The sequence below is a fragment of the Haliaeetus leucocephalus genome, unplaced genomic scaffold (genome assembly GCF_000737465.1).
Source record: "Haliaeetus leucocephalus isolate CR32 unplaced genomic scaffold, Haliaeetus_leucocephalus-4.0 Scaffold795, whole genome shotgun sequence".
Classification (NCBI taxonomy): Eukaryota; Metazoa; Chordata; class Aves; order Accipitriformes; family Accipitridae; genus Haliaeetus; species Haliaeetus leucocephalus.
The window spans coordinates 5389353-5461441 of NW_010973231.1; the positions used below are offsets into that span (position 1 = coordinate 5389353).

At 37.5% G+C, this 72089-nt stretch overlaps 1 protein-coding gene across 1 annotated transcript; it reads left to right on the top strand.

Moving 5' to 3' along the window:
* Window positions 1–27914: 27914 nt before the first annotated feature.
* Window positions 27915–50175, top strand: PNPLA4 (patatin-like phospholipase domain containing 4). The gene is made up of 8 exons (XM_010581591.1): window positions 27915–28182; window positions 28896–29022; window positions 34742–34926; window positions 38564–38658; window positions 38833–38968; window positions 42377–42442; window positions 47628–47780; window positions 49750–50175. The coding sequence occupies exons 1-8, from the start codon at window positions 27952–27954 to the stop codon at window positions 49879–49881; spliced, it is 1125 nt and encodes a 374-aa protein (XP_010579893.1). The 5' UTR covers window positions 27915–27951; the 3' UTR covers window positions 49882–50175.
* The last annotated feature ends 21914 nt before the right edge of the window (window positions 50176–72089 follow it).

Genomic DNA, 72089 nt, shown 5'->3' on the forward strand with positions numbered 1-72089 from the left:
ACAAAGCCTGTAAAGGCCTAAATGTCGATAAGAACCTAAGCTCTCTGGAATTTCATGGTATCTTTTATTTTGTAAAAATAATCTCAGAAAAGAAATACTCCTACAGTTCAGCTTCTAAACTTCTAACCTTCTAATCAGCCATATCCTAACTAGAAGTTTCTTTCTCAGCTCTCATGTATGTATGATACGTGTTCAACATTAATGAAGAATATTAATCAGGTCATTAGACCGAGAAGCCTGTTAGAAAGTTGGACAATACAATGAAAATAACACTTTTCTAAATTAATTTCTCTGCGTGAAAGATTTTTATAACATGAATCGCTGTAAGATTCAAAAATAAGGATTTTTTTCTTCATTTCAACCTCAAGTAATACAACTAATTCTGTTAATTTCATAATTTTAGGCTCAAGAAATGCCATTTATGAGTTGGGACTGCCAAAATGTCTGCCTCTAGTCATCAGTAGGCTTTAACTCCTTTCTGAAGAGAAAGTCTTCCTGAAAATTAGATTTGAAAGATGACACTGTTCATGTAAATGTGTGACTGTTGATCATCCTGAATACCCTATTCCTAATCCATAACCACAAACAGACTGCATTCTTCTGTGGCTGTCCCTCACCATCTGAGGGAATAGTTGCAGTTTTAATATATAACATTGTCATAGACAGGCAAAATTATTCACAATATGCCTGTCATAAGCCAGCTCTTACCTTATGAAAATTGTCACTTGTTGATAGTACAGAAGATCTTTGCATACAAAACAAATATTACAAATTTTTTACAGTTTATTATGTTTTAAAAATATGTTTTGGAAATGTGATTGTAATTTAGTTCTGCTCCTGGAATAGGCTCTTAAGGCCAATAAGGGACTATATATTCCAGGAAAGAGAGAAATCTCATTTTTCTCCTATGAGGTAGGTAGTAATATTTTTAAGAGGGAGGACTACATGTCTTATATTAAATTATGAAATCACCTTGCAATATACACTTTAACTTTCTGGTCACAAGTTATTTTTTCTTTTGCTGCTCCATGAGATGGAATGGAGGAATCACTACTACCCTGAAAAGTGATTCACCAAACAGCCTCTCAGATTTCCTAGAAGTACTTTGTAGGTGCTTGGACCTGCACCTGACCAGTGCTCTTCTGAAGCATTTCTACTGCTCTGTACCATGGTAGTAGGCTCTTTCAGCAGGGAATACTTCATCTGGGAAGAAAGGATCTTGCTTTATGTACACCAAGGAATGGGTTAAATGAAAACTGAAAACAAGAGCAGAGAAATGAATGAAGAGGCTTTTTAAAAAATAAATAAATAAATAAGGAATAATCTATTTATTGTCCCCTTGAAAGAGAGAGAATTTGATGGACTGCAGGGCTTGGTTGCCTAGAGATGAGTAGTCAAAACTGTGCAATCTGGGGTTACCTTCTGGTGTGGTCTAAGATACCAGAGGTTGGCATGAACGTCTATACTTCCCTCTCTCATCAGCACTCAACTACAAAATAGTGCCTTTCTCCAAGAGGTTTCTAACCGTTATATAACTGACAGTCTCTTGCATGATTCACTTCCTTGATTCCACACCTGGCTTAGAGACTAGGATGAAGAATGAATTACTCTATTTCTCATGAGCTGACATATCCTATCCCTCTCAAGCCTTTGGTAGTTCTCACCTTTCCTTGTCAGATCCTCTGACTTCATCACATCCTGAAGACCTCTTCTATTGCCAGTCTACAAAAGCAACATGAAGTCTTTCAGTAGAAAGTTTGTGGGTGTCTTAAATGCTCCTTTTATTTTTATGGGTTTTTTTCCCTTCAGCCAAGTTACTAGGCTATTTTCTAATACAAAATGGAGACAGAGAATATTCTTTTGGCTTCCACCACCACCTAGTGCAATCCAGTGTAACAAGGAGGTAAAAGACTCAGTGTGCTGACTGGCTAAAGGCAAACAGGGTCCCTTTGCCAGCATCAAGTCTGTCCTGAATTCTCAGAAAAGCTGGAGAAAAGAAACAGGAGTTGCTATGTCCCTACCTCAGGAAGGAAAGCTACTTTCTACAGCAGTAGAAGAGTGGCAGATCTAAGGGTCTGACCAGATTGTGGGATTACCACCAAGGCAGAGTAGTTATTTCAAAGTGCTGTCAGTAATAAACACTACGGAAAATCAGTTTTTCTCACTGCGGTTAATTCCTGGGTCCCTGGCAATAGCAACGGTATGGAAATTACAAAATAAGGTGTTCGAAACAATGACAATGAGATTCATACCTCAAACCCACCCAGCACAGAATAAAAGACAATTTTTGAATGCAAGAGATCTTTCTGTGTGCTGGTCCTAAAGAATCCTGTCCCAAAGCACTGGCAGTATTAAGGCTTTTTTATTATTGATTCATTAACTCCAGGTTTAAAAATTTAACCGATTTTTCCCAAAGTTGCCTTCTGACATCACTATTCTATGTCTAGATAATACTAAAGCAATATCTAGGAGTAACAAACTACTTCTCACTAGAAAATTAAATCCACAGCTGCCTTTTTGTGTTTACCACTTGAGACTAGGGTGAGGAAGGCACATATCTGGCTCTACATCAAGTGATCAAATATTTTATAGCTAACCAAGGGCATTACAATTTTACAACATGAGCTTTCAGATTTCTTATGCATTCAGTAACGAAGGAATTACTTTATAACTGTCCTGAGCCAATCATCTTTCCTGACCTGTATATCTTTTAAACAGATGTCATTCTAGCTAAAGGAATTTGAATATTGAAGAATCTGTTGTGTAACTTACAAGTACAGGTAAACACTGTTGATAACAAGATGCATGTTTTCTATCTTCATTTTATTGTGCTGGGGTTTTTTATATGCCTTTTTCAGCTTTCTACTATGGAAGGAGAAAAAATGAGCTAAAACCCTTCAAAATGATGCAAAAATGGAAATAAACACATATATGTTTGTAATCTTCTATTCCGTCACTGTTGTCCATAAAAGTCTATGTTTCGGATCTTGTAAACTCCCCATGAAAAAGAAATAATTATCTTGTTCACGTAAGACTTGTAAAGGGCTTCAAATTGTGGTAAATGAAGAAAATGTATTTTAAGCCAAAACTTCAAGTATGAATTCTTGGGATTCAACCTGAATGCCAGAGCCCTGACCTTTAACACTTCCTAGACCAAAAGGGAAACTATAACAAATATGTGTCAAGAGGTGATGACTCTTGTCTCTGTCATCTTAAGAAACTTAGCAGTATCTGTGCCTTTCCAAGCATAAGCATTATTACATCAATAACAAGTGATGTCCAGATGAAGCAAACAAATCTTTAACTAATTAAGAATTAAGCTGGTTTATATTGCTCACTATTTGGTTAGCTTTCACTTGACAAATGCTATCAAGATCTTTCTCCTTCCTCAATTTTCTCATTTTGGAAATGGTACCTCAAAAATAATCATAGAAACCTACTTTTGATCATCATAACACTTACAATTATGAGACTTACCAGTTGATCTGTTAAGAATATAAAAATACATCTACTTTCAGTCTAGAGGGCTATTAATGGAATATGGATGACCAAGTAAAGAGGTACTGACACACAGAATACAGCCTTACCTGAAAAAACTGGTGAGGAAATCTTTAAGAAAACTCCACATATCATTTAAAAAAATGTGGAAGTTAAATCAGTTAAGAAATTTGTATAAATGAAAGGCACATCTGAAATAGATAACATCACTATATTAGTGTGCATAATGTATTTTCCTTTTTGTGGGGATTATATGAAGCTACAGCAGTTTGCCGTGCCTAACAGTAATGCAACTCCAATGCTGGTTTTTCTATTTCCTAGAACATCGTCAAAGAGAGAAGAAAATGGTAAAAACCAAATCATTGGTTTCTTCTTCACAATGTGGCAGAAAGTGCAACGAAAATTACTATAATGCTAATGCAGGAAAACAATATAGTAAGTGAATTCTAATGGCCTTTAATTCAATTTTGACTAAGATAGAAATAAGGATCTGCTGCAAGAACACAATGGTTATTGCAATGCAGAGAATTTATCAGAAAATGCAGAATATCAGGAACATGGTGTCAAATCTTTGCTTTAAGACTACAAAGAAGCAGCCAACAAATCAATAGCATTTATAAGCAGTTTACTGATAAATCCTGGAAATCAAATGATCTCTAGTCAGCTAAGCCTCTAATCTATGATTACTGTACCATCAAAATAGGTCTTCCATTTTCCCTGGGTATAACTGGATACAAACAAATTTGCAGAGATGACTGACTCCATTTTGAAAGAATAGCAGTCTGTTATCATAAATCACACTGCGACTAAACCTTATAAGTCATTATAATTTGACTACTAGTGGGAGAAGGGAAGAGACACAAAAAATGTCATTTTAGAAGTGAAAGGGAGTAAAATAAGCTGCGGCTACCACTACAGCCATTCTACTGTACTTGCAGAGCTTGGATAGTCTTTTCCTTTTGAGTGGTTAGTAATCCATCTCATCATCTTTTTCCTCCCTGTGACAGCTCTCAGGTCTGGTCACCTGCCCTTTTTGCTGACAGTTACAGCTTTTTTGTCTGCTTCTAAGGAGAAAGATTTTCCGTAAGTGAGAAGCAGAGAATGGTTGATGCAGTGTTGACAAATCAATGAAATCTGTAACAGGCCATTTGATCATCATATTCTGCTTGTATACAGAATCATATGTACATATTTTGGTACCTTAGGAGTGTAATTCCATAATTCCCAATGTTTATGTCTATAAGAGTCCATTTATTAACTGTGAGGTAGAAGTTACATATCAACTGGTTTGCACTCATTATAGGCTATAAATCTGTAAAATTCTACTACAGACAATACCTAAAGAAAAATATATTTAATGAATTCTATGAAGAGTGACAAGTTATCCAACAGCACTCTCATGTATGTGCATAACATATTAGCTAACATTTTATATTAGAACTGCTGGCCAGCTGAGATGCCATTTCTTGTTTCCTCTATATAAATATAATTATAGCTATAAAAAACTATAGTGAGAGATTCATAATGTTTACAGACTAATTAGAATCACCAAATTAGTGAGGATATTTGAAATGTTATTAATGGATCATTTGCAAACTCTTTTTGTATACTACAGTAACTATCATTTGCATTTTATGTCCCATTTTAATACTATCATCCCAATGCTCCTCATCAATGTCAGTAGTGCAAGAATACTGAAGTGTGCTTCAGCATGTAATTTAAATCTTCCTAATGTGACTTCTAAAACACTAGAGAAAAGTTCTTTAATGCCTTCAAAACAACTTGCCAATTTCTGAAAAAGAAGTCCAAAAAAAAAAAAATAGTCCAAACTTGACAGTCAGATGTCATAAAATGTTATCAGACAAATTGTTTGGAAAAAGTCCCAACAGCTTTCATTGCTCCTTTTCTTTGTATTGCAATGCCCCCTGCAGGTATCAAACAACCTCTGTTTCTCCATAGCATTTTCTTTAGCTCTTTGAGTGGAGCATCTCCTCTGAGAAACGCATGACTTACAAAACCCTTGCTAATTGCAAAATATTGTTTGAATCACAGAACAAACTTATAAAGTAGAAAACGGAAAGTTGAGGGAAAAGAAACTTGATATATACTGTATCTTATATGGAGAAGACTGTATGTGTAAGACAGAGAAAAAAAAATCACGTTGCAGAGTTTAGTGAAAATTTGCGTCCTGACCTGTACTCTCTAAGCCTCAAGAGGTTTAAACTGGAGAGGAATATGATGGTCCTCTAATGCAATTTGAATGCAAAACCTCTGGTCTCAGTCTTAAATGAGCTGCATGTTGGTATTATTTTTCTTAAATGAACACAACAGAAAAAGTAAATTAAGCCTCTCAGGATGATGACATAAGGTCTCCGGGAGACTGTAAAGTAGCCTTCCAGTACGTAAAGGGGGCCTGCAAGAAAGCTGGAGAGGGACTTTTTACAAGGGCATGTAGTGATAGGACAAGGGGTAGTGGCTTTAAAGTGAAAGAGGGTAGATTTAGATTAGATACTGGGAAGAAATTCTTTACAGTGAGGGTGGTGAGGCACTGGAACAGGTTGCCCAGAGAGGTTGTGGACGCCCCATCCCTGGCAGTGTTCAAGGCCAGGTTGGATGGGGCTTTGAGCAACCTGGTCTAGTGGGAGGTGTCCCTGCCCATGGCAGGGGTTGGAACTAGATGATCCTTAAGGTCCCTTCCAACCCAAACCATTCTATGATTCTATGATAGATTTTGTGAACTACCCACCCACACCAATTTATGTTAAGCATGAACCCAGACAACTGACTTTATGTGATTACCTTTATATTGTAGAACATATTTGACAAATAATGGATGCTCATACCTCTTTGACAGGTTTCAGATAGGGAGCTATGGAGCAGACAGTTGAAAAGACTGAGGAGGCAATGTGAACCTCTGAAACCCAGGTGGGGGCCTGATGCCACTCAACAGCAGTTACGTTGGTAAGATTAGAGTGATTACAGGTCTATTCCAACTGCATTGTTAAACCTAGGTAATCTGAGGGATTTGTGGAAATTTTTCACAGACTAGTAGCTTGATTAAGGAAGCATGTCAAAAAAAAAGAAAGCAAGGAGATTTCACAGTGGTTGGCAGGTAATATTTGATTGTATTAGTTAAGTGTCATGTTTCCTACTGTGTTAAACTCTGGAAGGATGTTAAGCAGAAACTCCACGAAGTAATTACGGCATACTCACACCAGATAGGGCATAGCTGAGGCAAGGAGTGGATACAGTGGTTTCTCCATTTTTGTGGAACATACACAGTCTCAATGTACGGACACATGAAGCTTCAACAACACCTGCAGTACATAAGGGTAACATAGACGAGTGTATAGGCATGGTCCCTTGCCTGTCCCCCCATCCACAAATTTGAAATGTGTAACTAAAAATTAATAAATTTATGCCTTTACTCTGTAAATTGTTTTCCCAAAGAAGCTGCTTCTATATGACTAGTACTAGAGTAAATTAAGAGAATAGTTATTGTGGTGGGTTGGCCCTGGCTGGACACCAGGTGCCCACTAAAGCTGCTCTATCACTCCCCTCCTCAACCGGACAGGGGAGAGAAAATATAACAAAGGACTCGTGGGTAGAGATAAGGACAAAGAGAGATCACTCACCCATTACCGTCACGGGCAAAACAGACTCGACTTGGGGGAAATTAGTTAAATTTATTACCAATCAAATCAGAGTAGGATAATGAGAAAATAAAAATTGAATCTTAGAACGCCTTCCCGCCATCCCTCCCTCCTGCCCGGCTCAACCCCACTCCCGGTTCTCTCTCCCTCCTCCCCCCAGCAATGGGGGCTGGGGTCGGTTCCTCACCCCTTGTCTCTGCCGCTCCTTCCTCCTCAGGGGGAGGAGGACTCCGCACTCGGGCCCTGCTCCACCGTGGGGTGTCTCCCACGGGAGACAGTCCTCCACCAACTTCTCCAAGGTGGGTCCTTCCCGTGGGCTGCAGTTCCTCACAAACTCCCCTGCCGTGGGTCCTTCCCGCGGGCTGCAGTCCTTCAGTCACAGCCAGCTCCAGCGTGGGCTTCCCCACAGAGCGGCGGCCATCTTGGGGGGCACCCACCTGCTCCGGCGTGGGCTCCTCTCTCCCCGGGCTCACCATGGGCTGCAGGGGCATCCCCTCCTCTGGCAACCCTCCTCCCCCTCCTTCTTCACTGACCTTGGTGTCTGCAGTTGTTTCTCTCACATATTCTCTCTCCTCTCTCTGGCTGCAGTTGCCCTAGCACAGTTTTTTTTTTTCCCCTTCTTAAATCCATTCTCCCAGAAGCACCACCACCATCACTGATGGGCTCGGCCTTGGCCAGCAGTGGGTCCATCTTGGAGCCGGCTGGCACTGGCTCTGTCAGACATGGGGGAAGCTTCTAGCAGCTTCTCACAGAAGCCACCCCTGTAGCCCCCCTGTTGCTAAGACTTTGCCACGCAAACTCAATAAAGTAATTCAGTTCTAACTGAAGCTATGTAAATATATTATAGATTATAAAAATGAATAAATAATATTCCAAAATACTTTTATATTTACAAGTAGTTTCTGCTAATTTTAAATTGACTTGGTCTTCAGCAGCACTGCATTATAATCTTGGAAGAGTAGAAGAGCACATTCTAGCTCTAAGGCTTTGATTGTAAACTTTTTTCCTTCTATTTTATAAATAGCTATTGCAGCTGATTAATTAGTTGTGACTGATCAAGTTGGTCAAATGTTATTTTTTTACCCGTTAGATATATGTTGCAGACTTTGGAATTGAAAATACAAGGCATTCATAAAACTAGGTGATGGAAGTCTCATTAAGGAAATGTCTGTAAACAGATATAGCTCAACCTCCCATTTAGTGATGTCAGCTTATGGCACGAGGGGTTACAGTCGTAAAAAAAATATATATCTACTGAAATATAGATGCACATAAATGCACATGCATACATATATATAAGCATGTCCTTCAGTTCAGAACTATTTAATACCTCCACTAGGCTGTACCTCTACCTTGAAAATCAAAACCAAAACATCCATGTGGAATTTTATTCTCCTTAACCCTTCTGACAGTGACAGGTTCACTCAGGATCTGTATTTCAGAAACAGAAGAGTATAATATTTAGGAAAGGGGGCAGGGAGGGCAGTTGTCACATGTAAGTACTTTCCCTAACTTCTGGCTTCTTCTAGAGTCACCTGCTTCATGTGCTTTTCTACTCACCTTTCTTTTATTTCTGTATTTCTTCCTTCCTTTTCAGATGTCTTGCTGATCACTACTTCAGACACTTTTTCTTCTTGTCATTAATAGAGAAGTGTTTATAAACACTGAAAGACAGTAGGTCTTAAGATAGTAGATGAGGACATTATTACAACAGCATTTTTCTTTAGGCTCTATAAAGAAGTTGCCATTTCCTACACCTAACTGGTACCCAAGGTTTTGCTGTGTCTTGCGATCAAATTACATACTTTGGTCATTAGTGAGTTTTTTGGTATGACTTAGTCCTTGCAAACTGGATGCCCGCAAATGACCTGTTTGGTCACAGTTCAGTTTTCAGTACTGGTCAATCCATCTAATTAGTTAATTTAATGTATATCACATATAAGGTGTTTTATTAAATGGAAATCCTAATCAGCATAATTAAAAAAAATAACATACTTGAAGCAGTGCATTATTTGCTAAGCAAATACAGAAGGTTAAATCAAAAGAAATTTTTTGTTGGCCTGCAGAGAACTGGAAATTCTGGAAAGAATTTGCTGCAGACTTGGTTTAACAACCATGTCTCATCTTATGGTTTATCTAAGTACTCTTACACAAGAATATAAAACCACATTAAAAAAACCCACAAGTACAAAAATTTCAGAATTAAATATAAAGGCTGCCCAGCTATCATTTCTGTTCAGTGCTGCAGAGACATAGGAGATTAGCAAGCAAAACTTATTTTAATGCTTTTCGTGATTCATGTCTCTAAATTTGATTCTTCTTATTGAACTTTGGCTACCTACTCAGACAAACACCATCCTAAGTATCTGAAAAGAAGGTGTTTAGTTGAAACTTGTTCAAGGATCCCTCTGCAGTCTGCGGGACAAGGCAACCCATCCCGTGGCAGATGTCTAAAGGGCAATGGCATTGACTGTTGCCTGGAGATGTCGATCCCCTTCTCCCCGCAAAGCAATCCAAGAGGGTACACAGTAAATAACAAGCAAATAGTGTTGGTTTTCAGTGAAAATTTTGAGAAGTAACAGTGGATAAGTGGAATCTTCTCTCACAGTGAGAAGAATGTGTGAATACAATTAGATATACAGAGCCTTAAGTGTTACAGAAAATCACCGAATAGTCAGAATTAATGGATATACAATGGATACAGGGAAGGAGTTGCACTGGGTTTGTAAGAGTTCCATGAGACTAAGAACTAAGAGGACAATGACAATTAGTACATAAAACACAGTTAAAATTGTTGCCTAAGAAATGACAGCATACATACACTTTTGCTTAGGGAATTACTCAGAAAAATCAAAAGGAAGGTATTATATTAAAAATTCTTAATCCATAGAAATAAACTACAACTATATTTATTTAAATATTGTAAAATGAATCATAGAAGAACTACATGTGATCAGGAATACACAGTCATTTTAACCTGTGCCTCTGGAATAGGAAACAGCTTTTTCTGAAAAAAAAAAACCTTTTCTTTTCTTTTTTTCGTTGGCAGGACTGGGTCGTGAGTGATGGAGGAGTTAGGAAGAAGAGAAAGAGGGACTCCCTTTTCAACAGCAGCACATAAGTATGCAACTTTTACAGAAACCTCTAACTATGGGCTTCAGCTTGCAGGGAGCTAGATCCAGAGAGCAAGAAGCCTCTCCCACTTCTGTATATTATTGAAAGTACTCAGAAACTGAGGACAAATAACTAACAACTTATGGGGGGAAAAAAAAGGTTGAAAGCAAAAGCATGATGAATCTACCCTAGATTAATATCCTTCTATAATCAGTGAATAAAAATGGACCAGACGCTATGTCTGAGTTCAGCAACTACACATAATTAACCACAGCACTAATATTTTGCTGTAATCCTGGAAGTCTTTGAAACTAAATCCTTTAAAGTTCATGTGGGTGAAAGTGAAACAGCTTCCCTGTGCAGCACTGACAATATACATGCAAATTGTTGCCTAAGATTATGACCACTTTTGGATCATAAACACTTGCTTAAGATTCTTAACACTATAAATTAAACTCCAGACTAATTTGGTTGTGTTTGATTTTCCTAACAGTTGAAAGGTTGTGGCTGTGGTACTGAAAGAAGAGCTGAAGTGAACAAAATTAGTGACTTTTACTTTCATATGCTTGACTCATGGAGATCTGCTTCGTTACCGGTGCAGAAAAATATATAGCCCATCTTTTTTCTTTCCAGAGAAATCCAAAAGCTAGGCCTATTTTCATCTCTTAGGCTAACCTCTGCTTTTACTCTGTTAAACACTTATGACATCAGTGATGACATTTGATGTTCAAAGATGAGAGCATGAGGTGAACGTGCAACAACAAGGGCATTAACATGCTATCACAACCAGGTTCTATAAAGTTCTAATGCTTTTCTTAAAAATGCTAGATGAAGTTTCATCCAGATAAGTCATATGTACTGATTTGTTGCTTACAAACAGCTCAAAGACTGTGTCATTCCTGACATTCCTAGCTGAAAGATACTTACCTACATTTCTTAAAAAAACCTAGCAAAAAATGCAGCACATTCGTCTGAATTCAGTCTGAAGGCATCTATCCACACTTCCTGACTGAAAGTGCTAAAAATTAATCAAACACTTAAGAAGATGTTTCACTCTAGCTTTATAAATACTTAATATCGAGATTGGGCAGCTCAAAGATAATAACTGGCATAAGTAGAACTCTTGCTCTAGAATGATCAAACAGCACTGGCATTTTGGAGTTTGTTACTTTCATAAAAATTAGGAATCTAGTTCCATAATATCCTTTCTTTGATTTAATTTAAAATTTTATCATTTTTTTTAATTCAAAATAGGAAAGCAGAGAAAACTGGAACTTCAGTAAAGGTTATGCATAGGTATACCCTTTCAGAACATCCGGTGATGTAGCCCTAAGGTCATAGTTCTGAAATAAAACAGCTTTCTTTCCTACTGCAGCATAAGGTCCAAGATACTACAGTCTTACAAGTGTGTCACATCCAGATCAATTTCTGACATCAAAAAATGAAATAACTGCTGTTATTTCTGCTGTTAGTTGGCCTTCTTATTAAGGGGGTATTTGTTTAGATAGGTATATATTGAATGTTACAACTGAATCCCAGTTCTGTTTTCCTTCAAAATGTGGTTTTCTTTTGTCTTACAAATTTACAGTGTCATGAAAGTTTTTCAATTCCAGACCACAGAAATTAGGCAGGCAGAGATCAATTGTACAGAAAAGGGAAATATAATGGGAGATATGCAAACCTGCAATCAAATTTATCCCAAGAACATTACCACACAGATTGAACTATTCCAGGAGCAGGCTAAAATGATAGAGGTTTTTCCCATTTGAGGATATTTGCCCCTCACTGATTGAGCCAAGCGTATGCAAATTTCTTCATTTTGTACAACTCATGATTACAAGGTAAGAATCATTTCCTCCTGAATTCACCTGATTTGAAAGCATAAATATCCAGAAACTGTCAAAATATGTGTCAATCTTAATTTAAAATTTAATAAATCAGACTCTAAAAGATGATAAGCAAAATCCTTTTGCAGTAAAAAACCTGAAGCAAAAAGTACCAAAATTACTTTAAGTAAAAAAAAGGTAATATACAAGAAGAAGATTTTTGCCCCAGATAGTTGCAATAATGTCACAGATTTTTGCTGAATAAACTTAATATTTTGTAGCACAAAGTCTATATGGCCACATGGTGGATTGTCCTGGTTTTGTCTGAGATAGAGTTAATTTTCCTTCTAGTAGCTGGTATAGTGCTGTGTTTTGGATTCAGTATGAGAATGTTGACAACACACTGAAGTTTTCAGTTGTTGCTAAGCAAAGTTTAGGCTAAGTCAAGGATTCTTCAGCTTCTCCTGCCCAGCCAGCAAGAAGGCTGGAGGGGCACAAGGAGTTGGGAGGGGACACAGCCAGGACAGCTGACCCAAACTGGCCAAAGGGGTATTCCAGACCATGTGATGTCATGTCCAGTATAGAAACTGGAGGGAGCTGGCCTGGGGGGATCACTGCTTGGGAACTAACTGGGCATTGGTTGGTGAGTGGTGAGCAATTGCATTGTGCATCACTTGTTTTGTATATTCCAATCCTTTTATTATTGTTGTCATTTTATTATTGATACTATCATCATTACTAGTTTCTTCCTTTCTGTTCTATTAAACTGTTCTTATCTCAACTCATGAGTTTTACCTTTTTTTTCTGATTCTCTCCCCCATCCCACTGGGTGCAGGGGGAGTGAGTGAGCGGCTGTGTGGTGCTTAGTTGCCGACTGGGGTTAAACCACGACATGGATTTACAGCATTTTATCATCTGACAGCTTGCACTTCAAAAACTTCCAGTTGCATGCATATTATCTGAACATGGACTGTCATAATTAAAGCTAATCAAACCAGTAAATGGGTCACATGTACAGATCAAGACAACTATGAAATTGTAAACAAACAGCAACTGAAAAATTTAATTCCTTTCAGAGGTTCATCTAACTCTTATCAAAACATCAGTCAGCATATGCACTGATTTAAAGAGAGAGGCATCACAGCCTCTGTCCATGAAGGTCCCATCCAGATTACAACAGTACAGGCATTGCCTTCATTTCTCCAGTGACAACAGGTTTACCTTGTGGTTTAGTCTGGTTGCAAGGGCAGAGAGCTATTTATGCCCTCAGAATCTTTAAGGTCAGTTATCACTTCTGAAAGCCTTAAGGCCAATTAAGTGTAATTGAGGTTTTTCTTGAAGTTCACACATTCGTGCAAAAGTGCAAAGAATGATTACTGTATATAGTATAATTCTAAAGCTACAGTTTTATTATTTATCAGATAAGCTAAACTTTATATTGCTTACAGAAACAGAATGCTTTAATGAGCCTTTGATATGCATTTGAAGGCTGTGTACCTACTAAAACATTTTAAGATGTACTTTTCCCTGTCAGTTGCACTGACTGATCAAGAGGAAATCAAAATGCAACTCCCTTCTCCCTCAGGTTCTGCAGATTCCCATGCAGTCAGAGAGAAGCAGAGACAGCCCATCTTCCAAATTCAGGAGCTATGTATTCACCTATTCTATACATGATGGAGGCATGTAACCAAAGCTGCTTTTACGTCTCTTAAAAATATGTAGAAATACATTCTTTTATTCCCAATCTGTATAAGATGTTCATCAGGGGTTCTAACACTGAATTGTCTTTAATTCTCCTGTGTATTCTGTAAGCATCTTTATCTGGAACTGGCATTTCTCATGAGGATCACGATCATGAAGATAGTCATGTATTTTAAAAATACCAGGAGTTATTTATTCACCACACAATGGTGGCAGAAGAGAATTTGGTGGGAGGTGGGTATCACTAACACTTCCAGCAAAGAGAAATGCTTTGTCCAGTAAGGACAAAGAAAAAGCTTGAAATGAAATATTTCTGCTTAAAGAGTTAGTTTCATGCTTATTTAACTATCTGAACTTATGCAATGCTTTCAATAGTTCTTGTTCAAATTATTCAGAAATTGTCACCCATCTCTAATGATGATTCCAGAAAAGTATTTGCTCATTCCACTTAGTATGATTGCTCCAGTTCAACAAATGCTTGGGGAAATCTATTCATTGACTTGTAAATTATGAAAGAATTAAATTTAAATGCAATTTTTACCAATTAATAAATTTGCTGAATATTTAGGGAGATTTTTTTTGTCATGATCAAAACCAATAGGAAATTCCCTAAAATACAGTTTTTGAAATTATGTTCAGTTCTGTAAGGTTATTATTATAGTGTATTTCACCTGTGGTTTCCAAAGTTGGACTTTTTTTGCAACAAAAATTTAATAGATATAATTGCTTGGAAATTAGACTACTATCAATATGAAAAAAATATAAGAAAGGGTGACTGACAGTAACTCAGAGCAAAATATCCCAATATTAAGCCATATTCAGATACCATACACTTAGGACACATTGATGCCAAAAGTCACCATGATCTATCTATAGCATTTAAAAGCTGTCACAAAATAACAAATTACGCTGAAAGTACCGTGATATTTTTTAAGTGTGCTTGTAAGGAAAGAAATATATTTAGTTTGAATTTCACCTGTAAGAATTCCTGCACTCTGAAATTATTTTGTTGTTCCCACAGTGCTCCGGTCTCCCCCAGGCTTCCCAGAGGTGACAACCCTTGCTGTGGTACGAGAAAGGTCTGGGCTGAGAACTGAGAAGTCCTTGCTCATGCTCTTTGCTCCCACTTAGGATTCCCAAGAAGCAGAGTCAGAGACTCATCATTCGACGGCAGCTCCTGCTGCTTGTTGCCACATGAAACCTGGATTCAGAGAGACTTGACCCTTTCCCTGCTCTGCAGTGGAAAACACTACGAGGTTGCCTGTGCAGTACCTACAAAGCTCGTGCGAAGGCTCCTGAGGATACACAGCAAGAGAATATAGTCAGACAGGATTGCCATGCAAAGACACTGGAATTTTTCAACCATTTGTTTTTACCTATAGAAGCAAAACCATTCAAATGAAGACTGACTTAGAAAAAATTCTCAGGATGGCATTTCTGGTAGAAGAGTGTGCCTTCCCCCTGTGTAACTTCACGTTTAGACAATGGTCTTCATTCTAAACCCAGCTCTGCCCCATCTGGAACAGATTTCAACTCAGATGAGCTTTTCATCACTTAGCTATTTCAGGATAGGTATATTTCCACAGTTTCTGTTGGAGCTAAGCTATTTAAATGCCTACTGAATTAAATTCACGTACCAAGAAAAAAAAAAATGTTAGGGAGATGGGAAATGATATGACCAAACAGGAATTTTTATGTCTAGAATTCACATCTTAGAAATATTTATAAAACACTAGCACTGACAACATAAGTTAATTGATGGAAGCAGAGAGTTCTTTTATCCTTTTCATACAAGTCTTATTTAGACTGTAATAACTTCATCTTCCCTATATTCCCCAGCAGCAAGCTTTCCACTTGTTTCAGGATATCTTCAGTCAGGCAGAAAACAGTATTACTGTATAACATTTCATCAAAACCCCTGCTTTGTCAGGGTAAAATCTTGATCTTCTGGTAGACAATGTTATCAAAATAATCACACTTTGTTCACCTTTATCTCTCAGGAAGATTCAGCAAATCTGTCAGAAAATGTTACTACAGCAGTCATGGTTAGTAAAGATGTTCCAGAGAGTGGCAGATTCAACTTTCCACTTTTTTGAGACATGGGATAGTTTAAAGTAAACATTACTAAACCATTGATATTTCACAAATTCTTCTTTCTGGCTTCAGTTCCTCACTAAATTCCTTTGAGTCCAGTAATGGTTATTATTTTGTAGTCATGGTTGGAAAGTGGAGGACATACACAAAACTTTCAGCACATGAACTTCAGGCAGGTTGCTTTGAAGGACTGAAATGTTACATCTACTTTTGCCTCCTTTTTAAACTATTTCTTGCATGAATATATTGTATTGACACACCTGTGTCTATTACAAGATCTCCAAGTCATTTAAGCAGATACTTACTATAAAAGTGAGTCATTATACCAGACCAGTGGTAGAATCCTAAGGAAAGGTCCTGCAAACTCTTCCAATTTATAGGTTCACTCTATGTCTATCATAGAGTACAAATTAAATCTGACCTGTACTACAATAATGTAGAAGGAGCTTTAATTAGCAAGTATTTGTCTTATGCAAATGTTGTTCAATAGCTTTTAATGATACTGCCAAGTAGCATTCCAATAATGTCTCTTGCTCATTTTACAGTGATGGAGATAATTTTAGCTAGTAAAGTTAACTGGCATAAAATATAAAGCGAAATAAGAGCTGAAAGAGTTGTGGAGCTAAAGCAGAACTCAGAACAGACAGATCTGATATTTAAAAAAATTACCCAATACCTTATGTGCCAAAACAGATCAAAATACAAATTGGAATATAGACAATTTTGTCTTCTATTGCCTCCTGTCTACAGAATCTCTTATTCAGCCTCAGCAAGCCCTTTCCTATTACCCTGCTCAGCAAATTTTCTCTTGCTTTGCACTGAAATTGCCACAATTTCTTGTGAACAGGTTATTTTTAGATAAAGAAGAATGGTTTGTCATAGTAAATCAACAAATAACTTTCTTCTCTATTCTAGTACTGTCCCAGCCAGAAAAGGAGACATTTAAATGTTAGTGATGGTGTAGTTAATAGTATCTGTAGATAGTACAAAGAGATCATCTGCTCTTGAGGTGTGTTACCTGGTGAAAGATAGGACAAGTCACTTCGGTCACTAAATGCAATTTGTGAGCACTTTCAGGCTGTGTCGACTCATCACATACTGCCTGCATGGAAAGACGAAGCTGTGTTTTCAGAGGGAGGGGAGACAACAGGTCATATGGAGATCAGAAGTCGTCCAAAAAATCTGAAGTGATCATTTATGTCCTTACTCAAGGAGTCTGGCTTTTTTATCAATTACTTTTTTTAAATATTTTTACAAAGCTATGCATAGAAACAGAAAACAAAGATGAAAACAAAGATGAAAACACTTTAGTATGTTTTGAGAGCTCTATTTTAACTTCCGAACATTTTTTATGTCTACAAACTCAGTTATGACCTTTTTAATTCTGAATCAGTAGCTACAAAGAATTAATGGAGCCTAACTAATCCACTTCATATTCACACCATTAGTTTATTTAGATAAATTTTCTTTACTGTTCCTATGTGGACAAAAGCTTAACAGAGACTAATAAATTGATAGAAAGCATATTACAAAAAATAAACCCAGTAGTAATTTGCTTAATTAGTCACCGAAAGACAAATGTTATTACAGCAGCACTATATTTAGAAATGTTGCATACTAAATGTAGTGGATACATGGGAAACACTTATAAAGAGATATGATGTAAGCATACGCATTAAGTTTGCCACTGTACATACTTTCAATTGGTTTAGCATGTGAATTAGAAAGAAGACAAGATAAAACAATGGGAAGGTGAGATGAAGGGTCAAAAGAGGACAGATGGCAAGAAGATAAAAAAACCAGATGAAAAATAATGACTCCTGGTAACTGCACATACAAGACATTATGCAGTACAGGGAAGTTATCGACAGTATAAAAACTTCTAAATCTTTTCCAATCCACATAAAAATTATTTTTGCAAAGGTACTACAGGACTGGGATAAAAAAAGATAATTTCATAGAGAATCAGGCAAAAATGTAATATGTTATCAGTCTGCTAAAGTTGAAGTGTTAGGGACTGTGAAAGATGCAAAAAACCTAACTACTTGCATATGGAACAGGAACTCAGAAAGGAATGGTAGCCTACACATCAACAGTGATGATTATGCGCTCTCACTGTTTACAAACACATCTCTTCTCATTCCTGCACCGAACCTCAGTTACTCATATTTAACAGAAGAAACAACAAACCGACATCTACAAACGTTTTCAGAGGAAGTGGTAGGGAAAAGCACACAAAATCACAGAATTATAGAATGGTTTGGGTTAGAAGGGACCTTAAAGAACATCTAGTTCCAACCCCCCTGCCATGGGCAGGGACACCTTCCACTAGACCAGGTTGCTCAAAGCCCCATCCAACCTGGCCTTGAACACTGCCAGGGATGGGGCATCCACAGCTTCTCTGGGCAACCTGTTCATGGGCATGGCAGCTGTGAACCTGAACACAGGCATCCACGCAGGCTGTGACAAGAGGAAAAAGATGGAGTGGAAAAGTAGGCACTTTAAATAATGTGTTAGGAAATGAAATGAGACAAATTGCGAGCAGATGGAGTGATTTAACAGCAATGTGCCATTCCCCTTCTATAGTGTCCATTTTTCTGACTGGATTTTCTACTTAATGGACTTCAGGTTTTGCTCTGGCTTCCAGACAGTAATTCCTCTCACTTCAGAATTTCAAGTGATGGTGGATTCAGCATTTGGCAGCCAAGTGAGTCTACACCATTGCCAGGACAGAGGCTCCTTCTGCCAAACTTCAATCATTTACCTCTGAGGTGGTTTTCTTAGACCTTCCTCAATGTCAATAAAGAAGAATAAGCAGTTTTAGAAAATGATTCATCTAACATATTTTAAAAGTCTACTCTGGGTTGAAATTAATTCCTTTCCAAAATGTTTATTTTTCTTCACTGACCAGTGAGGCAGCTTAGAATGACTAGCTCAAAAATCCAAGTCTAGACTGTAGCCCATGCTTGCATTCCTTTGACGAATCCCACCCAAGATGTCAAAAACTGAGAGGGAAAACATGAAACTGTCTGTTTATATGAAAACAAACAAGGAAAAAATCGCTGGGCCTGTTATGAACTATATGGACATTTATGAAGGAGAATTCTTAATATCAAACAACATGCATATCTTTGGGATGAAAAAAACCCCACCTTTATCTGGAGGAGATTAAAGAACCAAGAACAAGTCTAGATTGCCCTACAAAAATCTTCATTGTCAGGTAGGTCTTTGGCTTCACCTATAAAAAAATCAAGCAAAAACAGAATAGAAAAAGAACAAAAAAGCAAAACCACTACCCATGTTGTGACTGCTCCTAATTTCATTAAATATTCCTATGTTTTGTTCAATAGGTCATAAGATTACCAGGAAATTTTTAAAGACAGTTTGCAACATATGACAAACATCTGCTTTATATTTGCAGATTTATGATAATTTATTGGGGTTTTTAATTGATGTTTTTTCACTAAATTAATACCTTGGCAATATTCACTGTACCTTTTTATTATTTTTGTTTAGAAAAGATTTGCAATTCAGGTTTCTCCTTGACTCCTTGGCGAGATCAAAGGTACTATGGAAGTAGCAACTGGAAAAGTCAAATGCCACTTAAATTGACAATATTGATCTATAAAGACTAGACAAACAGCAGTGCCACCTACCGTTTAGACTTTAACTACAGAAACTCCTAAGAGCTGGGTCCAGGTACCTTATATGGTTTACACTGGAAAGTTCACTTTGAGGAGTTACTTTCTGTAACTGACACAGTGTAGCTTAAAAAAAAAAAAAGTTTAAAAGCAAAATTAAAAAGAAATAGCTCTGCATGGGTGAGATCACTGTCTTCCATTTCTGTCTTATATTTTTCATGCAAATTATTCCAGTTGGGGAAATGAGAAATTTAAAAATGTTTTTAAATTAAGGGATAAAGTGGGAAGGCAACTGATTTCACAGTCACATGGTCCTTTGATTAGTTACATGATTTTGGAAGTATCAAGTGCACTTGAGCTTCCTACGCAAACTCCCAATCACTCACAACACACACACATGAAATGGACTTGCAGACTGAGGTGTTCCTGAAATTAATGATTTTTTCTCATAGAGACAACTTACAGAAAATAATGTTATTTTCAGATTAGTTGATAAAGGGCACATAAAATATTAGCAGATCTTATTTGGAGGAAATGTTTGTACTGACATGTTTAATAAGATATCCAGGAGCAGCTCTTACTGTAGGGGTAGTGGGGTCCATCCCCACGAGAGCTTTATAACCCCTCAGTAAATCTTTGATTCTGATTTCATTCTTGCATCAGACCGAGGCATGGCACATGCTAGGACAGAGCCAGGCATCACAGATGCCAGGGTAGGAAGCGCACCAAGCCTGCACATCAGCCCCCAGTGATTTCCCTCCTATCACCCCAAATCCCTACCCCTGCCAACAGGCATGGCGCAAGTGGGGCTGAGCAGGGAAAGTAGCACGAAGAAAAAAGTTATGAGGTCCTTTGGGAAGTAATGGCCATTTGTGGGGGTGGGGATGTTTTTCCAACTTGTATCAACTAAATATCCTCCTCTTGTATTACCCAGAAAATGAATAACCTACAGTGCTCCTTTCGGTGTGTGTTCTCTTAAACCTCAGTTGCGCTACACACTGTATTGGGTTTGCGTGGCAAGGTTTCGGTAGTGGGAGGGCTACGGGGGTGGTTTCTGTAAGAAGCTGCTAGAAGCTTCCTCGATGTCTGACAGAGCCAATGCCAGCCGGCTCCATGTCAGACCCACCGCTGGCCAAGGCTGAGACCATCAGCAACAGTGGTAGTGCTTCTGGGAGAACAGATTTAAGAAGGGGGCAAAGTTGCTGCACAACAGAAACTGCAGCCGGAGAGAGGAGTGAGAACATGTGAGAGAAACAACCCTGCAGACCCCCAGGTCAGTGCAGAAGGAGGGGAGGAGATGCTCCAGGCGCTGGAGCAGAAATTCCCCAGCAGCCCGTGGGGAAGACCATGGTGAGGCAGGCTGTCTCCCTGCAGCCCAGGGAGGTCCCTGGGGAAGCAGATCTCCACCTGCAGCCTGGGGAGATTAACAGGGGAGCAGATATCCACCTGAAGCCCATGGAGGTTAATGAGGGAGTAGATATCTTCCTGCAACCTGTGGAGGATCCCATGCTAGAGCAGGTAGATGTCTGAAGGAGGCTGTGACACCATGGGAAACCCATGCTGGAGCAGGCTCCTGTGCAGGACCTGTGGCCCTGTGGAGAGAGGAGACCACACTGGAGCAGGTTTTCTGGCAGGACTTGTGTCCCTGTGGGGGACCCACGCTGGAGCAGTCTATGCCTGAAGGACTGCAGCCTGTGGAAGGGACCACGCTGGAGTTTGTGAGGAACTGCAGCCTGTGGGAAGGACTCACCTTGGAGAAGTTGGTGGAGGACTGTCTCCCGCGGGAGACCCCCTATGGCGGAGCAGGGACCGAGTGCGGAGTCCTCCTCCCCCTGAGGAGGGGAGTGACAGAGTGGCTTTGGTGGGCACATGGCATCCACCAAAACGGCTGGCCCAGTAGAGTATCTAGGTGGCAAAATCAGATCAAATGCACCATTTAAATAATGTTACTCTGCTCATTCTAGATAGATGAGGCCTTTGGAAACTGAGAAAGAACTATCTTCTCTTTGATACTTATAAGTAACTTGAACATGTCATCTCTGGACTATGTAGCAACTGCGAGTCAATCCAGGGGAAATCTCACCCTCAGTCTTTCTGTTAGCTGCTGTTACTCAGTTTTAATTAAAAGAATGCTCCAGATAAAGCACAGACAGTTTCAAGGGAATAAAAATGAAGAGTACCTTGCCTACTTAGCTTGATCAAGGTAAATGTAAGTGGCACCCAAGTGATAAACTGGGGGCAGAAAGGAACAGACAGAAATCAAGATCAAGACAAACTTTAATCAATACAACCATGAAAATTAGTGTTATGTGTTCCTCGTAAATTATATTGTACCATTTTATTTAAGGAGCCTTAAATTACACAATGTCAGTAAGTCTTTACAATAATTTTTGTTTAGTTAACTATGTCAATCGTAGCCTCGCTTGCTGCTGAAATCAACTACAGGCTGGTCAGCCTGCAAGTTATATGATATAAAGCTAGTATGCACTGTTGGATGCAACTAAACTCAAACAAATTCCTTCAGGCTTGGACTGAATGTCTGGCAAGGTTCAGATCTATCCAACTACTGCATACTACCTATATACTATATTGTATAGTACCTTTTTGTTCAGAAAGGCTGAGACTGTTAGCCTTCTGCCTTGAATGATTTTCTTGCCTTAAATCAACTAAATAGCAGAACTGTCTCATACTTTATGTTTTTTTTCTTGTTGTGATTCCATCTGAGAGGCCGTATTACAGGACTGCATCTGGAAAGTCCATTGTTCAATAGACTTCTGGTAACCTATGTTCCAGCTTTCTAAATTGCAGCTTAAGATAGGTTCGTATTTTGTAGCATATGACAAATAAAAGACTTCTTGAGCATTTCTAAGGACAATTTAAATTGGGCAATTTAGGGGGTTTCCCCCTTTAGTCAACTCTGTGATAAAAGCTTATTCACCAGTTAAAGTTTTTGATTTAACAGATAAGAGATTTTTAGATTTCTAAAGTACATTCAAGCTAACGATGCAATGTCTATCTAGCTGATCATGATGGTTTTCGTCTGCTTGCATACTGTTGAGAGACTTGGCTTCAAATACTGGTAGACTCTGCAATTATTCAGCATATAATCAAAAGAATAGTCAGAAAATAGTAAGTAGTGTTTAATAATACAATGCCACAGTAATTACTATTGTAACTGAAAGTTACTTGTTTTCTTGAGCAGCAGTTAAATCCACTTTCTTCTTCATCACCTTTGAGTGTTTTTCTGACATTGATATTATGATGAACACCATTTTCCGTTCCTCATCACACTTTTGGATCAAATGTGGTATAGCTTTCTGGAACTTCAAACTTCAAGTACGTGCATCTAGCTCCTTCTCCCACTAATCAAAAATCTTTCTCTATTTTGCTTTCACTGGAATTTCACTCTGTTATTTGCAATGCTAAACCCAACAATTAATGCAAGCTGTACCTATTTGATGAAATTCAAGCCCACTCTTAACTGTGGACTGCTCCTTCACTGTTGCCTTGGCTTTAGTAATGTTACTATTTCTTAACAAAGTTCACTAGCAAAGATGTAGTTCCACTGTTTTATGTTTGTTTCCCACAGACTTGAAAAGAAGCAGGAGAGGAGCTGGAAAAAGTAATTAATGAAAAAAACAACTGCACTCCCTGCTCTGAGAAATTATATTCCCATCTGATGCCCCAAACTGCATTTCAGCTTCAGATTTATTTACAGTCAAACTAAATTGTCTTTTTTTTTTCTTTCTTGTAGGTATTATTCACAGAATACATACTTTTTAAAAAGTACTTTTTCCCAAAAATTCCCTGTGGAAGTACACCTTAGATTCCAGTCATGACTCAATGATGCACTGGATCTATTTTCACTTTGCTTTCAACAAGGTGAATTTAATTTTGTTTTTATTTTCCCCTTTTTATTAAATATTTCAATATTATGTCTATATCATTTGGAGAGAAGATCTTTGCTAGAGGTTGCTAACTTTAATTTCATAAAATTGGCCATTAGTATCACAGCTGCTTTCCAAGCCAGCTGCTGACTTTGGCCTTCTGAAAGCCTCCTGCTACTGTTCTTCTCTTGTGAGCCTCAACACATCTTCAGCTTTGTTAACACTTCATTTCTCCCACAGTTCCTTTGTAACTAGACATTTTCATCCTAATTCCCCACCTGCTTCCACCCTATGAAGTCACCAGTCTCCCTCCCAAACCAGTTGTTTTTCATCTGGAAGCACCTCTGTTCTTTTGAGCTCATTTTTGGGGGGGACAATTCCTACACTTGCTTTATCTGTGAACTTCTATCTCCTGTAATCATTCCTGTTTGGGTCTCTGTTTGGACACCTTAGCCAAGCACAAAGTGATTCTGCAAGCGGCATATACCCAGCTTAGAAGTAAAAAATGTATTTATTGGTTATCATACGCAAATGATCACTACTAGGTTAGGCATTAATATGCTCACCACCTTTTATAAGACACATGCAGAGTCTTTGCTAGCCAGGCAGGCAAGAGTCAGGAGGAGAAGGGGCAGTTCCTGCAGCTCCCTGGAGCACAGCCACAGTTGTGCCACCTTCTGACACCCTGGTTTTTCTTTATGATTTTATACCTGCCCATGTCAGTGCTTTTCTTTGTCTTACCTTGTCAGCAATTTCACCTTTCTCACCTCACATGAATCTCCTGTTAAGACTTTCTGACAGCTTTTTTTTTTTTCTTTCTTTCTTAAACAACTTGGCAATTTCCTCAGAAGTCAGCCATGGTTATGTAGCTGTGTAGTATCAGCAATGGGCCTGGTATCCTTAGAGCACAGATGCCCAAACAGACTTTAAGACAGGGAGTCACACTCCTCTTTTTTAGTACCGAGATGACTGTGACAAAGAGGTAAGGAAATGAAGTAGTTCTAAGTGGCTACCAGTCAAACCTGTAGGTTTGAGTACCTGTTGGTCAGCGGTAACCTATATGCTTATGCTTTAACCCATAAGAAAAGCTTATCCTTTCCTTTTGATACACCATTAGACATTTCTTCAGATCTTAATATACTGCAATAAATCATTACATTTTCTTGAACTTTTCAATCCATGTATCAGCATTTGGATGTAAGCCAATTTGAATTAATGTTGCAAAAAAATGCATTAAATTCTTTAACGACACCTATCCATAACAAGTCTTCCATCTTCCCCATGAAAATTTATTGTGCAGAGCTCATAGAAAAGAGACAGTCAGTAGAAGACATAATTTGTAAAGATATACACTTCTGAATTATATGCATAACAGCTTTGTCAGTAATAAAAGAAGACTTTCAAGGTAAGTTTCATTCTCAATGATTTTCTTTATATGTCTCCTCATTTTCCATGTTGGACTCAATCTGTGAAGTAAGAATTCAGTCTCACTGGCAGACACACCTTATAGTAGTCACAACACTAACCAATTTAATTGTGCTGACCAAAAATATAACAAAGTTAAAGTTGTATTACCAAAAGCTCCTTTTGCTGCTGTAGCTTAGGGAACTGATTTTACATACACTGCCAAATAACTTGTAATTTAACTATCTATCTGTGCTTCAAAATACCTATTCTGGCACACACCATGCTGTAAAACCATTGCAATGTTTATATAACTCATGTAAGCCTTTTTTTTTTTTTGGTACATTTTATTCTTAAGAAAATGGCGGAGTATTACAAAGAAAAACTATTAAAGGAGCAAAGAATAAAAGATATGTGTCATGTTATAAAAATGTTGAATATGGATAAATTTATCTAAACATGAACTCGCAGCAGATAAAATAAGCTTTGACACTTGAAGGATAAGGGTCTGATGCTTCAAGGGAAAGGGAAAATATTGAGTTGAGACAGGGAGCCAAAGAAGACTTTTTTATAACTTTCTTCTAAAAGGGCAAAAGAGACATGAGTGCCAGCTGCTACATTTGAGAGACACTATCTCTGTTTGCTGTCCTTGGCAATGACTTGCTTTGCCTATACTTGGAACTATCCCTGATTAAAGGTTTAGTTCTCACCAACTCAGCTTAATCTACATCACTCATTCTCCAATTCATTAATAGATCAGACACAGTACAGAAGGAACAAGAAGCTAATGTACTTGAGTCCACATTTGGAAGTCCTGCCTTGTTTGTGACCTCTGTACTTGCCATAGCTGTCAACCAAGTATCACTTTAGATGTATGTGTGGTCCTAATGATATTACTGCCCACTACAAATTAGAATCCTGTAATTAAAGCAAGATTATTATTTTTTTTCCACCACTAAGGCTCGTTTGGCTTTCTCATCTAACAGCCCACCCTGTAAATAGGGGGAAGGAGTGCAGGGTGATGAAAAGAGAAGGCAGTAACTCCACCATGAGATGGTTTGGCTGCTGTAATACAATCGCAGAGCTCTGTTTTGCAGCTATAGCTTTTTTAGCCCTTGAAAATATGACTAAACTGTGCACAACCACTTTACACAACAGAACCTGTCGAGGTTCCCCCTAAAAAAGGCTGCACCTCCTTCTATCCCAAATCCACACCAGCCCCTCCCATACACCAGTAAAAAGTAAGAATAACGGATGCCAGAGGTGAAGGAGGCTCTGAATCTGTGTGAAATCTGACTTTTTTTTTTCCCCCCAGCTAGCTTAGTTTAAAGCCCAGTCAGACCCCTGGAAGAGTTCACCCATCTGCACTTTTCTCTCAGGCGTCTTTGCTCTCCCCAGTTTTCTTCACCCGCTGTTGGCTACAGGATCCCTCTCCATCTTGAATCTGCGTGCTGACTGTGGTAATCCTCTGCCAGAAGGCTGAGCGGACTCACCCTATGAAAACACACACACAAAATAAAGAATCAACTTTATTGCCGCCCTGAGGTCACCCCTTCAGCAACAAGAAGCCCCCACACGGTGGCCGGGGGCGGCACAAAGGCGGCGCTGGGTGTGTGTGCGTGGGCGGACATTTTCCCGCCCCCCGTCTCCCGCTGACGGCGTGAGGAAACGCCGCCCGCGGCCCTTCTCCCTCGGGAGGCCGCCACAGGAGGAGCGCGGCCCGTCCCCGGCCGGGCAGGCACGCCGCCACACTCGGCCCCTCTCGCGATCTTCGGCGCGAAGACGCGGCGCCCCGCGGACGGGGGCGACCGGCGCCTCAGGGGTGAGGCCGGGCTGGGGCCGCCCGGGACCCGCCGCGCCCCCCCGAGCGGGGGGGGACAGACACAGACACGGAGCCGTCCGGCGGCCTCCGCTGCTCCCTGCCGGAGTTGTCTCCGCGGCCGTTAAGGAGGGAGGTGGGGCCGGGGGCCGAGGGGGGCAGGGGGGCGCCGCCGCTTCGCGTAGGCCGCGTTAGACCCCCCGGGAGGGTCTGAGGCAGGAGACTGCGGGGAGGGACTGGGGGGGGCGAGCTTCAAATCTGCAGGGACGCGGCCCGCTTAAAAATCGCCCTTCTGTGGGGAGTTTACAAGTTTAGAAGGACGCAACGACTTTTCTTAATGTTGTGTTCGCTTCAGTTGTCGCTTGGCCTTTTGTATTTGTTACACGTAAACGTTCTGTCTCGTCCTTTCGGCTCCTCTGCTTGTTTATATCAGTTATTTACCGAGCGAAAGCGGAGGGAAGAAAAAACTTGCATTGTAGGCCTCATCTCATGGTACACAAGGTGAAGCAGAAAACCTGAAACCGACTTGATGGGGATTAAATCTGAAGTTGGTAGTATACCTCTGAGACCTCGTCTGCACAGAATCACACTGGGTTTGTTCGCACTGGTAGTCAGGGCGCTGACCTGCTCTTCATCTGAACAAGTGCATTTCCATGTGTTGTTCTTTATGGTCAAAGTCTTGCTAGGTGTAAACCAGACTTACGTTTGATTTGTGAGTCACTCCTACAATATCCATGTAGCATAAAAGATTACAAGGCAAGCTTTGTACCAGACAGCATGCTTGAGCTTTTTGTACTAGGAACTTGACCATCAGCGCTTTGTTTTTGTGAACAATTGGTTTGAAGTTGCTGTAACACTCCTTGCACGTTTTTCAGCTGAGTTAGAAGGAACAGCGTATTCATGTTGTTAATTATAAGGGACAGTTTGTTCACTTGTTCTTTGCGTTATTAACAATTTTAGTCCTTCCTGTTTCTGAAATGAACAGTTTACTTTAGTGGTGAACAACACAGTGCTAGATGGAGGCTGGCAAGAGAGAGAGTAGCTGCTGAACAAAAGTTCTGCCTAGAACTGCTTCATTGGCAAGTGAATCAACTGTTAATGCATCTGTTTTAAGTGAGAGGGGTGTGAAGAAGGCCTTGTTGCAGTATCAGGGCCTTGATGTGCAACTACCTTTCAACTACACTTTTTTTTTTCTTTTTTTTTTTTTTTTCTACTTAATGTTTTTTAAACAGGTTATGTTTAGAAGAGCGGGAGTTTCTACTGTGTACTTCTATGGTGTCCAAGCTCATCTGTTGATACTTCCTTTGTAACTCCATGGTAAAACAGCTTCTGAGAGTATCAGTTTGGTTGCCACATCATCTGGATCCAGACATCACTTTTAAGAAAATGTGGACTGCTAAAAGTCTTTGTAGTGCTCAAATATTGTTACTTCAGTTGAAAGAAGGCAGATGGTGTAGTTGCATGTTTCCAAAAACTCAGCAATTCTGGATTGGAATTCTAAACAATTGCACCGTAAGAGTGTCATGTAACAGAGTTCAATTCCAGGTAAGTATTTTTGTGGTGCTCTAGGTATAAGCGATGTGCATCAATACAGTGATAATAGAATTTCTTGTAGAAGCTACAGAGCTAAGCTTTTCATCTTGCAGCCTTATTTATGAATTGAAGATGCCTTTAGTGTATCAGGGTAAAGGGGCAGGCAGCAACAAGTTGCAGGAGAATCAGTGTTTCAAAATGAACTTTTTGTGTCTGATAGTTCTAAGTTGGGGAGGAACATTATTTTTTTCAAATTATACTTCAGACAATACTGTGTGATAAGTGACAGGCTTATTAGTTAGAGTGACAGCTGTTTAGTGAAGAGTAGGAACACAGTTCTCTGGAAAACTTTACTAACGCAATATTGCACAAAAAAGGGGAAAAAGTCAATTTTTATTGGATTGGTAAGGTAGGATAAAAACATAAGAGTTTGATTATAAAAAAATATGTGTATATAAATAAAAAGAGTGGGAAAGGACACAAAATTAAGGCTAATCTTGGACACTGACAGTTCCAAATGGCAATGTTTTTCTAGCTGTCTAATCATGTTAATCTTTAAAATATAAATTGCTGCATGTATAAATAGTGGAACATTGTGGTTTCAACTAGTTTAGTGGGGGCTAAGCAATTGAGAAATACTAATCTGTTTAAGGATAAATAATGTTCATCTTATAATTGCCTATTGTTTCTCTTTTTAATAGTAATATTTGACTGTATGATTGTAGGTTTCCAAGGTAAATGATAAACAATCCATGGTAGATACAAAAATGGCTACTAGTGCAGAGGGAACTAAAATAGCTGCTGGAAAAAGTCCCAGTGGAGTATGTGATGGAAGCCAACATTCATTAGAAGGTATTGAACCTTTTGCCACCCTCTTCTTAAGAAGTCAGCCTTCCCTGTCCTCTCTAGACATCTTGTATTAATGGTCAAGATGGTCTAAACTCCTAATTTGAAAGTTTTGTATCATATGATGTGTTTATTTTTTAATTTTAAGGGGATTATACACAATTATTATAGTTTGCAAAGACTCATGTAACTTTCCTAAATATCTCTTTGGCTGATTGGATTGTGTACTGTTATTTTGTACTTCCAACTTCATCAAACTCTTACAATGCTTATTCCGTGTTACTGGATAGATGCAAAACTTAGTTTTCCGGTTTTCTTGCTAGCAACTGTGGTGACTCTTAAGTAGAGTACAGTCTGTTGGATGGGTTATTGTTTTGTGTGAGCCTATTTTTGACTAGGAGAATCAATTTTTTGAGTATTCACTGAAGACTACAAATGGTCTGTGATGCTAGTGAACTTTTTTTTTCTGTTATAAATGTGAGAAAACAATTAAACATTCCTGTGTGGGTGATGATTTCTGATTCAGGTAAATTGGTAGTTACAATTATGACCTTGATTTTAGCAATGCTGCCTAGCTACACAGTTCTTTCCATAACTTGCTTGTTTTGCCATTCCTAGCTAATAACTAATCCTCAAATGTGCTGTTATGCATCATACATTTTGGCTCCTGTGCTTCAGGGTGCTTGGTCATTCGCATTCTATGGATATTTAATTTTTGTTTGTAAAGGCTTTTTAGTCAGTTGCTTTGGGCACTTCTAGCTTCTATTTACAAATGGGATGACAGGGAGGTAGCTATGACTGGTTAAGACACTGAGATTGTACACTGTTTATATAATTATATTGCTCAGGAAACAGCAGTGTGAGAAACTGTTGTGCTATTTCTTGTGCATGACAATTAGGAAGACAGTACCTGTCCTAAAAAATCTATATTGTACCGTATCTATCATAATTCTGCTGTACAGGCTTGTCTCCTTACATACATTCTCTTGTAGGTTTGCATTACAAATGGATGAGATACTGCTGAGTAAACAGAAATGCCCCCCTCAGTGAATTTTTAATCACCAGTGAATTCTTTTTTTTTTTTTCCCACAGATGGGAGAATTTTTTAAAGAGAACTCTTAGGGTTATGTTTATTTCTGAATGCTCCTGCATTATCTGTAAAATAATGAGATTGAACAACCCCAGTGTCCTTCTAGTTTCTTCTTGTACTTATCTTTTCTTAATGCTTCTGTTTTTTCTTGTAGACAACAGAAGGGTACCTATCCCTTTAGCCAGTTAAAATCTTTATGTTTTGAAATTTGCCATTTATGTAAGATGACAACTTTTTTGGAAAGTAGTGGCAAAAGCATTTGCTATGTCCTGTTTACGTTGTATCTCTACAGTGTGTGCACTATCCAGCTGAAATGTACTTGTGCATCTTTTAAGGTTCATTGAAATTTTTTCTTAAGACATGCCAATATGATAACTTCGAGTTAATAGATAATATCTTTAATGGTCAAAACTTAGGTTAAACCCTCTAAGAATATTTGTTCTGAAGTCTTGTGGAACAGGTGTTTCATACCAAGCAAGATTTCTGCTGTTTGCTCAGGCAGCTGAAAAAATGGTCTATGTCCAGATGTGACTGTGCTCCTATTTCTGGTACTCTGTAAGAACTTGGCAGGGAATAGTAATACTGTAGACATAATTAAATTTCTCTGTATGTCCTCTTGGGAGTTGTTATAACCCTACTATTCTTTTTGATCAAGAGAGCAGTGATCTACCAGTTCATCAAAGCAAAAGACATTTTTGAATCATACTGTCTCTGAAATACACCATTCTAACTTGCAAATCAAGGGTTGCCATGACATATTTGCAAGAATCAAAAGAAACGGGAAAGTTTATATTCTTATAAAAGTGAGTATCTTGATTTCCTATTTCTTGCTTTTCTGATTTTACAGGACATTCATCTAATGAATGCTTTCTTATCTTTTCCTCTTACTCAAAGATTCCTTTGCAAGGTGAAACAACATTGCTTAACTGTATCTGTCAAGCAGATAGTTCCTTATAGAGCCATGATTCTTATTCATCTCTATCACCTTTGTAGGTTAAGTGCTTTGTTACAGATCTGTTTTAAGAGGGCTTCAATTCAATATACAGAACCTCCCAGCAGGTAGATGCATAGTGCTGAATGAAGATATTAATGTTCTGTTGTTTCTTGTCTATAAGGCTGATTGTTTGCAATACTGTACTGATTTTAATATTCTGAACAAAAGAAAGAAGACCTGCTCATTTCACCCGGCAACAGATACTAGCTATCATGTAGGAGCTAAACATTATATGATTTTTTACGTTAACAGCTGGAAAAAGTCCCGAGCAACCCAATTTGATCTGATAGGTGACCCTGTTTTGAGCAGAAGAAGGTTGAGCAAGAGACCTCCTGAATTATTCTATGATTCAATGATTTTTTTATCATTATTTACCCACTTGTAGGGTTGTTACATGTATGTGCAAAAATCCATTTCTCAGTCATGCAGCTAGATGTAACCACTGGATCTGTTATTTGAACATGAACGTCATCTGCCAATTAACATTTGTATATTTTTAAATTTCATGTATATGTGACAAATACATAACGTAGACCTGGGAACTGATAGTAATTAACAAAAATGTAGTGTCTTGGTAACACAGCCATGCTGTGGTTACTTCTCATTTGAAGTTCTCTTGGGGAATCTGTAAAACAGCATTGTATTGCATGCCATACATACAAGTCCAGTGGATCAAGTACTTCTGTTTAAAAAAAATATAAGAAAAAAATTCTTTTTAACTGCTTTCTGGTTGCATTCATTGCATCTTTTTGGACTTGAAATTAACAGTCTTAACAGTGTATGAGACTACCAGCATTGTCTAACAATATTCCTTTATTTGAAATCTTAGTATTCTTTTTTCTTTTTGCATGTTCATCTCTCGCTGAATCCTTTTGTCAGTCAAGAAACTGATGTGAATACTCATCCAATAATCTCTCTTTCTGTCTCATGGGTAGGGGAATGAAGAAGGAGGAAGAGAAGTATGGGATCTAAGTGTTAAGAAATTAACTCTCATCAAAGACTGAATGCCATGTATCCAGACACTCCAGAGAACAGTGATTCCTCACAGTAATTGATAATTAAATAGGATTAAAGCTCATATAAGAAAATAAGATTTCCTCATGAAGCCTTCTAAGAGAAGGCATGGACATCTGACTTGAGTCAGTATCTTTTCAGCAGCTTTTGATCTGATATTCAAATCATCTCTTCAGTTCACATAACCTCTTTTGTTCTCGCTTTAGAGAAAGTGTACCAGCCAAATCTTTATACAATGAAATGTGATTGTCTTCTACAGTTGTAGGGATTTTTTTCTTTTTTAAAAAAATTTTAATCTAAAATTTCTTGCTGTAACTATGCTTCAGATACTCTTTTTAGTTTTCATCTTTTTTTGATTTGTGAAAATCTAAATATTTTCCAGCAGGGAGAGATACCTTTTAGAATGCTTTGTAGATGAGCCTTGCAGGTTTACAAGATGTGTATATATATGTGTACATAAGTGTACATATGTTTGGTTTTATCTACATAACCTTATTATATTACACTTGCATTTCTTAGTTACATTTCATAGGTCCCTTAGACATAATTCTTGGGATTTGTGAACTCTTACTTTGCTTGTTTATTTTGTGACCAATCAACTACGTAAACACGGTCCTTATTTCATATAATGTTTCACATTATTAGTGTCTCGAGCCTGAAATCTCTTTTGGACAAAAATGGGAGTTAATTCTTCCACGCTTGCTTTTCTTCCTAATTAATAATGCAGTTGCTTTAACCAACTTCACCTTTTTGTCAGAGTGGCCCGTGATGCAAATGCATCTTTGCTCCTAATTTGTGGAAGGCATGGAAACAGCTGCAGCAGTTGGTTAAACTCCTGAGAGTTTAACTAGCCTGAAAGGAAGCGCATCATGGCATCAAACTTCAAAGTCTGTTTTAGTTTTCTTCCACTCACTTCAAGGATTTTTTTAATTTTTTTTAAGTAGACTTGTGTTTGTTGTTTTCCAGTAAAATCTTAAGTAATTTTTTTTTAACTTCTATGCAGTACAGTGATTTTTTTTTTTTTTTTAAAGTAAAGATGCTTTCTTTTTAAAATTAGTGACAGGATTTATCATTTGCTTCATTGCAAATGCCTTTCTCATTGTCACAGCAAGAGCCAACCTCAAATAATTTCTATCAGTACAAATGTGTTAGATATAAGTTACAGGTATTCCTACTTACAAGTGGATATGCAAGTGTTTCCAGTGTAAAGGGGTGAAGCGCAGGTTGGTACGTTACCTTATGATAGCAGAGTGTTTTAGCAGAGTGACTGATGTACCAGACAGTCTGGCCTGGCACTACAAGATCTGTGAGATGCTCGCTTTCTCGTTTTTTTTTTTGTTGTTGTTTTTTTGGTTGGTTGGTTGGTTGGCAGGTTTTTTAGGAAAATAGTAAATCTGGTTAGACCCATTCATGATATGATTTTAATCATGTTGTAGGTAAAGCAGCTGAGTTTAGCATGTCTTCTTATCTAGTGGTTTTGAAAGCTGTTTCTTACCCTCTTCTTTACTGCTTTTCCCATTTCCAAGCTGAAGAGGCAACTTAAACCAAAACCTGTTGCTGTACATGTTTGCCTCTCTTCATCAGAACTGATACCACAGTGTCTGTGGGTTATTTCCAAAACAAACATCTCATCAGCTATCTCATTACAAACCAGAAAAATCAAGTATATTCCTGCGTGTGCTGTTTATTTTTTTTTAGTCCCATTCATATTGAGACATACCCAAATATACTAGGAGTTTATTTTTAATTCAGTACTAAGATAATCTGTACAGTATCTTATATATCTGTACAGTATAATCTGTGGAATATCTTGCTCTCCTAATTGTAGTTATCTGCAGAAACAGAAGACCTAATAAATATACAGCCTTACATTTTATTTAACCACCCCTAACGGATCTGAATTTACACTTACTGTTTTTTTTGTTAGCTTTAAATGCTATCCTTCACACCCTGAGTGTGTGTGTTTTCATACATTTAGTGCTTTGTATTTTACTTTGATTTTTTTTTTATTCCTTCTTATTTTAATAGTAGCAACAATATGTTGTGTGTTTTTCTTTTCTAAATCAGAAATTACTTTAAATAAGAATTTGTCTATTAATGATTACTAATAATACTAGTAAGCAAATGAGTTCCAAAGATGAAGGAAAAAAATTGCTTTCTTAGAGAATTATATTGGGTTCAAGGCTGTGTGTATGTAAGGAGAGTATGATGACACAGTAGCCAGCAGTTTTATAATTAATTTTTTACTCTAGGTGGCTAACAGTGTTTGCTCTCCAACAGCATTCTTTTATCATGTTTGAGTAGCTACTTTTATTTTGTATTTCTTTGACAAATTAGATGAAAATGTGCAGTTACGTTGTATATAGATATATATATTTCTCGATTGAAAAAGGGTTTTGTGCTATTTTAGACTTGTGTGTATTTTAGACTTGTTTTCAATTTTGGAGATGCTAAACTAACTGCTACTTCTCTGATCTATTTGATAATCAAAAGTTTTTACTGTTCTTAAATAAACTGCTTTTGTTATGTAGATATAGTATATTATATGTTCTGTGTCAAAAGAATAGATGTATATTATAAAATAAAATTAACTGATCCTTTTTCTGACTGAAACTTTATCTCCACAGCAAAAATGAAACACATCAATCTGTCATTTGCAGCTTGTGGTTTTCTGGGTATTTACCACTTGGGGGCAGCAGCTGCTTTTTACAGGCATGGTAAGAAGTTACTGAAAGTTGTGAAAGCTTTTGCGGGAGCTTCTGCGGGATCATTGGCTGCCACTGTCTTATTAGCGGTACCAGAAAATATGGAGGTAAATTAATAAACTCGTAGGTATAGGACATGATCATTTTCAAAGGATATTTTTTGATATAATCTACCATTAAGTTTTTAAAAATATTTTGGTTTCTTCTTGCCTCTTGTAAAGGAACAGGACTTGTGTATATGTTTTCATTAACAACACGTGATTCATGGGCAAAGTGTTTATGAAGCAAGTGTTTCTTTATGACAAAAATCTGTCATATGAACTTCATATTTTAAGCTATATAAATATAAATTTCATGTGTGTGAATGTTGAGTTGTGTGCAACCAGATATACTTTAATATACCGAAATGTATATGCACTTAAATCACTGTACATTACGAAGTTAATCATTGTTTTCTTGGAGAGAGGTAGGCTTTGTTAAGCAAATGCATAGTGCCATCCTTTCATCCTTTGTGAAAGGAGGTGAAAATGGTGGATGGATAAAGTCAAAGAACACCACACACTGGCTCAAATTTTTTCCTTGCTGTCTGTGCTTCATTAGACAGTGCCAGAAGTGGCTTGTGCACCTCCTTTAGACTCAGGACAGCTCACGACTTAACAGCAGTAGCCCCACTGTGTGCCAGGGAGGATTAACCCTCACAGTATTCTGTTCTGACATGCTGCGTACATGCGTATTTGGTTTTTTTTTCTCCAGAGATGCCACTCTTTTCTCAATCTGAATATGGGGTCATGTAGAGACAGCAAAGTTATGTTCAATGACTACCCTCTTACAGGTTCTGTGGGAGAGCATTAGCTGTTCTTTGGGTTTTGTTTGTTTTTCCCCATAGGTTAAGGCTGCTTTGAGGACTAGGCCTTGCCAAAACGTTAATATTTCTTTAATATACTGAGTTATAATAAACAGCATTACTTATGTGGGACAAAGAAAAACCTGTTAGATTTTTGTTGTAAGTACACTTACGTTTCAGACCAGTGAACATCAGGTAACTTTCTCCGAGCCTCGCTTATTACAACTTTCACTGCATTTGATTCAAATAATAGTCCCAGCCAATACCACACTTTGCCACTGATCTTTCTGTTCGTTTGTTGTTTGTTTGTTTCTGCTGGAATATGAACTTAACTTGCAGAGTTAGCTATACTTCTGTTGCTTTCAGCAGTAAGTTCTTCCCTGGCTTCTTTCCACCCTCCCCCTGTCCTGCCACGTGCATTCTTTATATGATTTGGTATTAGGCAAGTTCCACTCTGTTGTGAAGACAACCTTACTTGTATTCTGTTCAGGTGTTAGTCCTTTTCTGTAGCCTCTGACTAGTAGTTCAGTTTCAGGTTTGCCTGCATACCTCTGACTTTAATCATAGAATGATGGTTTGGGTTGGAACGGACCTTAAAGATCATCTCGTTCCAACCCCCCTGCCATGGGCAGGGACACCTTCCACTAGACCTCTGTGGTGAGCACAGCAGCTAGCCTTTCTTAGCCCGAGGAAATTTTTCTGCTTGATGTAGGCTCTGGGTGTGAGCATTTGTTCCCAGCCTAGTGCAACTTCCAAAAATCTTTCAAAGTAAAAATATTAGAACAGGTTTTATTTTTTGTGGAAACTAAGCCTATATTACATTGAGTCTGATGGATTTTTCCTTGAAAGTGTGTCATGTTAATACAAACTGAAGAACGTTTCATGAACTTTTTAGTCCTTTTAATTTTTTTAATATATTTTTTAGTCATTCTGTTGTATTGTTTACATGGAAAATGGAGAGCTATTTTGGGAGGGGAATAGTTCTTCCTAATTCTCATGGAGTTTAAGTAAAGACAGTGTTATGTACTGAATAGAATTAACTTTTCATATCAGGGTAATTATATTGCTACCTTTATTACATTCCTAATTTGAAATATTTTATATCCACAAATATAACTCTTAACATCCGTTAATTATTTTTTTCTTTTTTTCCCTCCTCTCCCCAGAGATGGCTGTGTTAGACAAGCTATAATTAGGACTTTTTCCACCTCCTAGTCTCAAAGCATTAATACAACCTTTCCTTATCTTGAGAGAATGTAACGTTGAGCATTTCTTGTTTTGACTGTTGCTATTCTAATATGACAGTTTGCAAATGTTTTTCTGTCATATCTTGGATTTTTGTCACTGTTGAAAAAGCATGGGACTTGAGAATTCTAGGGAAGCTTATAGACTTACAGAAAAGTACCTGTTTATTTAAAAAGTACCTTGGTCACGTTTGATACCAAGTTTGCTTAACTCAATACAAGCAGTTGCAATTCCTAAACATGTTCTCAGTCACTATTTAAAATTTAGATGTAGTGTTTAAAGCTTCTAGCACTAAAATTATAAACAATTCATAGCTGTAAGAAGTTGTCCCTTTTGGCAGCAAGAATTGAGAGTCTAGGTATGGTCTATTCTTAGTACTTGTAATATGGAAAGTAGTTTTCTGTCATTCACCTAGGTTTGGATTCATCCAGCTCCCTGTTACTCTTAGCTCCTCATCACTTTTAATAAAGCATCATCATTATAAAGGTAGTAGTTCTGAGGTGCTTCTATGTAGGGTTTAAATCCTGTACCCTCCTCCTCAGTAGGACACATTTTCTTCTCTTCTTTTATGTAGGTTTTTTCTTTCCCCAGTCACATCAATCATGTATTTCGTTACTAGCACCATATTTGTTCTTCATGCAGGAAGCTAATAAGCCAGGAACCCCAAACTATCTATAGACGGATCTTTGACTCTGTAAACATGTGGTTATATAGGTGAATATGGGTATAATATATTTATTGAGTACCAATTTCAGAAAGTTGCATAAGATTGGGTTTAGTTTTTTCCCCCAAGTCCCTAAAATTGTTAGAGAAGTCTGCATGAAAGGGTAAAAAAAGGAATATGAATACTTAATAGTGAGTTTTAAGCATTCAGAATTATAATTCATTGTTTCAGAATCTTTTTGATAAAAAATAAATGCTACCAATTCTGTCACTCTCTTTTTAGACTTCTTATGGGTCATCCTTCAAGCTATTTTCCTGCAGTCATTAATGCTAGGTATTTCAGCTTGCATAAAAGAGGTTCCCTGTGCAGTGGAATCTGTTGCCTGGTTTTCTGCAGTGTCTTGTCTTCCTGTGTCATCCATCGTAGTATTCCATTCATTAAATACTTCCATAGTATTGTATTCATTAAATATGTGTATTTGTTAGTAGCATGGTTTTTGCATTAGTGAGAAGAAATTATAATAATTGTAATTTTTTTAATGGTTATAGGCATCTTAAGGTACTTGTGTCTGGTTTTCATACTGAAGTAGTCTTTAAAATAGAAGGTGGCATTACACTTGAAATACAAATGATTGTTCTTGTAATGGCATGATTCAGAGGACTTATTATTTAGCAGTGGTAATATATAGAAAAATAGCCTTTAACTTTCCTTGATTTTTAAAGTGGTATTCTTGTGAGGGTTTTTTATTATTATTAATTTTTATTTTTTTCTTATTAAGGATCTCATTTTCTTACAGATTAGTTCTTACAAAAGGATCAACATTTTGTTATGCATATCTTGTTACAAACCAAGCACATATGGGAAAATATTTCAGTCTGATCTTATAACTCTCTTGATTAAAGCTTTAGCCACTAGTATGTTTTAGATACCACAGTTGAACATACTTCCTATAACTGAAACATCTTTAATGGTATATATTTTTAATTTCCAGAAGTGTAAGCAGTTTGCCTATGGATTTGCAGAGGAAGTTAGAAAATTGGACTTTGGTGCTGTAACGCCTGGTTATGATTTTATGAAAACGCTTAGGTACCTATCTTAATGCATCTGTAAGATCATTTTTGTATGAAGCTGAGTGAAAACGGAGAGTGTGCATATTTTTTCTATACTGTGGGGCACTCAGCACTCTCTTTTACCCCCAGCATATTTGCAAGGTTTTAAAATAATGATGGTGAATAATGTTTAGCATTTTCTTTACTCTAGGGAAGGCATAGAGTCTATTCTTCCTCCTAATGCTCATGAGATAGCTGAGAACCGGCTCTACGTGTCAGTCACTAACACCAAAAGTGGGGAAAATCACTTGGTTTCAAATTTTGCCTCCAGGGAGGACCTCATTAAGGTAATGAAATTGAATATTGCTGCTTTAAATAAAAATGCTTGAGTTTCTTCAAGGCTTAGGAGTATGTTATTAGCTGTACAACAAATCACTGTTTTACTCAAGTAATCACTTACACTATCAGTGGTGCTACAGCTACAACATAAATGATGGAAGCAGAATTTGATCCTACAGTTTCACAAATTTTGCTAAAACTTATTTTGTGTGTGTTTCCTTCATCTGTTTTTAAAGTACTATCTTATACGCAAAGTGTGTTTAAAAAGTAACAGGGTAACTAACGGTTATGGTAGATAAGAATAAAATAGATATCTCCAAATTTTGTAACAATTCGCTGAGTCTTTGCATCTCCTACTTCACTGATACCATTTATATTATATTTCATCAGAAAAGAAAGTAAAGAAAAGGAAGTTAAAAAAAATTAATCCAACACTTTATACAGGTCCTTGTGGGGAATAGGTATAATGTATTGTTAAGTACCATATATAAACTGCATTTTAACTGTCACTGGAAAGCATATCTTACTGCCCATCTCTTCTTTTGAATGCCACTTTTAAAATTTGAATCAGGATTGTATACATAAGCTGGTATGAAATGGTAGGAGGAATTCAGATGCATGTAAAGCAAATGTTCTTTCTAGTAGTTGATTATATCTAGTGGAGAACATCATGAGATATAACAGAATAAAGGAGGAAATAGAGTAAGAAGGAATTCCTTCTTTCCCTGTCCTTGTGGATGCTTAGAGTAAATAAGAGCTTCTTTATAATTAACACATAAAGAAAAAAATCACACTTGTTGGCAAAAATCTCAAAGTATGCATTGGAAGTTTGCCTTTAAAGTATCATTTTTTAAAATCTTGATGCTGTTATATTCTACACGGTCAATCGGTTCTCAAAATTTGTAGGACTTAAATTTTTTGCATAATTATCTTTGCATGATTATCTCAAATTATGCACTGTTGTTTCTAGCCACAGTAGCCAGCAGTGACAAGCATGGAGATTATTATTCTGTAGGTTTATGGTTTTTTGCAGTGAAGTCTTCTAACCTGAAGATGATTAGAAGTGTCAAGATGACCTTGGAAATACATACATTTTAGTAGTATTTCAAAAGTTCTTTCATTGACTTAACCATTTCTGTTCTATTCTTTTGTTCCATATACTAGCAGTAGAATGGGTTGGAATAATAGTAATGAAATTCCAAATAGTTGCTCATTGGAACATATTCATATTGTCTGTTCTTCCAGTGCATCTCGTAATACGTGTTTTTCTGCATCCTTCGTCTATGTATGTATCATTTTACAACAGTCTGAATGTTGGTGGCTGCCCCGGTAGTATGGAGGATAGAGCTTGTTAGGTTATATAATTGTATTATGCCTAGACACAATCTGCTGTACCCAAGGCATGGATAAAGATACTGCTGGGCAAACTGTTTAATAACAACAAAACTCCTGTGCCCTGTGCCAGAAATCTTTCAACTTCCATATGCAGTTGGTTTCAATGCTTAACAAGCCTTATGGTTCCAACGTTTTTCATAATGGCTAAACTGAATATATGTTGCTACAATTTTAAGCTTTTATTTTCTTTTGCTATTCCCAGTGGACATGGAAAGGCAGTCAATAATCTTCCTCTTTTGAAACAGTCTTTACGTATGTGAAGACAATCATCACATACCAGCGTTCCTAGACTTGCAGTTCTTAAATTGGAGGTGAGGGGGAAGAGAGGCATGATTTGTATGTTTGTGAAGGAGCAGGGCACCGAGCACTGTTGTATTTGGTTTGGAAAGGTGGGAGCAGTGAATAGGAGTCCACGATAGTCTATTAGTAGTAGGGAAACTAACACTTTCAATTTGTCCATTCTCACCTTGCTTTTGAGATCTAAGTGACTTTCTAAGGAAGGCGAACTGTTTTTTTCAGTCTTGAAAAGAATTCATGCTTTGCCGGGGTCCCCTGGTTTTGACTCTTTTCCTTCACTAAACCTTTTGTCCCCATTTCTTGTAGTTCAGAAGGGCCAAAGTTACCGAGATGGAGTTGAACGAGAGTAGAAAGGGGGTTGAGCAGGGGAAGAAGCTCATGTTGGGAACTTGGGAACCCTGTGGGATGTCACTTTTGAAAATCTGGAGAGGAGTGGTTTCAAGGGGGACCTTATCTTATGCTTTTGTGAGGGAAAGGCCTGTCTGGTAGAGAAATAGCTACAGTTTCACATTTGGAAAATAAGAAGAGAAAGCCTTTTTATCTGAGCTCAGACAAAGCTCTGGTGCTCTAGATCACTGGGAAGAGGAATAGGCAAGAAAAGGGTTCTCGAACTGAAAGTTAAAGACTTCGTATAGAGTCTTAATTAAAACTTGTTAGGGGAGGAGAGGTGTTTAATACTGAAAGTAGCTTAATTTGTTGTAAAAATAAATGCAATTCCACCAAAATACCCTCAGGCATTTTCTTCCATACTCCCCATGGATTGTGGGGGGTTTTTTTTGCACCTGATCATCTTTCACATAGTATATACTCCAGTCTGTAACCTGCTTCTGTTCCACAGATTTGTCTCTCATGCCGCCATTCAAGCACATGCATGTGTATTCACCACATCTAGCTACATGAAAATTTCTGACATACTATACCTTATCCACACATCTTCCCCTTCTCTTTGAAATGCTGTATACTGATTGCATGTATATGTATGTATGGGTGGATACATAGGTATGTAAATACACACACACACTCTCATAGATACTGCTGTGAGTGGATAGAAAGGTATGTGTGTGTGTGTGCACATCTGTATGTAACAGAAGAGGTGTCCTGGTCTAAAAAAAAGTAAAAACTGAGAACTGCTGTAGACAGCAATGTAGGTGTACAATAGGGCAAGTAGTAATTTGTTAATACTTGAATGTATTAAATGCGAAGTATCAGTACTGATAAAGATATGAATTTTCAGGCTGTTTATAGTATTTTGGAAACTTTGAATTCTTAGAAAATCTGATCTATTAGAAGAGTAAACACTATATAAATATGCCAGCAGAATGATAGGGTCAGCTTTTTTGACAATACTCTATATTGCATTTTTTTTCAGCGTATGCATATTTAGTTTCTGCAAAATCATAGATTTACTTCACATTGTGTAAGACTAAGTTCATAATCTTTTGAATCACATTAATAAATGCGTTAATTTGTGGTGTTTTGTTTTGAGAGTTGTCACTGTCAAGTCTTAAAAAAACAAATACTATTGAGTAGTTTTAATCACATTTTGACATACCACAACAAGACATTTTGAGATGACAGTGGTTTTATGTAAAACTAAAATTGTCTGATTACTGCTGTATTATTTAATATAGATAAATATGTATGAAAATATTTATTGGTTCAGAATTACTTTGTTGCCTTTTTTTCAATTTTGTTCTTTATTCTTTCTGCTTTCTTTTCTCTAGGTCCTGCTAGCAAGTAGTTTTGTACCAGTATATGCAGGAATTAAGCCAGTGGAATATAAAGGAGAGGTAATTTTTCATTAACTACCAACATTTTTTTTGTGTGTGTAAGAGCATTCCTAATTTATGATGTACTTATGTGATCTTAAGGGAAGGCAAGCGCAGTACCATATTTTGTAGCATAATTATTGTTTCTGTTGATACTGTAGATTAACACCTTGAAAGATGACATGAGTTTGTTCGTGTGTTGTTTCAAAAATTGTGGCTGCTGAGACTGAAATGATCTCTGTAGCTTGAAGCTGTTTCCTGAAGATAATGTCTAACAGTTACCATGAAAATAAGGTTCTCTTAGTAAAGATACTTCTCACGACAAGCTGTGTTACCAACTCTAAAATGGTTTTTGCAACTTAAAGGTCCACCATTCTGCTTTTCTGTTTAATGGAAGGAGTGATAAGGGAGGTCTTGGCAAATTGAATGCTGCTGAAGTACATGTGCATGGTTACATATGTGTTGTTCTCATGTTCTGTACAGAATTACATGCTTACCAGGTACCTTCAAATCTCTTACCTCTGGACAAGTATTAAAGAACAAACTTTTTTTCCCCCTATAGCACACAGCTATGAAGTTTTCAGAGGTGTACACTACTATAAGAAAACCTTTTTGCAGTTACCTGTACTTGGTTTAGCTTCAAGAGCTTTGTCTTTATTAACATAAATACATTAACATTTTAAGAATAATTTTGACTGTTTAGTCAGTAATTTCTAGTAATTACTAGAAGCATGAAAATAGCCATTTCTTTCTTTCTGAGAAATACTATGTGATACTTTTTCCTTTACTTCTTCGTAGGGATCCAAATGATACCTTTAGAACATCTATAATTCTCACAGCCACCCTGCCAGAAAACCCCCACAAAACCATGTGCATTTGTCTCTAGCAAGAGGGAGTTGGAGTTCGTTACATCAGAAAGCTTGTCAGCTTTACAATTATGTATACTGCAATATGTATCAGCTAAAATGTTTGAAGGGTTTAAATCAGTATTGCCTGTCTGATTGAGTTAAATGGAGGCTGCTTGCAGCTTCCCAGGGTCTGGAAATTTTGTTGATTGGAGTCTTTACATGTTGCTTGTGCAGTTCAAAGGACATACATGGACGTTTTAGGTTCATTCTGCTGTTACTTAAAGGGAAGGAAGTGTCGTTAAATTTCTTGTGGTGGTGTTTCAATTAAGAAATTGAAAAGTTGGCTCAGAGTTTTGTCCAAAACTTATTTAAAACCCATTTTACTGCATAAACGCTGCTATTATGATTTGCATAGGTATTGTAGTATTTACTGAAACATCTGCAGTCTCTTCCTAGTGGACAGTTCTCCTACCTAACTTTATTTTTTGCATTCAAAAATGAAATCAATGAATGTTTCACGGACACTGGTTCTTCTGTTACTTGAAAGCTTGTTGTCATTCCTAAGGCTTCTTGCTACTCTCCTTAAGTGAGATTCAGAAAAGGCAGTTTCTGGGAATGAGGTTGCTTTCATTTATTGTTATTTGTTGGAATGATTAGTTCTGCATGTCTGCACTGACTTTTTTCGTACTCTGTAAAACCATGCATTTGTGGTGTGGGGATTTTATTTATTTATTTATTTATTTTTAAGAAAACTGTTGCCTGTAAATGCATGTGACTGCCATTCTTTAGTCCAAAACACTTAGAGCAGGGTGAGAGCAAAAAACCTTAGGATCTCTCTTGCAATAGTATTTCCTTGGTTTCGAATAGCGGGTAATGAGGATATTTGAGTGGGTGATAGGGGCCCTAAAGCATGCAGTGTAGAGCCAGATACACAACATGTAACCTCATGATCCAGACATGGTAAGCACTGAAGTCAGTAAGATGGATTGGATATTGATTTGGCTCTGTGAGTCCATCTATCATATTAGCATCATATTCCAAGTTTCCTGAAAGCTTTACTATAACAGTCCAATGTTCTGTCTGTCTGCATTTACACTAATTTCAGGGAGTAAATTCCTTCAGCCATATGGTCCATGGCAGCATGGAATCAAGCTTAGTCCCTGCTACCCGGAGTGCCTTATCTGTGCTTCAGAACAGTTGATCTGTATCTTATCTGGGTTACATATGTCACCTGCATACATATCACCAGGTCATCTGGGAGTGTTTTTAGGATGTATTTCAGTATTGAGGTACGTGATGCACGATATACAAGAGAGTATGGTGCACTTTTGCTGGAATAGTATCAGAACGTAGTCAAACCTGTTGCTAGCTTGTCCATACTGCCTACAGAGAGTGAACCCTAGGGTAAACTGATGGCAGCATTGCACTGTAGTTTTCTTTTTAGGAAGAATACTTTTTGGGAAGCATTTGGCTCACACTGGGATTAGCTAACATACCTGTAGTGTGCATGCTTGGAGGCTAGACTTTTGGGGTGAGTAAGCTAAATTGCTTGGTAGCATAGACATAACATCAGTCTGTTCATAGTATGTTTTCTTCTGGTTTGATGAGCCTAAAAATAATCTGAAGGAAAAGGGACGGTAAGATAACATCTGAGAATTTATAGTCTGTTAATGGCCATAACCGGATTGGGCTATCTTATTACCTGGGTTGGGATTTAAGGTGCCCTTGGACTAAGCTTCCAGTAACATCAGGGCAAACTTACTCCATGTGAAATTATCTTTCTTCGAGTTGGTTTGGTGTCCTCTGAATCTCTGGCAAGGTTAATGTTTAAGCCAGATAAAGATCTGCAAATGATTGAGTTGACTGTATCTGATGATGAGGCTGTAGTTTGTGTCACTGTAGTTCTTACAGAACAGGTTTGTAAAAACCATGTACTGGTAAATGGGTAGATTCTGTTAGGTCCAGCCGACATCCTCAGTTTCATTGTCTAGTTTGGTTTTCATTGCATGTTATTTCAGAACTTTCTCTGTCTTTGCACTGTACTTACAAAAGAGAAACTAATTCAGAAGTTACCAGGAGTTTGCCTCATCAGCTAAGAAGCATTTTTCAAGAATTGGTTAATGGAATTACAAGAAACTGGGACATTACATCCTTATCCTTTTATTTGCAGCATATAAATGTTTTATTTTAACTACATAACATGAGGGACTGTGGAGCTAAAATATTTTTGACTGAGAAGCAGTTGCTCCCAAATGCTTGAAAGAAAATAAAATGACAGAGGGCATGTTGGCCAGGAATAACAGAATCTACAAAAGATAGTGCTTAATAAAAAGTATTGCCCTTGCCTTGGTAAATGTTTTGATTTTCAAATAAATATGGAAGTTACATAAGAGGAGGGGGAAGAACCTAAATAATCAGAATTTTTAAAAGTGGGAGAACTTTTAGGTGGTAAAAGTACTAAGCTAGACTTGTGAAAGACATTAATAATGTCATCTGTTATGGTGTCTTTGATGTGGCTTAGACAGGGACTCTGCTGTTCTTTTCACTGTAGGAATTACAACAAAAAGCCACTCCAAGGAACATTGCATATAAATCAATAATAAATTACTATTTATAGACACACAAAAAAGCCTTGGTGTTAGAAATGTTAACATATGTTGCAGCTTTACTCACAGTTATCACAGCAATGGTATGAGGGAGTTTGAGAAATCTGAAAGATAGCTTTAAATGGTTTTGGAATTTTTTTTTTTTTGGCCTCCTTTTCTAAGGCAAAACAATCTCAATCCTAAGCATTGATAAATATGATTTTTGTGGAAAGTGAAGGACTTCAGTGGTGGATTGTGGGTACTGACATCAGCTAATGTCAAGAGTCAAGCTCTAAAGCATATTATGAAATAATAGGGTGAGAAGGGCCATAGAAACTATTGAATGTGAATATTTGTAGCTGTATTTTAAGCTCAGGAGCATAAAATTCATCTGAGAGAGTGCAGAAGAGGGCAGGGTGGGAGGACAAAGCACACACACGCCACTCCCACCCCCACAAAAAAGAATGGTGCTTGCTATATATCCATGTGTAAAAGAGTAAATCCATGTATTGCCAAATATGGGAGTTGACGGTGGAAGGAGGGGCAAGTGACAACAAAGTCTTTTGGTTGCACAAACACCTCAGAGGGATCTGCACAACAAAGTGACAGACCTCAGAGAATCTCAGGGGCTTCTGAAGAGCGAACACTGTAACCTGAAATAATGCTTCCTGTATAGCAGTCACTACACTGAAAGCTAGTGTCTTGCCAAAAGTTTGAAGACAAGTTTAATTTAGCTGTCATAAACAACTTCCCAATAGTGTACTTTTTTGTGGGAGTTTTTTTTTTACTTTTGTGACTAAATTCCTGTGGTGTTTTCAGGAATTTTGTAGGAAAACTTGCATTATTTTGCCATTTCATAATGGTCACATGTAGTGTCACCTACAGCAGAAGAGCAGTCTTCTGGCTGATGAGTGGTGAGAAGTACTAGTACAATTTGCCATTTTTTTTTTATTGTTAATGAAACTTGAAGATGATATCCTGGAGTATTCAGTTTACGTTTGGGATTCAGTTTACATTTGCATCTGATCACCAGACCTCATGTACAATGTCAGTGAATGCATCTGGCCAATAGACTGATGTTGAGTTTTGGGTTATGCATGTAAACACAGAAGGAGATATGAATGTATAAAATATATTGGCAAGAGCTGTCCTTGCTTATACTGGAATAGAATATGGCTGTGGTCCCTGTGAAGATCAGTCTTGTGCCCCTAGCCTGCCTTTAGAACCAAGAAATATGTGGGGCTTTGCCAGAAATTAATTGGTTGCTTTTGTTTTTTCTTTCTCATTCTTTCCTGTATTCAACTCCTGTAGCAGACTTAATATCTGCTCCCTCCTATGTGCCATCATTGTTCAGCTCCTTCCCACCTTTACCCTCCACTTCCCAGCTATTGCTGTCTTGTGTTATATATGTAAGACAAGATGCTCTGGAAGAAGAAGAGAGGAGTCATGTTTGGTTTAGCATGTTCAGTCAGTTTACCTGCACATACAGATTGTCCAGTTCCTAATTTGAATCAGAGTAATGTTTCAGAGGAGTATACATTGTCTGATACAGTTCACATGTAATATTAACAATATTATCTTTTCATGTGTGTGTTGAGAAAAATTCTGTATGGGGCATTTTGTTATTAGATTAACTAACAAGCCTTATCAGTAGCTTGATAAATATATTATGCACATATTTATACATTATGGTAAAGGAAAGGAAGGATGAAGTGTTCAGTTATGATCATATTGTACTAAGGTTATTTTGAAAATATTTCTATTTTCCAACAGAAGTGGGTTGATGGTGGCCTTACCAATGGCCTTCCTATCTTGCCTGTTGGAAGAACTGTGACGATTTCTCCTTTCAGCGGTCGATTAGATATCTGTCCACAAGATAAAGGACGTGTGGATCTTTATGTTAAATTTGCAAAACAAGATATAATGGTGAGTTGCTCGTTTATTAAATAACTTCAGAAGAAGAACAGGTAGTTGTGCAGTTAAGGTTATACTTATTTTTAAGTGTCTATTTTGTGCTTATATATCAACTTAAGTAACGTTTTGGCATTTTCTATTTTGCAAATGGAGGGTAAACTTTTTCTTAAATGTAAGGGAAGGAAAATGTAGAATAAAGAAGAAAGGTTGAAAAGCATTGATCTAGTACAAAATTGAGCAAATTATCACAAGCTATTAAAGGTAAATAATTAAGCTTGCTTTAAGTATTAGCTGTCTTTGGCTAGGCAGAGTGTTTATAGAAAAAAAAATATTAAGACTTCTGTAGAATACCTCAGGAGATGGAAACTCTAGAACATACCTTCATACTTGTTGAAATCAGCTGCTCTAACTGAATTTAAAATAAAAGTTTAAGTCGTACATTTGAAATGATATACAATGACTTGTCACCTCATTGCTCAAGAGAACTCATGAATATTTGTGACCAGAACACTTTTCCAGAAGTTATTTTGTTAGATGTTACAGAAACATTTCTGTATATTGAAATATAGGCTAAGACTGATTTTTTATGGCCTCCTTTTCACCATTGACATTGCTGTCTTTGCAAGCTTTGTCTCACGAGCTTTAACCACAGTATTGCTTCCTTTGACATCATGAAAGACAATATTGAATAGCAGTAGACCTAGCTGTCAAGAAAATACATTAGAAAGAAAAAATAAAGTTTAACAATAATTGGTACTTTTTTTTTAGTTTCTTTTAGACAGTTCTTAATAAGTTTTCTTAATTTGAATAAAGTCAGTGTTATGTAATGTCATCCTAAATTGGACCAAATTTCTGAATCTTCGTAATGTTTCACAGAGAGATTTTAAGCATGGTAGTACTTGGTAAATGATCATAAAGTATGAGATTATTGATTTCACATACATTGAAAATATATGTAATTGCTTACTCTGTATCTCTTGGTCATGATTTGTATGTAGTATCTAGTGCATCTAGAGGAGGAAAAATAAGCTGGTGATTAGATAAGTTTAGAGATAGAAAATTAATTCAGAGGTACACTGGTTCTAGGGATCTTGCAAGTGCAGACTTTTGCAGAATCTCAGGCAATGTTTTAAACTATTCTGTTTGAAGCACCTTTAGCTTTTAGAGCTGTAAAACCATGCACTGAGAATAAATTTTTTTTCAGCAATACTGTAATCTGCATAAAATGAGAAGTTGAATATCTTCATTTATCTGTACTGGAATGTGAACAGTTTTCTGTCTCTTTGAACTTCCTCCATTTATTAGTGTCAGACTTTGAATAATTGCTTACTTCCAATAACAAAGATGATTTTGATGTTGTTTTGCAAAATTGCGTGTAATAAAGTATGTGGCTAAAATATTAAATTAATCGTATAAATGTTCAGAATATTATTAAATCTAATTATATTTTTAATTTTGTTGTAAACAATTTAATAATGTCTGTGTTCAAGAACAAAGTTCTGAAGTCTTTTTACACCATCAAAGTGACCACTTGAGATGCTGAGTAGTTCTTAATTTGTTGATACTACAAACTACATTTATACTCACATGTTAAACATTGCCTGGGAATGTTCCCAAGAATGTGGTTGTTTGCACTAGTAAGCTGTCAAAATATTTCCTTGCACAACTTTAGCATGTGCCAGCTACCGACACTGCCAGGCGGTTCTGGGAATGTTTCCAAAGTTAAAATGCTTCAGAAACTTTGGGAAGTTTTACAGGCAGACAATCTGTCTTGGAGGCTGTGAGTTTGATAGTGTATATTAGTTTGTGCCAGTTTGTTTTGATGCTTGTACCTGGACATGGTTAATTTACTGGTGTAGGCATAGCGGTCTTTTTTATTTACATATGCTACATGAAACGAGTGACAGAACAGATAGCAGCACAGTCAAGTCTAGATAAGTTGCTTTAATAAACTAATTTATAGCTTCTCGCTCTGTTGCAGCTGTCTCTGGCCAACCTAGTAAGACTTAATCAAGCTTTGTTCCCACCTAACCAGGAGAAAATGGAATTGTTGTACCAAAATGGATTTGATGATGCTGTACGTTTTTTACTGAAAGAAAACTGGTTTGAATAGATGGTACGTAGAAAATTAACAAAACCTGATAGCTGTCAGAACATAGCTACAGACATCCTACAGAATCTCAGGGATTGCTGTCCCAATTCCTGTTTATGAAACTAAAAATCCCAATGGAATTGCATCTGCTTCTGCCAAGAAAGTACCAGTTGCACTCCAAAGACCTGTATAAACACATCACAATAGGAATTGTACTTGCCTGGTAGTTGTCGTGGTTTGAGGAGGTTCAAGCTTAGACCCATTTTGCTTCAGCTGAAGACTTGAGTGTGATATTTGTAAAAAGCTTGTGTTGTCATAGTTACAGAAACTTGGAGAAGTCTTTTTCAGTGTTATTTGAGAGACAAATCAACGTTGTACCATGAAAAATTACAGTCTGTATTGTTCACTTAATGTAATAGTTGTGTGCGCTAATTGGATGTTTGCAGTATTGCTGATCTAATACTTATCTTGCAGTGTTCTAAAGGACTTGAACACTTAGCACTAGCCACAAGAAGTAAAACATTTGCACTCTTTGATATATGTATTTTTAACATTAAAAGTTCTTGCCTTTTTAGTGAATGTGGTCTCTTAAAATTTGAAATACTAGTTGAAATTTCTACCAGAAATGTGATGTTTGAATGTAAAAATATCTTGTAAAGAAGGGTGTAAGAAATTGTTATATTTATTATGTTTTCTTTCTCTGCTAAAATTGAATAAACGTATTTTCTTGAAGCTTTTGTAAAGAGCTCATTTATAAATTTCTTGGAATGCTATAACAACCTAAATATCTGCAAAAAAACAGTCTGTTGGAGAGAAGTTGAAGTGAGTCAGCAGATAATGAACTCAGACTCATGTATCTTGTTATTTTACCATTCACGTTGTGCTCACTACCTTAAGTGCAAGTTCAGGATTTTCAGTCTTAATGCCTAAGTGCTAAAATCCACAACTGTTTATTTAAAAGCAAACAGTGTTTGTTTAAGTGTGTTTTTTAAAGTTGATTTCTTAATACTTAAAAAAAAAAGGGGGGGGGGGAGATGTCATTAAACATGTATGAAATTATAGAATTCACCCAAAACAACAGAGAATCTGTGGAGGTGAGAAATAAGATTAAAAAAAAATCTGTTGTAGCTGTTTGAAAGCCTCTTCAGCAGATTTATATTTGTACGTAGATTGCATCAGATCAAGATCTCTGTGGCAGGGATTTAATTTTTTTGTTACTATTTTTGATAATGAAAGGAAAAAACCCCAACAAACTGCTGATGTAAAGCACCTTACTTTCATTTTAGAACACCAACTCTTTCTAGATTTATGAGGTTCTGTATACAGTGAAAACAGGATAGTATGCATGATTTCCAGATCTGTAGGACAGCATTTTTGCATGTAAAACTGAAATAAGTTACCTTTGTGCTACCAAGGCACTTGTGCCTGGCTCACTTCCATACTCATTTATACAGAGGATAACTTTCAGCGTGAATGGAAATAGTAGATAATGCTATTAAGAAATTCTCTTCTTTCACACTCATCTGCTATGGCCTAAGTCTCTGATTCGATGGTAATACCTGTTTTGGCATTCTCGTGGAAACTTGAAACAGCTCTGTTTCACTTAGTTTTCTGGGGGTTTGGAGCTACTCACCAGCTTTCAGAAAGGACGTCCATCTTCTAATCGGTTACCTTTCTGAGCAATAATGGTGCTGCATATATTTAGTGAGCCTATACAAAGCTTGTTTATCTGAATGCAATTTTTTAAGAGCTGCTTTTAAAGGAGAAGGTTATTAAATGCAAAGTTTATTTACTGAGGATGCATGTTGCTTTTGAGCATCAACACTCACAGTTTGCTATGCTCTTCAATCCATAAAAATCTGACTTCTTTCAGCATGTTGTAGTGTCATCCATGGGAACATATGCAGTATCTTGTTTACTGAGCACTAAGAACCACAGGTTAATGTTGAGTGCTTTAGAAATTGACCTTCACAAGTTTATGATTGGATGATATAAGATTTTTCAGGAAGAATAAAATCATATTAATGCAGACATAAGCTGTAAAGTGTTCACTGTGATAAGATGAAGTGTATGGGGGGGAGTATGTTGGAGTCTAAAAGTTGAAGGAGAACAGAAATCTGTTCAGTCAAAAGACTAGTGTAGTGTTCAGAGTGGATACTGCTGCATGCATAGCAAGACTCAAGAGATTTTTCAGTTACCACCATTTTATAAATGTTTTTTGATGCTGTGTGACCTACCCAAAGCAAAAGGATGCAACCCTGTTTTCTGAAAGTTGTTCAGTTGGTCCTAATGAAGCATAGTAAAGCACATTCAGAAATGCATTATTTTCAGCCAACTATGTTTAAGACCATGTTGTTTGTGTGAACAATGCTATCTTGTTTGAAAAAAAGGGGTATTGATCAATTAGCATATTTGGGAAATACTTGCAAAAAGGTAAATTGGGAGGATAGTCATAGTCTCTTTGTTTCATGTAAGAAGCCAGGGCTACTTCTAAGCATTCAGGCGTTGTGAATACCACCCATTTTACTTCCTCCTTCCCCCAATGCCTCCACTGCATCACCTTGAAAATGTCAGATGTAAAGTTTAAAGAAAACCCATCTTTTCTAAGTAAAGTAGCTTTTTTACAATAGAGACACAACCTTATTAAAGGTAAGTCTGTTTGCTTTCTGGTTTAGTCTCTAGTTGTGTGAATTGGTCATGATTTCTTCCTATTTATCTTTGTAAACTTCAAAGCCTCCTAATTTAGTTTTGTGTTTAGGTCTGTATTTACTGACTATTTCAGTGTTTGAGCTTGGACATGACTTTCATTTTAAAATCTCTAGTTTTAAGTGCATATCCCATATCTGATTAAAATAGCAAAGTTTGTGTTGCTGAAAATTATCTAGAACAGTGGAGACCATATGGATGTGGGGAATGTTTCTGGTTTTGCAGCATGTATGTGCTATTCATGTTCACTACACAAATGAGGGGTAACCGAGGAATGTTTGCAAAGGTGGCTTCTAGGTTAGGAAAGCTAATAAATACCTTTATTTAGGTCAGTCTGTTTCATGGGAAAAGATCTGATCCCTTTTAGATAGTCTCCTACCTGTCTCTGTCTGTATTGGCACTAATCCTATCCATACCCTGTCACAGCTTTCCTAGTTAGAATATATATGGCTGCTTATGTTCCCAACCTAATCATTTTTCTGTTTTAAAACCCTTCTATGTATAGTCTTACTGGGCAATTATACTTTTACATTTTTATTGGTTAAATATTTTCTGTCTAAAAGAGAAACAGAAATCTAACAAGATCAGAGCCTCTTAGACTTTATTTTCTATTAACAGTAGTTGTATTCTTGTATTCTTCAAGGAGTGAATGTTCTTTTCTGAATGGAGGAAGCTCAGGGGGTTTTTACCCCTTTGCAAGTTCTTCAGTTTGGTATGGATCTTCCCTGGCTAGTTATGCTGACTAGTAGCTGGAATTTTCTGTTAGAACATCATAAATCAGTTCTGCTGAAAAAGGATCCTAGCCACCTTGTTTAAGTTTCTCACAAAAGCCTAAGGTACTAGGGAGCCCTCTTTCAAAAAGTCCTAAATAAGTGGAGTTGAAAATCGGTTAGCAATCTCTTTTGTCAAAACAAACCACAGTGAAACAGAAGAATTTGTAATTTTAAGAATGCTTCTTAAATAGATTCTGTTGTTTCTCTTCTTTTAGAGGTGTTTTAGGTGTAGTCCTTGTGTGGCTGAAAGCAGAACCTGCACTTGTCAGAATTTCATCTTCTGATGGACTTTCTACACAAATAGGCTGCATAACTTTTTTAAAAAAAGTTATTAGTATCTTAAAAAGCCAAAGTAAATGAAACTTGCTAAAACTCATACCTGCTTTGTACCATGATGCTGTTGATAAGTGGTTACAATGAAGATAATTGCACACAGTGATTATAATTAAAAAAAAAAAAAAAAAGCCACATTTCTGCTGAAACATTACTAGCTCTGCTAGCCATGTTGTCTGGGAGACCATTATTTTGTTGGGTTTTTTTAAACTGAGATTTCACAAATTCTTTTGAAAAACATTACTACAGACACAGTCAAATCTAGAAGATGAGACAGCATAAGGTAATATTTTATCCTGAGGATGAACATATTTTTATAAAGCACAATGTTAATATATCTGTTCTGATATTATTATTTCAGATTATGCTAAGGATATGCTAATGTATTTTTTCTTATTTAATTATTCCATACAGAATTATATTTAAACAGGTAAGACATACAAATCCTAAGAGATAATTATTAAGAATAGTTCATTTCTGTACTGCATCTGTATCTTTCCCTCTTGGTCTATAGATAGTAAAGAGTGTTTTAGGCAGCACAGGTCCTTCTATGCTGAAATAGTTTTACTGATTTTAAGAAACTAGTCTGAGATCCTGTTACATTCTAGAGAAGTGTCTCACATGATTTAGGTATTGTTTGATTAAGGGGTCATTATTGTCTCAAATAATTTCATATTTCCCCAAAGAATAGACTTGTGTTTGTGAATGTAAGATGTATGCAGATACCGTTCCTCCTCTAGTCAGATCAGTTACCACCATTTTTTTTGATATGTAATGGCAAATTTGAAATATGTTTTTCTTAATCAGTCTCAGGTGATTACAAAGGAGAGAACTTGTGCAATTGTAACTGTACTAGGGAAAGACAGAGAAGCATTAAGAAGATTGTTTCTCAGATTTGTGAATTGGACAGCTGCGTAGGACTTCATGCCTTCCATTTTAATTATAATCTTGATAAGGATGACACTTACTGAGATTAGAAAATTGGAGTTTCACTCTGAGAACAGAAGAATGCAGTAAGTTTCTGTCTTTCCTCAGGAAGCTACAAATAAATTCTAGAAAAGCTACTAACTATGAAAGAAAAAACATAGAAGTACCCTGAAGAGCCACGGAAGTCTGTCTTTAACCATTAGTATTCTCCATGATTAATGAAGTTATGAACGACCCGCTCCTGGTTTTCTCTCTCCAACCCCTGTTCATGTGTAGCGACCTGTACATGTTCTCTCAGACAGCGGAAAGCTTAGTCGCCAGTCAGTGTCCTTAACTTTCTCTAGCGACGACAGCTCAGCTTTTCCCCTAAGAAGGCAGCAAACGCAAGAGCTCATCCCACCGGGAGAAAGCAGGGCTCTCCTCCGGGAACTCAAACCAGACCCGGAGTGCTGTGGAGTTGGGACCGAGACCCTGGAATCCACCCTGATATTTACTGGGAAACTTGTGGGATGAAGGGAATGCAGAAGAGAGGTGTTCTTGATGAGCTTTGTTGCAAGGAGGTTACTGCTGCTTTTCTCATGAATTGGTGATCCCGGTAATTTCATTCCAAAGTACAGTCGTGTTGCAGTCGCAGTCCAGGAGCCTCACAACGGTTGGCTTCTTGGATGCATTGAAACTTGTGCTACAGTTTTAACTTCCTACTCCAATATACTGGGACCAGGTAACAATCCGAATGTGGCTTTTTCTGTTGTGGTTTTTTTCACGCTGTTCATTTTAACAAAGTTGTTATCTTCTTGAGACCTTTAATAAATGCATGTAGCATGCTGTGGGTGTTTGAAAAGGAAATGCTGCAGCTAGAGGCTTTTGGTATAGGCATGCCCTCTACCTCATGTCATGCAAAAGAGCATAGAAAGGCAGTTTACACCAAGTCTTCAGTTAAAACTTCAGTCTCTGCATGCTGAGGCAAACAGGACAGCCTCACCTCTTTTTAGAGTTGTTGAGGAGCATCACTTCAGTTCTTGAAACAGAAGAATCTTTGAACTCGTTACTGTGTGGGAATTGGATAGTGGTTGGGATGTTGCATTCATTTAATGCTTGCATTCTTGAATTTCATAATTTTCCATGTTTCAGAAGTGCAATGAATTTTTATCTGAACATATCAATGCCCTGTCTAGGATATTCAGGAGTAATTTTGCCTTTTCTAACAGCTCTTGTTTTTCTAGAAAGACTCTGAACTCTGTTCTGACCTTCAAACCTTTGGTCATGTTTGTTTGTGTGTGGAGATTGGAAATGAAGATCACTATAAGTATGCAACAATTATTTTATTGGCTAATACAAGTAGTAATTGGCTGGGACTACTAGACTAGGCAGTAGTGCTCATCATCCAGATGTAGGTACTTTATGAGTGTCTGATGCCTAGACAGGTACTTTATTCCTTCAAGATCAGTTCTTCATATAACATCAATACCCATCCTTTTTCCTATCTCATTCTTCATATGAACATAAATTTCAATCACTTTCCCAATCTCCTTTCTCTTCTCTAGGGAAACTATATGGCATGCATGCTCTTATTATATATGTTTTTCTGGGGTCCAGTAATTCTATGAAGTGTTTTCAGTCCAGTTTTCCACGCTTTAAATGTATTTATACACAATACATCTTGAAACCTGTAATCACTGTTAAACTCCTAGCTGAGCATATATTTAATAATGCTTAATACCAGATGAAGTAGTTGGAAGTTACCGTTTCAGTTACTGTTTTCCTTTAGCTTGTCTACATGTTTCCTGTCAGAGTATATGTTCAAGAGATCTGACGGTAAACTGGAGTCCAACTAAAATTAGCAGGAGTTCTGTCTCCAGTTCCCAGAGGGCGAAGACTCCATTCTTCATATATTAGGTCATGAACTGGAGGTTCTTGTTTCAAGTCGTTTTGAATTGAAGACATACACGTGGTCCAGAGGGACATGGACAGGCTGGAGAATTGGGCTGAAGAGAATCTCAAGTTCAGCAAAGGGACACGCAAGTCCCTGCATCTGCTTTGCACAGAAGGACCTAGGGAGTACTGAGGAACAACACACAGACCACGAGCCAGCAACGTGCCTTCATGGTAAAGGTGGTCAACAGCATCCTGCCCTGCGTTAGGCAGAGCTTTGCCAGCAGTTCAACGGCAGTGATCCTTCCTCTACTCAGCAGTGGCTAGACCACTTCTGGAGTGCTGGGTCCAGCTCTGGGTTCCCCAGTATGAGAAAGTTACGGTCTTCCTGGAGTGAGTCCACTGCAGGCCCAAAAAGATGATTAAGGACTGGAACATTGATGTGTGGGAAGCTGAGAGAGCTGGGACTGTTCAGCCTGGAGAAGAGAAGGCTGAGGGGGATCTTACCAATTTGTATAAATACCCGATGGGAAGGAATGAAGACGACGGAGCCAGGTTCTTCTCAGTGATGCCCAGGGACAGGACCAGAGGCAATGGGCACAAACTGAAACGCAGGAGGATCCATCTGAACATCAGGAAACACTTTTTTCGCTGTGGGGGTGACTGAGCCCTGGCACAGGTTGCCCAGAGAGTTTGTGGAGTCTCCCTCCTTGGAGATACTCAAAAGCCATCCGGACACGGTCCTGGACAACCAGCTCTATCTTACTCTGCTTGAGTAGGGGAATACATGATCCCCAGAGGTCCCCTCCAACCAATGGTCCTGCATTTCATTGACTTACTGTAGGAGCAGCATTTCATATAAATATTAACATTCCTAACACTATAACGTGCACTTTTTAAAAAAAAAAAAAGTATAAATTGAAAAAAGTGATATTTCACATCTAATATTAAGAATTTTTTGTGTTCTAAATTCATTCTGAATTTGGTCCTGATGTTTCATTCTGTGCTAAGCTGCCATAAAAATCCTTGACCTTGCTGACTGCCACATAACAAATAATGTCCTTTTATTATCCCTGTGCTGTTGCTGTTAGGTGATGGAACGTATTACCTACTGCTTGTTTTCAGTCCCCCAGAACTTTCTGAATATTTAACCTTTCAGACTGGAAGTTTGTGTCCAACTTCTTTGGAAACACTTTGTAGAAAATAGCTCAGCTGTTTCTGAGAAGCATGTGAAAAAGTGCACAAGTCACGCTGACCTTCATTTGAAGGGCCATTGATCTGAAGTGGAGGTGGTGTTCTAAAGTGGAAAGAAAACAGCCCCATTTGGTATATGAGTTATCTCAATGAGATGCTTTTTAAATGCACCTTCTAGTTATGTCTGCTAGATTAGGTACGAATTGTTGTCATTTTTGCCAAAATGCCAGAGCCGGAAGGTTCCACTGAATGCGTTGACCTCTTTGTGCTTCTTGTGCTTGAAGGTGACTTTGGTTCAGCGACTGCTGCCTTCAGTTCTTTTCACAAAACTGCATCTTTGGCTCAGATGGACGTCACACCTCGCATTTTAAAGGATGGAATGGCTATTTCTCTCTCCTTTAAAGCTCGATGCTAAATTGTATAAACATTCCCTGTATTTAACCCCTTAATATTTTACCCAATTTATAACTTTAACTTTAATTTTAAGAGTTAGACGTATTTTAGGCAATGAGGATTTTATTTTTTAAAGATTCTTAAAATAGGGAATTTGACGTGCTTCTGAAGAGGTAGTTTCTCTGGAAAAGAAATTAGTTACATATTTACATCCACAATTTGAGTCACTGACTCTGGAAACCTAAATATGTATGACTGCAGATGCAGTCAGTTCCCAGTTTGGGTAGAGAAGGAGGGAAGACCATTATTTAATTCCCACTGTCCAAATGGAGAAAAAAAAAAAAAGATTCTTCATGATTCTTCTCCCCTCTCCAAATGCTCAAGCAGTCTGTCTGTCCCTCTGAAAGTCACATTTTACTTTTTGTAAGTGTATTAGCCAGCACTTTCACCAAAAGGAGTCAAATGCTCAGATCAATTTCTTGAATGAAAATTATTTTATTTGGCATCTTTACTGATAGAATAAGGAAATATTTTAGAAAAAGAGGCTAGTGATGAAATTGAAGCTGAATCCAGCTTGTATCCACTTCTTAACGTCCAGCCTTGAGTGCCAACTATAAGACTTGCTGTCCCCTTTTGAGTGAACAGTTTATTCACTTTTTATAACTAGTGCACAATTAATGTATAAGGCTGTAACCTCTGTCATTTTATTCTATGAACCATTTCCTTTCTCATAATATCTTCAGTGCTAAGAAAATTTGAAACATGATTCAGCTTACAATATTTGGGGGAAAAAAAGAAAATAAAATAATTTTCAACAATTTACTTTGTCAAAGTATTAATTTCCTTCAAGTCACATATAACTGTTCCAAGGAAGCCCTTCCTCAAGTACTTCATTACTATGCAAATTATGATAAGCTTTTTCTATGCAGCTTAGTTCTATCATTGTTATTTACATAGATTCCACAAGTATTCTAAGCACTTTAAAACAAGTTTAAAAGATACTTTTTTAATCAAAACTGTTTCTATTACAATCTTAGATACGGCACATAAGTAGTAAGGACAAGCCCTACAGCAGTAAACCTGTATCTGTGTAGTCTATCTACATGTCAAGATGATTTCAGTAATTGATGTTTCTTCAGAAAACATATAAGTTACAACTTTTAAAAACACATTAAGTATTTTCATTCTGTTGCTAGATGCATGTACCCAGTATGCATTACATGAGTGGCATAGCTGGTGAAATAGCTAAGAGTGGAAGAAGTTGCAGGGATTTGTAAATGTGGGGGATGTGTAAGTAGTTAAAAATAAGGTCAGACAGTGTGCACTGGGGAGCATGTGAGGAATTCCCCTCTGACAAACTCTTCTTTAAATCTGTCGTTACAGTGGATGGACACTATATTACAGAATTGCATTTGTAAAGCAAAGAAGCTGCCTTAACCTAGGTAAAAACAAAATTTCAATTGTGTCCTTGTGTTCGAAGTAGAAAAAAAACAGTATGTATGGTCAGATTTGTTGGCATTGAAAAGACATTTGATACCTTTAGCTTTTACAGTATTTCCATGATACATATACTAAAGCTCATTTCATTTGTAGCCGCATAGAGTGATAACTTCTTTAGTTTGAAATAAATACATGAACAGATTAAAAAAACCTGAACAAAACCCATTCCAAGTTAATTGATTTGTGTGTATGTTTCTTTTTTACCTTGACAGAAGTAGCACACATCACACATGCTCATATCTTACATTTACAACTGCACGCACCTTGTTTTTCATATCATTTTCCTTCCAATGTCACTGAAAGATCTTACTAGTGACATATCTTCATATTCTTGATTAAACCCATTATTAACTGGTCTGGATGGCTGGTCATAATTCCATTCACTTGGCAGGGTAGCACTGCTACCTGAATTTCTTGACTCATTCTTGCACTTTTTACAGCACTGGTGAATCTGTTGCAATATTCCACAAAATATGTTGTTAAGCAGTAAAAATGTTTCCATCAGATACCCCATCTTTTTAGAGAACATATTCCCAACTTTACTGAGATAGCAACCCAGTGTTTGTTTTCAGTTGTTTCTGACGTTGTTATGCACAGCACAGTCAAAACAAAACATGAAAATACTAATTTTAACTACACCTTCATGAACTGACAGATTATTCACTATTATTATTAATAAATGTTAGTAGTATGTTAGCTAAGATACTAATACCTAAGTAGTTATTGGTTTACAGCTTATCTGGTTCTAACTTAATAAACAAATGGAATATGGTCAGATGTGGACCATTATGATACAACAGAACAATTATGGTATGTTTTGGTTTAAAGTAAGAGTGAGAACTAATATTAAACAGTGTTAAATTAATTTATTTCAGTGAATTATCATCTTATATGCTGAATTCTAAGCCTTTACGGGTCATTTCATGTTGTACTCAAGAAATAGGCAGAAAGTACGCCTGACTGTATACCAGTGATTTCATTTAATACTTCTCCAATTCCCAATACTATCGTTGAAGATGCATGTATACTGTTACCTTAGAAAAAATAGAGCATGGGAATGGGGGGGAGAGACATTCTCAATCATTCTTTATTCTTACGTAGCATAAACAGTTTTTTTGGAGAGTGGATGAGGTGGGTGTCTTCTTTTGGGGAGAATCCCCAAGTGACAGCTGTAATGGCTTCTCCATAAAACGGACCCAGTTGTCATGCAGCTGTCATTGGGATAGCACAGTGCTGTGCCCCAGGCTGGATTTGGAAGCACAGGAAAAGTTTGGCAGAAGTAAGAAGCAAGGGAACAGTTGAGAGGACTTTAGACTCAGAAGAGGCAGGTCAGACCTCTTCTTGAGGTTAACAGCTCCGTACAGAAGCTCCCTGAAGGACTTAACCAGTCGTGACACACTGTATTTAAGCAGTGGCCTGAAAGGGCCAAAGGGCCTTTGAGTCTTCTAGTCCCTCTTAAAAAAAATAAGTAAATAAAATAAATATTTCCCTTCCCTCTCAAATACTGCCGTCATTAGTTTACACTCTGATTTTGACACAATGTTCATTTTCATGACGGGAAGCATTTGTCATTTAGTAAAGAAATGACCTTTAAGAAGTTTTCAATGTCCTAACTTTTAAAATTTCAGCCTCAGCCTTTTTAGTCTGTGTGGTGGGTTGACCCTGGCCAGCAGCTGAGAACCGGCAGAGCTTCTCGCTCGCTCGCTCCTCCCTCACCGGTGGCACGGGGCAGAGAACAGGAAGAACAAAAGCAAAAAACCTCAGGGGTCAAGATAAAGATAATTTAGCAGGTGAAGGAAAGAAGAAAATAAAAAAAGAAACCCAACAAAACAACAAGTGATGCAGAGGAAATCAGTCACGGCTTCCATCCGGCGGACCAATGCCCAGCCAGTCTCTGAGCAACGGTCGCCTCGGAAGCAAAAAAACCCCTTTCATCTTCTTCTCCTACCCCAGCTTTTGTCGCTACGCATGACGTTCTGTGGTCTGGGATATCCCTTGGTCAGCTGGGGTCAGCTGTCCTGGCTGTGCCCCCTCCCAGCCTCTCGCCCACCCCCAGCCTGCTCGCTGGGCGGCAGAGCGAGAAAAAGAGAAAGCCCTGACGCCGTTCAGGCACTGCTCTGCCAAAACGCTCTTGTGTTATCAACGCTGTTTTAACCACAAATCCGAAACAAGGTACCGTACGGGCTGCTGCGAAGAAAGCTAAGCTCCATCCCAGCCAGACCCAGCAGAGTTTGTTACTGCTTGATAGTTGTGCTCACAGTGACTCATTTTAGGAGAGTCTAGGTTGGCTCACTTCGTCTATTCAGACGTGAAACAGCTTTTGGCAGGCTGCTGCTGCTATTGTATTTTAGCAAGGTTTGACTGTTTACCCTGTCTCTCTCTGGCATGAGTCTACTGTCTCCCCGAATTCACGTACCTTGTCTTCTACTGCCTGAACTGTGTGAACATTTCTGGTTTTGATGTGGCTTTGAGGTAACCGTACTTAACAACTGGCTGTTGAAGAAAACAAACCCCAAACCTTACTTGACCTAGAAGGGCAATCGGATACTGTAAATGTCTCTGTAAGTCTTGTAACTTATGTCACTAGTGCTGAGTCTAATATAATCATGCAGTTCTTGGCTGTGTGGCAGTATCAGCAGATGCCACCATGCCAGGTTCAGGGACACTTCAGTCGTCCCTTTAAACTACAGAAGCTGAGAGGACAAGGTGAAGGAAATCCTGCCTTTCAACCTGGACTTGGCTACCTGAAAGATCAGTCTTTCTGGAGTTAAAATAGCCACTGTTTTAAAACCACCTTGAGTCCTCAAGAGCTAAGTTTTCTTCCTCGAAGCCTGTTAAGTTTGGTACTTATTCCCTCTTGATCCGATTTAACTGCGTTTATTAACTATTAAGGGAGTCTGCAATACTGGGACTCTACAAAATTGAGGTGAGATGTTGGTGAAGCACAAAGAATTTTTTAGGTCTCCTATAAATGATAATCTTTGAACTACACTTGCAAGTAAGGACCTTGGAAATGTAACTACAGCACGTTGTACTATTGAGAGTTAGGCACGAGTGTAACGCCATCCATGCCTTCAAAGAGTATGATGCTCATTTGCATCGTTATGGCACAGCTCAGATTTCTTCAGCTCATGTTTATTTCCTTTCAAATCGTTTCATTTACATAAAGGATATTCCTAAGTAGGATCAAAGTAGACCTATTCATTAATAGCTGACTTTTTAGGTTTTGGTTCCATAAAAATTAATTTATTAAAATTATTAGGAAGTTTTTCCTGAAGCAAGGAACAGAGCCACAGCTAGGAAAGATGGGAGAATTTTTAAAATATCATGGGAAGCATAAGAACTCACCTTGGGCTTAGACAATTTTGTATCCAAAAAAATGTTTTCTTATTGTCTTGCAAAATATTTTCAAGTATTCAAGTTGCCAGGGTGCTGCACTGCTGGCCAAGTAAATGTCAGGCAGTGGCCCATACTGACTAGTGGGTGGGAATGGGCATAAAACCCTGGCATGACTGGTTGGTTGGTCAGAACATGAGTAAGACAAAAGATGAGCAGACATTGATGTGTGTCCAGGGGAGCTCATGAAATTAGGAGCTGGAGCCCAGAAGCATGGAGGGAACAGGATGTGTTTCAAACTGCTAATCATTTAGGCAATTTTTGTCTCATTCTTTTTTGTTTCCAGGTAAAATTAACAAGATCAGCCAGCAACACAGAAAATAGCTTCCCAGTTGTCAGCAAGCTCAGAAAAAAAACAGATATAATTTCTCTATATGTCACAGATTCATTTTTTTTCATGGCCATGCCCTGAAAACATTCATAGACAGGGGTTATACCTCTAATGCTTTAGTTAACAGAAAACAAAGTGACTTTTTACTTTGCTACAGGTGCATATTCAGGCTAATCTGCTTATCATTTCTTTCTGTCAGAAGATGCTACCCATCTTTAGGTTTGTAGAATTTATTTCTGAAGTTATTACTTACACCAAAAGCTATGATAACTGTGGTGACAAAGATGGTGTATCCAAGAAGAAGGAGCCAACCCCACCAGGTTTTTTCTGATCTTATACAGTCTTGGCATTTGAAATCTGAAACAGAGAGAAAGAAAAGTAAGTATTTGAAAAAAGAAAATAAAGTTGCTTTTCTGGTAAGATACCATTTGAAGGATTAGTGAGGATTGACCAGGCAGCACAGTTATCTATTTTTATCACATTTTCTTTCATTGTTTTTTCAGGCTAAAAAGTTAAGCTTCTCGTGAGAGAACTGTTATCTTCTTTTTACTTCAGACATGAGATTTTTGAACCTGTTGTAAGCTACTTATGAAATGGATAGTAAGCAAAATTCTCAGTTTACTGAAAGTGGCGTACCCGAAAACATCTTTATTATCTAGCACATGCTTAGGTAATGATGAAAAAGCCAACTGAAATGACAGTTATCTTACTAAGTCTCAGACAACTTTTTCTTCCTTTTTTTCTTTAAACTCAACCAAACCAAACTTATGGTGCAATAGTCAAAAGCATTTCATGGACTGCTTTCATTTTTTATGGACTCAGAAGAATTGCATTGGACAATTGTTAAACATAATGTGAAATTTAGAATTAGAGAGATGCTTTGCAACATTTAGCATTTGCTAGCCAGATTTGTCTGGAAAGTCTACATGGAGAAAACTTCGCTCATCTAAAATAGTGTATTCTCTCGATCACTGAGGTCCCATCCCCAGCAGGATTACAGAAACTGGATTCATAATTTGAGGATAGGGGAAGAGTTAGAAGGCGTTGAAAATGATTTTACAATCAAACAGAAAGAATTTTCACTCCCACATATCCCACTTTCATGTACACGCTTTCTAAAAACCCTCACACTGCTGTGTGTGAATTTACTATTCATTTTTCAGTAACTGGAAGAGGAAGCATGAACTACGTGTTTCAAAAGAGACCATTGGCATGTAAAGAGTGAATAAAATTATAAAAGATAATGAAAGATTGTCGGGGATTTGGTTTTTTGGTTTGTTTGTTTTGGTATGGAGTAAAGCAAAGAGCCAGCAAAAGTTTGTGGAGAATATTCAGAAAAAGTATTTTTATATATACATATATATATCAAATTTGATTAATGCTATATATGTAAATGCATAAAATATTTAGAATATATAAGATACAGACTCGGCGTTCTACTGCACAGTGAACTGGTTTAGACCCAAAGTCTCTGTCCCCGAGAAGTCTGTCTGTCCAGCTGTACGAATAGCTCAAACAAAAGACATGCCTTCCCTCCCTTACTCATACGACTGCAGACCCAGTTTTTTCCCACCCTTCTTCTGGCAGAGGCGAGTGGTGGGAGAGAAGACAGTAAGGCTGAAGGAAGATTTAATTCACCTTACAGACATCAAACCCGTTTCTGTCACTCCTGAACGCTCCTTACCGTGCACGGTCAGCCTGGTGCCGTTTCCACATTTGCCCTGGATTTTGTGTGTTAGCGTCACATCACAGAAATAGGAGTTACTGGCATTCTCGTCAACATTGCTCAGTTTTAAGATGGAGAATCCCCTGAGGGTGTTCTTTGTAATGTGCACCTGAGGTCTTCCCACGCTGGGGCTGGACTGGAGGCTCTGCTGGTTGTGGCAGTTGGGGCCTCTCCTCCAGTACACGACTGGTTCCTCGTTCTCCTTGCTGGGGTACTCGAACACACACAGCATCCACACCGTGGAGTTAAGGAGCACGCTGGCATCTTCAGGGTACTGCAGGACCGAAAGCTCCGGGCCACTGCTGGCTGGAAGGTGTAAATAAAGTACATGTAAGTAAACAGAGGTATGCTCTCTTGGGAAGGGTTGTCTTGGCCAGCTGAATACGCGGGCGCAGCCAATACCTCGATGTACAGAAAGCCACAGCTATAGGCACGTATAGGGAAAGGTGCGCTCGAGTGAGGCAAACAACAGTTTTGCTACAGCCTTCCGAGAAACCAATGCTGCAGTCAGCGTTCAAAACAGAGTTAGGAAGATAGTCATTAACTTTGCCTAAAGATCACGTATCAAATAAATTACATGTAGGTTGTAAGAACTGCAGGTGCAGGAGTTGCAAACAGTAGGAGTTGCAAACAGAGCAGAGGACTAGATTAAATTTGTGTACAGTTCCTACTATTTGTAAACTTTTGGGATGCCTTCATAACAAAGCTTTGCTCTGGGAAATTTCAGACAATCTTTCAAATTTGCAAAAAGTTCTAGAAAAAATACACATACTTTTACAAACTCAAAATGTTGTTCTGCAAGTGTCTGCACTCCACCTAAATATTGTATTACCTATGCACACAATAGTTTCTGGCTCAAATTTTATTGTCTCTGTAAAAGTTTGTCAGATCGTTATTTACACAATTAATAATGACTTGATAATCATTGGGCATATTAAAGTTTGTATGAAAATGAAGGATGACACTAAAACTCATTTTGGCAACAGTTTACTGAAAAAGCTCTGAAAATACGTTTATTCTGATCAACGTGCAAAACTGAAATGCTTTTTTCACAATTGCTGTGTATGTGCATATAGTATTTTTAATGAAGCAGTTTTACCAGGAAATACATATTGCCAATAGCACAGATACAATTTACAGTATGAAATAGTTATGTCATTATTAAACTAATGAGAAGATGTGAAAAGTCTATTTCCATGCTGTGAATTTGAAGGAAATCTGGGGAAAAAAGGCTGTTTCAATTGTTCTAGAGGTTAATATCACAAAAAAAGCCAGGATTATGTTAAAATTATATTAGACCAAAGGAGACTAAAGATCATTATTACATTCATTAAAAGTAATGTTAATGCTCTGTTAATTTTATCCTATTATTTCAATACTTCATTATTTAAATATTTGCAGGCCCTTTGTTATGGGCAGGAATACTGGAGAACAAGGAAACACAATTACAGCTAAACAGGGTAAAAAATAAAATGAAATAAACCCAACAGTAATGAATACTTTAGGAAAAAAGAAGTTCTATGCTTGTAGTAAACTAAATATAAGGATTGTTCAGGTTTGCTCAGACTCACTGCTTGGAATATTTTCTATGCAATCTCAACAATCTTCAGCTTCCATATTTTTTCAGCTTTGGTAGTCCTGACATCACATTCCCAAGTCTTCAGCTATTTTTTTCATTTTTCAAGTTAAGCCTTATATGGATACTATGTGCACATAAAATAACTGTATACAGTTAATGCAGAAAGATGATGAATCCATAGACGGATATTTTGAGAGAAAATTCTTGCACATAAACAGGCAGCAATGAGCAAAATGACTGGGAACGTGCCTGAAGTAAATCTATTACTGTGCTTTGAACAGCTAAAAGGAAAAAAAAACCCACCAAAGCCCACTGTGAACAAGACAATACACCTCAAGAAGCAAATCTGATATTAACTGCAAAAGATCCAGAGGCTAAAGTGATAATGCAGTTAGACATTCCCTCTTCCAGAGGCAATCACTAACCAGTCTAAGAGTTGGCAGGCTGCGATGTCCACATTTCCTCCTGCACCACAGGCACGATGGCATGAGCCAAATTCTGGAGACCACTGAAGTGCACTTCACTTAGGCAATCCTCAACTGGTGAATAGTTAAAAGGGGCTTTTCCAGGCAGCGTAGTGATGAACTCTTACAATTTCTTCTGAATAACAGAACGATCCCCCACTTGACACCCGTTTCAGGTCTCATCTCACTCTTTACCACCCTACATGACTCAACTTTATGTGCATTTGAGTTTTGAAATTTCAACTAATAAATCACCTGAGATTATTCTACTTTAAGCTCAGTTATTTACACTTTAAACATCCACATTTAAACACCTAGACTTAAGTGTACTCTCCCTTTGTAGTCAATAAATGGAAATTGCAACTTAAAGGCAGGATTAATTTCATCCCACAATAAAGGTTGAAGCAGATCAAATGTTGGGGTTTTTTTTAAACTATAAAAGCACCTCTTTCTCACATAGAGTAATGAGTTCAGATAAAGACATTAAAAAATTGTGTGAAATGAATCTTTTCCTTTCCATCTGAGGACATAAAACTAGATTTCCGTCACAAATGTTCTTGTATTTATGGAATTGCTTTCAAATGAAACAGAGTTTGTCTTTTAAGTTTTACATCTGCGTTTTTATACAGAGTATAAAAAAATTGGAAAGTCATTACTAAAAGCAGACAAAACTTGCTTTTAAAAATATAAGAACAAATCAACAAGATGTTTTAAAACAGCTAGTTACTCCTATATTTATGTAGTCATTCATTTTAGACTTTTGAACTTATATACTAAGAAATGTATGTTCAGAAATGACTGGGCTGTATTTGAAAGAGATTCCTGAAAGCTAACATGAAACATGTTTAAAAATTGAAATAATCCAGAGGAGTTTCTGAAGTCACATCTTTCATTTGGGTGAAAATAAATATCTCAAAAAAAAAATCAGTACATCACATTGATAGCAATATTTCACTACCCACAGAGAACCAGTCTCACCTCAGTCAATGATGGAGAGGTAGCTAACTTTGTGAAGAGAAACAGATGCTCTTATCTGAAATATCTTTTGCATTTTCATCAGGCTATAAAAACATTAGTCCCAAATAACTTTTATGTTTTTTTTTTTTCTTTTAAGTTTGTTGGTGTAAGTGAATACATACACTTTTAAAAGTACTCCAAGACCCGGTTTTATAAAAAAAACTGTTGGCCAGTTGACCTATATATAAAAATGTCAGTATAGATTCCTAATATGCAAAAATGAACATATATTTTTTCTCTATTTTCATTCAGATGTAATTTTAATTTTGTGTCATTCAGATCTAATTTTGATTTTTATCTACTCCTTTAAGTACTTTTATATTTCTTTCTCATTTTTGCTTTCCTCCATAAAACAGCAGCTCAAAGACTTTACAAAATAAAACTGAGCAACTGACACTTTCATCCTTGATTAAAAATTAGCAGTGCCTTCCTTGATCAGTTAGGGTTTGGAGAATTCCAGGGTAAAGTTAAAAAAGCAACAACCCCCCCCCAAAACCCCAACAACAACCAAAACCCCTACTTACCTGCAAAGTGAGCAAAGCAAGATATCGTAATTAATGTACCAAGCTGCATCGTTTTCTTGGGCTTGCTAATGCACAAGTTTTAAAACCTCATCCAAGACTACTGATACGACAACTTTGAGCAGGTAGTTGAAAAGCAAATTAAAGCTGTCCTAAAAACATGTTTTTAAACTTGTTTCTAAGGGGAGGTTCTTGTGGTTTCATTCACTGTAACTATTTCCCTTTCTACCATCGCACATCCTGGACACTGCAACGTATTAGCTTCTAATATCATAGTTTCAAATTGAACTCCACTGGGACTATTTTTCCATTCTGAGCATTTTCTTCAGATGACTAGGTGGAGGATCAGTTTCGTGTGGCAAATTTACTCAAAGCTGCCCATCTGAAAAAAAAAAACCAAAAAACCAACACCCAAAAAACCAAGATTGGGAGCAGTGGTTACGATGTAACACAACAAAGTTTGCAATAGACACCAAATCTGATGCTCTTGCTCAAAGTCCCGTTGACACCTTAAAGACCACATAGGTGTAGATGACTTTGCTTTATCTAGTATTGGTCCAATTAGACAAATCAAATATACCACAGGAATGGTTCAGAGGAAACATTTCTTTTTGCTGAAATGATGCTGAATGTCTAATTATCATCCTGCAGTCCAGGATACATGAACATTAGCTGCCAAATACTACAACATGGCAAAAAGGGCAATGTAGTTACCCTCCTAATACATAACTTCTGAATTTACAGGAGCCCATTAGAATAGCTAATGTCCTTGTAGCCCCTCGTATAGATTATTACATTTCATCCAGCAAAGTTACTGCTGGGTTTAACTAAAACTTGTGGTCATCCAGCTACACTGCCTACAGATTTGAATGTCTGGGTTTGACTAAAAGGTAACTTCCATGGATATATCCAGTTTTGATCTGAAGGCTTTGAGAGATAGTCAACCAACTGAATGATTAGCTGCTGCAATGACTAATCACTGTCACTGTGAAAGGCTGTGCCTTCATTTGTATTCTGAGCTGTCTTCAGCTTCTTATCACTGAAACAGCTTTGATATCTCTTCTGGAGCCCTTTACTACCTCCTTTTTTTTTTTTTTTAAGATGATACTTATATATTATATAGGATAATGTCCTGATATTCTTTAAAAAACCAAACAAACCAAAATGCATGCACATCTCCTGCTGTAAGACATCTCCATCCTGGAATAAAGTATCTGATTCTGTTTCTTGTGACTGGTATGCTTTAAAGCTGAACTTCACGGTTAAAATCAAATTCCTCCTCTTCTGCCCCTCTATCTTGTTTACAGATGCAAGAATATTCCTCCACAGAGTCCTACTGGGAGGTCACTGTCAGCTGATTTTCTTCTTGAAATGTTAGGCATCTTTTCAGAGTCACTGCTTTCTAAAGGGGTACAGGTATATCACACATTCCTTACACAGCATTAAGGCTACAACCAAACCCTCCAACTTACCAGTAGACACTATTTAATGACAACTCCTCAGTGATAATTTTAGAGATATTTGTTAAACTGATATTAAATCACTGGTTGTATACTCTAATGATTTTAATTATTTACACTTATGTGTTAAAGAATTCCATTCTCTTAATTCACATTCATTGAAAGGTACATCTCAGAAAACAACCCATTTGTGTTACCTCGTTTTGTTATCAGCAGATAAACAGATGTATTTCATTATTTTTATCAACATCTGAATATAAGAAAATCTAATTGGATATTTCTTATTGATCACATCTGATACTAATCAGGTTGAAGAGAGAAAAAAAGTACCAAACTCTCTGAATTTCCTGTTACTAGATAGTAACTCCTCAGATAACACTCTATTTTTATCTATAACATTTTGAACAACAGTGATAAAAGCCCTTTAAGATACTGACTTGAATAAGAAATTACTGATTCAGAGAAAACTGATCAAAGACAAGCATAAGTAATTTAATACAGCTAGTCTGGGATTCATGTGTGCATTCAAGCAGCTATTCAGTATCAGAAACAACAGGGTGTTTTGTTTTTTTCCTCAAAATTAATTTAATTAATCAGATAGCAATAGAGTTATTCTACACTCTCAGTGTTTTTCTCAGTATCTTGATCCAATAAATTTGGGCCAGCTAAAGTTTAACCTGGTTTTAATACCATGTGATTACAATAGTGCTGAACTATACTACTAAGTAGAATTTCAGGCTGTAAATAAGCATTGGTTCAGTGGCTGAGTATTCAGCAAACAGAAAGGCTTGCCTACAGTTGTGACTAACTAAGTCATTAAAAATTGCCTTTTTAATTGCCTTGAAGTTTGTGTTACTCTTATACAAGGCAAAAAGTATATATTTTCTTTCTAAAATACTAGAGAAAATTGCTAATGAGCTGAAATCCTGCAAGAGCCTTGAGTTTCAGCTAACCAAAAGATTTACGTTCATACTTAATGATAAGCATGTGCTTAAGTCTTTTTCTATTCATTAAAGATGTTTGAGAAGAAAGTATGTCCCACAGGCGTGATGTGCATGTGGCATAAGCGCTTTCATGAAGTGAAATCAGATGACTTTTGTACTTAGCTACATGACTGAAACTTGTGGCCAAGAAAACATAACGAAAGATTTGAACTAATGAAGAGTTTAAATAAGATGAAATCTAAAAATGCTCTTTTATGGCATAGAATAGGAACTACTCTATTGCATAAAAAGTGCTTTCACTCTAGCACTGGAGCGATATTAATCTTTAAATATTTTATATTCTTCCTGTGCATAAAATGGCTGACAGAGAAGAATTTTAAGGTTTGAGACTTAAGACAAGTTAAGAATTGGACAATGACCTTCTAAATCTTAAAAAGAAGTGCATAACTTTGAGATACCTCAGGATTAGGGGATAAATGTGTAGATCTATTTCAGGACCATCTCATGGTGATGAAAATAAGAATCAGCTCTATGAAAATATTAGAGAGTTACCAACACATAACTACTATCACAGTTAGATTTTCTGTCAGTCCTGAGTGGTTTCTCATTACCAGCTTGTGCTGGTTTGGGCTGGGGTAGAGTTAGTTTTCTTCATAGTAGCTAGTAGGAGGCGCTGTTTTGGATTTGTGCTGGAAACAGTGTTGATAACACGGGGACGTTTTCGTTGCTGCTGAGCAGTGCTCACCCAGAGCCAAGGGCTTTTCTGCTTCTCCCCCCACCCCACCAGCGAGCAGGCTGGGGGGGCACAAGGAGTTGGGAGGGGACACAGCCGGGACAGCTGACCCCAACTGACCCAAGGGATAGTCCAGACCATAGGACGTCACGATCAGCAGATAGAGCTGGGGGAAGAAGGAAGGGGGAACATTTGGAGCGATGGCATTTGTCTTCCCAAGTCACTGTTAGGGGTGCTGGAGCCCTGCTGTCCTGGAGATGGCTGAACACCTGCCTGCCCATGGGAAGCAGGGAATGAATTCCTTGGTTTGCTTTGTTTGCACACACAGCTTTTGCTTTCCCTATTAAACTGTCTTTATCT

Bases quoted from the DNA above. Each gene is read 5' to 3' on its own strand.
- PNPLA4 (XM_010581591.1), top strand. From the start codon at position 27,952: ATGGTAAAACAGCTTCTGAGAGTATCAGTTTGGTTGCCACATCATCTG. The intron at 28,183-28,895 runs GTAAGTATTTTT...GTATGATTGTAG, and splicing joins GTAACAGAGTTCAATTCCAG to GTTTCCAAGGTAAATGATAA. The intron at 38,969-42,376 runs GTAATGAAATTG...TCTTTTCTCTAG, and splicing joins CCAGGGAGGACCTCATTAAG to GTCCTGCTAGCAAGTAGTTT.